General features: G+C 43.7%; 1 protein-coding gene across 2 annotated transcripts; it reads right to left on the minus strand.

The window, feature by feature from the left end:
* Positions 1–25,180: 25,180 nt before the first annotated feature.
* Positions 25,181–31,949, minus strand: IRX6 (iroquois homeobox 6). 2 transcript variants are annotated; one of them, XM_008069958.1, is made up of 6 exons: positions 30,596–31,949; positions 29,325–29,582; positions 28,500–28,609; positions 28,009–28,316; positions 26,620–27,225; positions 25,181–25,652 (listed from the first exon to the last, which is right to left on the minus strand). In XM_008069958.1, exons 1-6 carry the CDS (start codon positions 30,638–30,640, stop codon positions 25,645–25,647), a joined length of 1,335 nt encoding a protein of 444 aa, XP_008068149.1. In that variant the 5' UTR covers positions 30,641–31,949; the 3' UTR covers positions 25,181–25,644. The 2 variants fall into 2 exon arrangements, with proteins under 2 accessions (XP_008068149.1, XP_008068150.1); XM_008069959.2 differs by having other exon boundaries at positions 25,191–25,649; positions 30,596–31,169.
* Positions 31,950–72,089: the final 40,140 nt, after the last annotated feature.

Consider the following 72,089-nt stretch of genomic DNA (forward strand, 5'->3'; position numbering starts at 1 on the left):
CTTAGCTTGGGGAGAAAGAGCACAGGCTTGGGATCATTACTGTGCTTCCAGGGCATTTGAGAAACAGCCTCTGACTCAGTTGAAGTTGGCATGACTGATCCCTTTGCTGGAAGGCAGTTGGCCCTGCAAGAAAGCCCGGTAAGGGAGGTGACATTGACCCAGACCTGGAGAAGAATGGGGAAGGCAACAGGTGAGAGACAAAAAGGAAGAAATTGGGAAGTCTCTTAGGAGGGAGACTGCAAGAAAAGTCCACAGTAGTCTCACCCCAGGGAAGCTGATCAGTTACTTGTCTTTAAAATAGGTCATCGTAATTCATGAAAATAGTCAAAATGTCTATACAGCCAGCAGGATTTAGAAGAAAAGCAGCATGTCTCTTTCTGCACCCCTACCCCGCTGTTGTTCCTTATGTAGCCTTCCAGACATTTCTACGCAATCTCTATGAAAGTTTTAACTAATAATAACCTCCTTTGAAAGGCTCTTTCTGATCCTTGATGGGACCTCATCTCTACAATAAATCAAATAATTAGCTAGGGATGGTGGCGCTCACCTGAAGGCTGAGGCGGAAGGACCACCTGAGCCCAGCAGGTCAAGGCTGTGGTGGCCGTGAACGTGCCACTGCAATCCAGCCTGAGCAACAGAGACTCTGACTCAAAGAAAAAATAAACTAATAATAATAATAATAATAATAGCAGTGTTTTATTCCTTATAATAACACTAGTGATACCAGGCTCCCTCTACAAAGGAAAGACCTAAAGCTCTGCCACCTATCAACTCCTGATGTGTTTTCCATGACTTGCATTTATTTCCACTTAAGAACATAGGTAGGTTCTGTGATAGGCCATGGCTGCCTTGTCTCACCAACTTACCAGCAGTATAAGCTTGGACAAGTCTCTATAGTTTCCTAATCTGTAGAATGGGAGCAGAGTAAAAGTACCTGTGAGAATTCTGCTAATTAATACATATTGAGCATTAAACAAGAACTGGCATGTATTATTTTTCTATATCAGATCATTTATCTTGTTTTATTTGTTATCACCTGCTATTCTATCATCTGAATGCACTGAAATAGATTTAAACAACCTTCTTTTAATGGACATTTAGGTTATTTCCCATGCTTTGCTGCAGCTTCAATGATGTAATACATGGGAGGGGGAACCCCAAAAAACAGAATTTATTTATTAAAAAAATATGTATTTATTCTTTCATGTTTAAACTTAAGTCATCTTCAAAGTACTCTGCGTTTGATGAAATACACCCATCGAGATGCTTTTTCCACCACTCCAGTTTTTTGAACTCATTCATTTTAATGTTTTTTTAGTGCATCTGCCATTTTGTTTCACCTCTTCCACATTGGCAAAACATTTCCCTCTGAGAACTTTTTTCATCCAGGAAAATAAAAAAAAATATTGCTTGGGGCGAGATCAGGTGAATAGGGAGGGTGAGGCACAGGGGTCATGCCAGTTTGGGGCAAAGACTCAGCATGGTGTGGGAAGGTGTGTTGTCATGGTGGAAGAACCAGTTACCTATTTGCTACAACTCAGGATATTTCTTCCTCAAATTGTGATGTAACCTTCTTAAAACTTCCAGATTAAAAACTTTGGTTGACTGATCTAGAGGAACAAATTCAGAGTGCACTACAGGGGGTCCACCTTCCAAAAGATAATTCCAAGTTTTTTGAGTCTCCCATTGCACTCTTATGCAAATATACCTTGCGACTTTATGTATAAAAAAATTCTGGAAATAAAATTACTGGGTCAAGGGGTATGTATATTTCAAAATTTGATAGGTATTACCAAAGTTACACCAAATATTCACTTTCTAAACAGAATTTAAGAATGACTGTTACATTTCAAAGGCAATAACTCTGAGCATTATTCAATCTTTCCATCTTTGCCAAGACAGAAAATAAAGAAAAGTATCTATTGTTTATAGTCTCCAAATTACTAACAAGTTTAATATCTACATATTTATATTTTTATTATCATTATTATTTCTTTTGAAAAGACATGAAATGTTCATGTACTTTACCTACTTCTTTATATTTTTGCAGTTTGTCTTCTGATTTTTCTGCCAATAGTTTTGCTACACAAAATTGTTTTATTTTTCTGTGATTAAGTGTATTAATTTTTTAATTTAATAGTTTCTGGGTATAATGTCACACTTAGAAAGCCCTTCAACTGCACTTCTATTAAAACAAAATTATTTAAATTTCCTTTTCATACCTTTATGGTTTTATATTTTATATCTGAATGTTTGAGACATCTGTAATTATTAGAGTAATGCATTTTAATCTGTAATTAGTTAGAAACAATCAATTTCATTTTTCCCACTTAGCCAGTTTTCTCACACCATTTATTGAATAAGCCATAGTTTCTCCATCAACTTCAAATTCCACTTTCATTTCTTATAAGATTTCCACATATGTTTAACTCAACTTCTTTTAATTCTCTTTTATTGATCTGCCTACCTAGCTGTGGACCAGTACCATACTGTTTTAATTAGTGCAACTTTATAATATGTTTTAAAATAGAGTAGGGCTAGTCTCCTTTCTTATTTTTTCATTTTAAGAATTTTTCTTGCTATCTTATAAGATTGTTTTTCTATATGAATTTTGATATTCTTATGTCAAGTTGCTTAAAAAAATCTCCTTTTTTGAAAGACTCTTTCTGACCCATTTCCTCTTTTATTCCTTATAATAATGCTACTAATACCTGGCTCCCTCTACAAGGGAAGGACCTAAAACTCAGAGAAGTGCTGATACTGGTCTGTAATCACCCAACTACCATGGGAGCCAAGTTCTAAGACTTAAACCCAGATTTTCTGACTCCAAATCTGGTGCTCTTTCTACCACCCCCAGAGAAATACACATGAGGAATTAATTTAGAGACGTGAGGAGGAAAAATGTGGTCATCTTCTTGGAGAGCCTCAAAAAAGTCAGTCTAAACTCATTTGGAATCCAGGTGTGTGTTGAGTTGTGTGACACGTCTTGTCAGATGAAGCCTCCTGTCTACCTGTGCTGTGCAGTGATGACCTCCCTCAGGCTAGTACCTATGAATGACTGTGAAGCAATTTGTAACATAAAGCACCACAGAACTTCTTGTTAATATTATGTATAAAGTACAACCACACTCTGCTTTGAGCTGCTTACTTAAGAATAGTGAAAAAAAATTCTGAGACTTTGATCTTGTTTTAAATCTGGCTGTTATAAATAGATAGGATTTCAGCTTAAATATACTAATGATTTTTTCACTATGCAAATTTTACTGGTTTCATAGCAACAGAACAAATAAGTGTTTCCCTTTTAATTCTGTGTATGTTAGTTTAGAGAAGGCACACAATAAGTTAATTAGAGAGTGGTTGGGGGTGATTTGTAAATGTCATATTAACATGCTACTTGCTTTTGTAACTCCCAAATACTTTAAAATATATGAATACCATTTCTGACTTGGCTGATTTTTTTTCTGTAAAATATTTTCTCAAGTAATATTTAAAATAAAGATTTAGAAATTATATGTGATGCCTTTGGTTGTTAATTACAGATGTTCTCAGTTTTGAGAAAATCAGATATACAGAAACTGAATCAGAAAATGGAATCAGAGCATTATTAGAATCTCAGTGTATCAGAGGTCATACTTAATAATGGTCCTTATCCTTGGGGTCTACATTCCAAGATCCTAGGTAGACATTTGAAACTGTGGATGGTACTGAACCCTATATATATTACACTTTATCCTTATTAAGTTGAGAACTTTCACCTTTTCACTTAAAGGAAACACCTTATGGCTTCTACTTTGCAAACCCAAATTTCCAGCATTACTATTCCTGTGCTTTGGGGACCATTATTAAGTAAAATAAGGGTGACTTAAATACATGCACCTACACCATGACATTAGTGCTGATAAACCGGATAACTACTAAGCAACTAATAGGCAGGGAGCATCTACTGTTTAGATTTTCTTTACAAAGGGACAATTCACATCCTGGGCAGAGCTATGTGAGACAGTGCAAGTTTCCTTCATGCTACTCAAGATGGCATGCAATTTAAAACGTATGAATGGTCTATTTCTGGAATTTTCCATTTAATATTTTCAGATCACAGTTGACCACAGATAACCGAAACTGTGGAAAGCAGAACTGTGGATATGGGGGACTGTAACCCTTTCATTTTACTAGGGAGAGAAGTGGGATTATAATGAGCAAATGATTTACCCAAGAGCCCAGTGTTCATCCTTGGCTGAGCGTCTACTCAAACCCAAGACTCCTGTCTTAGTCAGCTAGGGCTTCCATACCAAAATACCATACATTTTGTGGCTTAAACAACAGAAGTTTGTTTTTCCACAGGTCTTGAGGCTGGGAAATCTTAGATCAAGGAGCCAGCATGGTTGGTTTCTAGTGAGGGCTGTCCTCCTGGCTTATGGGCAGCCACCTTCTTGCTGTGGCTTCACATGGTGGAGGGAGGAAGAGAGAAAGAAAGGAAACTCTGATGTCTCTCCTCATAAGAGCACTAATCCCATCGTGAGGGCACCGCCCTCATGGACTCATCTAATCCTAATTATCCCCCAAAAGCTCCATCTTGAAATATCATCACATTGGGTAGTTCAGGGCTTCAGCAAATGAATTTGGGGGGATAAAAACATTTAATCCACAGCAACTCCCTGTTCTGTTTGCCATCATCCCCCCCATTCCAAGGTTTGCTACTGGATTCCTTAAATAACCAACTCTTTAGTGTCTATTGTTAAGGGTTTATTTATACTTCTGTCTGTTTTCTATTCATCTTGGACTTGATTTCTGTCAAAGCTACACTAGGAACAAGGAAGAATGGTTAACTGAGCAAAGATGCAAACTTTGTCTTGAGAGACAAAATCAAATTTTCAGTGAGGAACGCATTTAGCTGCAAGTAACAGAAATTCCAACTAATAGAGGCTTCAATCATATGGACATTAATTAACTTTACAGTCAGTCTGGATGTATGCAGTTTCAGGAATAGTTCAGAATATAAATGACATCTGGGCTTACCCTGGTGGTGCCTGTTGGTGGCACTGCCCCAGGCCTTATGACCTCACATGACCTATCCAAAGGCTTGAAAACACAGGAGGCCAGAGGTGAGAGTGCTCCTATGCTTCTCTATCCTTTTATCAGAAAGGAAAAATCTTTCCCAGAAACCCTCGGGTGTGTTCTGTTACATCTCATTGGCTACAAGAAAGTCAACCCTAGCTGCAGAAGAGGCCTTTATGGTGGCAGGCCAGCAAGAACAAAGGGCCTTGGGCATGCTGCTGACTGGAGGCCAGCTGTGACTACATACAGGTTCTGCTGGTAGAACGCCTGGCCTCGCCCCTGCAGCACTCAACTCCCCAGTACACGCAAACTGTGTTCATAGTACTGTGTGGGGTTGGGGCCTTTCTCTTGGTGCAAATAGGCAGGCCTCTAGTGCTGGGGAGCTACACCCCTGGGAGCAGCCCCAAGTCAATGACAATTTGTAGATAAAGATACATAACTCAGCTTCCTTGCCCTCGATTAGGACAAAATTGACACACATTTTGCGTGGTTTCCCAGTAGTTTTCAGTGAGCCTGAGCCCCAGTTACCCACAGAGGACACTTGTTCCTCTGAATTGGCTCTCTTGCCTTCTCTCTCTTGTTTCTTCACCCACATTGGTATTTCCTGGAATCATCTTCCCAGTAAACCACTTTTATTCAAGTCTTGTCTCAGGGTTAACGTCTGGGAGCAATCCAGTCTAAAATATTGGCTATATGAACCTCTTCACCTTCAGTTCTTCAAACTGTGGAAGGGAGATGATAATCTCACTCTGGTATAGGCCAGTTGAGGATCAGTGACAAAATATATGTGAAAACATGTTACAAATTGCCAAGCACGCAATGGATCAGGGATCATGTGGGCTGGAGAACACGCTGCACTTTTCACACAAGTGATCCCTCTAGAGTCCACTTATGTAATGTCACCCACACTTGCCAAGGACTGAGTCTTTGGGCAGAGACTGCTTCCTCTGACAGGTAAAGGAAGTGTAATTGCTAAAGTGGTACTTTCCCTCAATCTCAGCTAAGAGCCTTGCTTTTATGGCTGTTACTGCACTAGGATTCCAATTAGCTATTATTCTTTAGAGATGGGGCTGGTGATTAAATGGTCTGCACGGTTGCTTTATGGCTTTCAATATTCAGCATTCTGACAAAGATAAACAGTGAATTCTCTGTCAAAGGTACTCAGCCAGAAGTCTCTTGGGACAGCCTTTACAACTTTCTCCCCAGTTTCATTTTCTCCACAGGGAAGAAAGGTCCCTCGATGTATTGGATACAATCACCTTAATGAAGTCAAGCTTTTAAAAATAAGAAGCAAAGCCATGTATTTCCATGCAGTTGAAATCTCATCTATATGGCTTGAGGTTTCTTCTCTGCTACTTTTTTTATTCCTTGACCTGCAAGATGGGAAACTGTGGATTCTCTTCTAACTCCTTGCACTTTCTTGGTGCTGTTCCTCTGACCTCTTAAAGTGGCCCTGGCTATACTGGGGCTGGCTGTATCTATTCCGACTATCTATCCTGACTTTTTCTGATGGCAGCACCCATGTTGGAATTTTTCAGTCTGCCCCTCCAGATACAGTCTCTGCCCTCCCCTGCTTGTCCTTGAGTCTCTGGAGATTGACCTCTGCAGACTGCATCACCAGGCCCCTTTGCTCTCTGGATTTCTATTGGAAAGTACTAGCAGGGGCTTGGAAGGCATGAGAGAGGTATGGGTATTTAGATACCTGAGGCCCTCTGGGCTGAGTTGCTGTTGGTGGTGGTATCCTCCTTCTCCTCCCACCCCAGCTCCTCTAGAAAACCTGACATCTTTCTCAGGTTCTACTAATAACTCCCTCCCCTGAATTCTTCAGGCTCTGGGAAGGTCATGGTTTCTCATCACCTCTGGGTGCTCTGCCACTCCTTGTTGGACTCCTTGGTCCACCTTGCTGTACACAGTACTCTATTCAACTCTCCTCAGTCACCCCTTCATGGTGCTTCCTGCTCAGACAGCACCCCAATTTCCCTTTGAGAAGTTACTTTCTCCCACTAGATAGAGTTAGTGGGACATTTAATCAAGGGTCCTTGCCTTTCTTCAGCCAAGATGAGGATGACGTGGGAGCACAAGTGACTCAGACAAGTCCAGCAGGATGCTGGTCTCTGGAATTCAAACCAGAGCAGATTTGAGCACAGCTGAAGCCCATTCCTCTGGCAACACAACCAGAGAGGCTGAGGAGCATCTCCCATGGTTCAGACTTCCAGAACTGCTCTGACCAGTGGCTTTTCCAGGCCTGATTCAGCAGCCTTCCTTCCCTTTTAGCCTCTGAGCCTCCCTGGAACCTTACAATCAATTTCTTTTTTGCTTAGGTGAGCCGGTGTAGATTTCTGTTGCTTACCACCAGAGAATCTTCATTGATCTATCTTTCAAGCAGCTCTTCCAGGAATTACCTTCCCCAAGCATCCACACGGCCTCACCCTGAGGCCCTTCTCTTGTTTCTTGTTGGGGAAATTGATCCTTTTGCCCGCCTTTAATTATTGTTCTTGGCAGTTACTGAATTTTGATAGCCTCTTCCCTTCTAGTCATATGTGCACCCATGTCCTATGATAGTGAATTTTCCTGATATTTTCCGGGTGACACCCCTGTTGGTGATTGCTAATATCGGCCTGTGGTTTCTGTTTGTGCTGGTACAGACCCCAGACCTGAACCCTGGCAAAAATGGCCAGACTCTATAAGTAGGCAGACTGTGCCCTGAGTTAGTTGGAACCCCAAATCCTTAAACACACAGCTGGCTGAGCATATGTGATGACATGATTTGAATGTAGAAACAAATATTATGTTTGAAATGTAAGGGTGTGGTTGGCTTTCAGAAAGATATTTAAAAATTTTTGAAGGCTAGGTGACCTCTTAATAGAGAGGCCCAGAAGCATCTACTTATAGTAACTTGAGGCCACTATGGTCTCAAATGTTGCTGCTGCAGCTTCTCCCGTGACCAATTAAGGAAGGATCTGTTTTCTTTAGGGGATTCCCAAGTTGTAGGAACAGCAAATATCCCATGTCACAACTATTCGGATTGACCTCTTGCCTGTAGTGGTAAGGAGTTATAACTCCTTACTAACTCTCTTTACCTAAGGCCCACCTCTTTCCTCTCTACTGGACCTTGGGAGAGGTGACTTTGGTTTAACTCAAATGTGAACATTTGTCTTCTTTATGCAAAGTGTACATGAGGACAATGAGGACAATGAAGATCCTGCTTCTAATTCTACCTCTGAAGCTAGCTGATACATATTTAATTCAACTAACCCACTATCTCTTTGGGATACCTTTCTCTTTCTATGCCATCACAGAATGTTCTCCTTAGAAGAACGAGGTCTAAGTTAAGAGAATATTTGGTCTGGAAGAAAGTTTAGGGACCATTTTGTCCATCCCCTCTGTAGTGGGTTAAATTTTGTCTCCCCAAAACATATGCCCAAATCTTAATTCCCCATATCTGTTAATGTGACATTATTTGGAAGCAAGGTCTTTGAAGATGTAATTATAATAGGTTAAGGATCTCAATATGAGAGCATCCTGGATTCAGATCCCATCCTAAATCCAATGACTGATATTTTTATGAGAGACAGAAGAGGGGACAAAGAAGGCTACGTGAAGACAGAGGCATTGGCTGGAGTGATGCTACCACAAGCCAAGTAATACCAGGAGCCACCAGAAGCTGGAAGAGGCAAGGAAGGATTCTCCCCCAGACCCTTCAGGAGCATGGCCCTGACAGCACCTTGATTTTGGACTTCTGGCCTTTATGACTGTGAGAGAATACATTTAATCCACCAAGCTTGTGATGATTTGTTACACCAGCCCCAGGAAACTAATACACCCTCCCATTTACTAAGGTTCAAAGAGGGAAGCACTTGGCCAGATTCTCTTAGAGATTAGAGGTGATAGATCAGGGGCCAGAAGCCAATTCTCCTGAATCACAGCATTTACTTTTTCTACATTTTTTCCTCTCATGAAGCCTTTCTTCATCATTCAGAAAGAAGGGTGGACTTGTGCCAACATCCAGTGTTCAGCATGTCGCCCACCCCTGCCCTCGAGCCAGAACAGAAACTGATCCCTGGGTCACTGGTCAGCCCCTCCTTTGCCAGGCACAGTGCTGGACGCAGTGGGGGACTTGGAGATAAGCCCGCTGTGCATCCCTCACTCAGGAGATGATGGTCTACTTGAGGTGGGGCAGAGTAGGGGAGCGAGTGAGTTTGTGGAACTGTAAATCAGGTAGAATCATGCAGATTTAATGTACGCAAATGCACCAAAATGAGTTTGTATTTGTGAAGAGAGAACGGTGCCCATGGCGAATGTGATCATATCTGCTGTTTCACTCAGTATGTGTATTCCCTGAATGAGTGATGAAGGTGGGTGTGAACCTGCCTTTTTTTCAATTGCTCTGAGTTCTACGTGTCTCTCATGGTTTAATCAATCTGCCTGAGTAAGACTCTGAGTGTGTGTTTGTTTGTTTATTTATTTATATATGTTTGAATTGGGGTTTCACTCATTCAGCCAGGCTAGAGTACAGTGGCACGATCATGGTTCACTGTAGCCTTGACCTCCTGGGCTCAGGCAATCCTTGGTCTTCTGATAGCTGGGACTACCATAAGCCATTATGCCAGGGTATTTTTGTGGGGGGTGGAAGTGTGGAGACAAAGTCTCGCTATGTTTCCCATGCTGGTCTCAAACTCCTGGGCTCAAGCAATCCCCTGCCTTGGCCTCCCAGAGTGCTGGCATTATTCATGTGAGCCACCACACCTGGTCTAGAGTTTAAAGATACATATTTTTCTTACAATCTGCCCCTACATGCAAGCCACCTACATCATCCAAATACTCCACCAAAGAAACAGCAATCTGTTTCTTCATTAGAAAAAATCCTGGCTTTATTGGAATGTATTGGAACCCATCACTCCCAAGGCAGTGGCTGGTGTCACAAGGAATTTTCAAGCACAAGTTGGCTTAAATGCCATCTTTATGTCCCCAAGACCAGGTTACTATTTAGGCTATCCTTGGCTGGTTATGCATTTTCACACCATTGTCCTGGGGGGTGGGGCACACATCTTTTTTCCATCCAGTAACTGTATAGATAGCTTTACATTCTGCCTCGGGTCATCCCTGTTGAAAACTGTTCACTCCTCTTCCCTACCAGATTGCCAGCTCTTTGAGGACAGGCTCCACATCCGGTTCTCATTTTGCTCACTGTGCCTGGCATGTATGGAGCACCAGGAGATGGTTAATAAATATACGTACAGAGAACAAATGCTTACACTTCAATAATGTTTTATAGCATCTGGCTCAGTCTTTCCCTTTCTCTGAAGAATGCAACATTATAAAAAACAGTTAAAAGACAACCCACAGGCTGGGAGAAAATATTTACAGCACAAATGAAAGAATTCGTATTGAGACTATAAAAAAAATTCTACAAATCAATGAGAGAGAAACAAGTACTCAGTAGAAAAATGGGCAAAGGATATATGGACAAATAACTCACAGAAGAGGAAAATATATTCAACTTCACTAGTAACAAGGAAACTGGAATCAAAACAACAATGAGATGCCAACTGCATACTCATTAGACTGGTCAACATTTTAAGCATCAGGCAATATTGAGTATTGGCAGAATGTGGTATATAGGTCGTCTCATATATTTCTGGAGGCGATGTAGCTAGACAAGGGCACTTTAGGGGACAATTTAACTTATGAAAAATTTAAAAGCACATTCCCATGACCCAGATTTCCTACTTTTCATATATACCCTAAGTAAACACATTTGTCTATGGGTCCAAGGAGGCATATACTAGGATGTTTAATTCAGCAGTGCTTTTAAAAATTAAATTTGAGGGAGGGGGATTATAATAAGTATATAAACTGAACACAAACATATGAATGGACATCTCTAGAGAAGAAGATATAGGTACTAGGAAAAACTTATACTCTTGGTCACTGGGCATTGACTAAGGAGAATGAGGTACATTTCTACTTCTCCCAGGAGGTTGATACCATTTGTGAAAGTTATCTCTACATATTTGTATGGATGTATATTTTTTATGTAATGCAAAGAAAGAGGGTTAGAAGGTCACACACCAAACTGACAAAAATACTTCGCCTTGGGGAAGAAGAAATCAGAATTCTTTTTGAAGGGGGAAAGTGGTCAAAGTGGGATTGTGGCAGAGACTGCCTGGCTGGTCCCCAAACCTGTTACCTCTTCTTTCTTAGAACCCAACTAGACAGCATTTCCTCTGCAGTCCACTGTGGTCATGTGATCATGTGACTCAAATTCAGCCAATGACAAGTGGAAAAAGGATGCAGGCCAGTTGCAGGCCTGGGTCATTAAAATCTTATACATGCAACCCTCTGTGCTTTTTTCTTTCTTGACCTTGGAAGCTGTATGTTGAAGGTGGATGGAGAGAAGCTGCCTACAGATCAGGAAGCCTGCATTGGGCTTTATGAGAGCAAGAAACAGACCTCTTCTGTTCAATTGCCAAGATTTTTGTGTTTATCTGTGCTAGGAGCTACCTTTACCCAAATTAGCATTGGAATTTTAGTGTTGACTGAAGTGTTTTTACTTTTCTTAAATAAGAAGAATGCATTCATGTATTACATGCAATTAAAAATAAATTTTCAAAGAAAGATGGAGAGAGCCCAAATCCTTCCTTAGAAGAATGATCAAGAGCTCAGAATTCTTTATGAGTGACAGAGGATGCCTTTCTGGGTCACTGAAGCTCTGTGTGGAGTCCTGCTATGCACCACCCATAAAAATCCACTTTTTTCTTGTAGGGGAGCATGAGAATAGAGCTAAGGGTTCTGAATCGCAGTCCTAAATCCTAATTCCACCACCTGTGGACCCTTGAGTAAATCACGTTACTTCCCTGGTCTTCAACTTCCTCACCTGTAAAAAAGGTCAACTGTTGAGGACAGGTTCTCCAAGAAGCAGATGCCGAGACTCTGAGGTGTGTCAGGTGAGTGCTCTTAATCTGTGGGGAGTGAAGGAAGCAGAACTTGGCAGAGGGAGAAGTTGAATTGGAGGGATGGAGTTGAAACAAAGACCTCAGCTCATTCCACAGGGGGCTGGGATGGACTTTTAGATTTGTCTCAAATTGAGGCAAGGCAACTGACCCTTTGTAACTGCACTCAAATAGACCAGCTTTTAGATGCAGGCCTCTCTGGAGAGGGGTTGACCTTGAGAAAGCCATCAGCAGCCAACACTCTCAGCCACTGAGGGAGGAGTGCCTTAGTCCTGAGAAGGGGATCTGGGTCATGCATCCTGGCGTCCACCACATACACCAATGCCTACATCCCGTGGTTGGAGAGAGAAGCAACCACAACTTTTAATTTGAAAGAACCTTATCAGTTACAAAGAGCCTTACCAGATGAGATGATTTAAATGTATACCAAACACTTATTCAAACAAATAGAAATGTTCATGGGGTACATTGTACCCCATAAATATAATAATCATTAGTTTTCAGTTAAAATAAATGTTTTTTAATTAAAAATATACAAACCAAAACTAATAATTCTTCTATTAATATTCTTCTGTATTATTTCTCTCCCCTCCTTTCTTTCTCTCTCTATCTCTCTCTCATTCATATATATCATTGAATTCAATTTCTTAATATTTATGTAGGACTTTTGCATCAGTATTATATGAAAGATTATCCTGTTATTTTCTGTTATTTTCAAGTGTGTAAGGCCTTTATATAAAAGATATGAAAAAAGAAGAGCTAAATAAAAATGCAAACAGATGAAAGTCGACTGGATTTTACTGTTCTCTTGCTCCCTGAAGGGATGTGGATCCTGGGGGAAATGAGACCCCAAACACTAAGTCCAGAGAGACCCCTAATCAGAGGTGGGTTCAAGTCAGCTTGATCTGGCAATTTCTCTGTGCATATCCATTTAGTAGTGATGGATGGATGGATGATGCCAAGTAGACAGTGCCCCCTGACAGTCTGAAACTAACACAGACCTGACACATGTCAGAAAGGTGAGAGCCAGGTCAGTTTAGGATGGGGTTGAGGGAAATGGACTCCACATGATCACCCATGCTTCAACCCTCATCTGTTTGATGATATTAAACCCTAAAAGTAAAACCACTGCTGTCTGAATTTAAATTCGAGACTGTGGTGCAGCTTTGGGGATGTGAACACTTGAGCCAACCCACGGGTGTTGGAAACACCATGCTGGAGGAAGTGTATCTACGTCTTCCTGATTCTGTGCTGTGTTACTTAGACTTAATAGTGTGCTACGGATGTCACATTTGACTCAGGAGTTCCTATTTCTTGCTCATGGAACTTGGCAAGCCAGAGTGGGGTTACTTTGGCTATGGCACAGGCAGATGAGATGCTCCTCATTGATTCTAGAGGTAACTTTCTCCAACAAGGGACAAGTGCTTCATAGGGGAGTTGGATATAAGCTTTTGGAATATGAGATAAAAATATTAGAATTTCTTATATATTTTAAAAAATGAATATTTGGTGTATATGAGACCCCCCAAACAATAATTTTTTAATAAAAAAATTTGTATTTATTCTTACATGTCTAAACTTCAGTCACTTTCAAATTACTCTCCATTTGATGCAGTACACCTATCAAGACTCTTTTTCCACAGCTCAAAACAGTTTTTGAACTTGTCAGTTTTTTTTGGTTTTGTTTTGTTTTTGTTTTTGTTTTTGTTTTTGAGTTGGAGTCTCACTCTGTCGCCCAGACTGGAGTGCAGTGGCTGCTCCCAGCCACCGCAACCTCGACCTGCTGGGCTCCAGGGATCCTTCCGCCTCAGCCTTCCACGTAGCCGGAATTACAGGCGCGTGCTACCGCACGGCTAATTTTTTGATTTATTGTAGAAATGAGGTCCCGCCTGCCCAGGCGGGTCTCGAACCCGCGGGTTCAGGCAATCCACTCACCTCAGCCTCCCAAAGGTGCAGGATTACAGGCTGAGCCACCGAGCCCAGAGAACTTGTCAGTTTTGATGTCTTTGAGTGCTTCTGTCGTTTTTTGTTTCACCTCTTCCACATCAGCAAAATGTTTCCCTTTGAGGACTCTTCATCTGGAGAAATGAAAAAAGTTGCTCAGGGTGAAACTGGGTGAACAGGGAGGGTGGGACACAGTGGTCAAGCCGTTTTTGGTCAAAAACTGCTGAACACTCAGCATGGTATGGGTAGGTGCATTGCCATAGTGGAGGAACCAGTCACCTGTTTGCCACAACTCAGGACATTTCTTTTGTAAGTTGTGATGTAACTGTCTCAAAACTCACAAATAAAAACTTTGGTTGACCATTTGATCTGGAGAAACAAATTCTGAGTGTACTACAAGTGGACTCAGACTCCAAAAGATAAATCTGGGTTTTTTTTGTGTGTCCTCCCTTGTATTTATATTTTATATATTTTATACTATAGTCGATGTCTGTAACTTATAAACAGACAAACCCCTATATTTAGGGTACCTCTTTGAAAAACTTTTACCAATAGTAATATACTCTGTTAGTCTAGAGAAGAAGATGTTTTAGGAAAGCACTGTCCCCCCTCTTTAGGAATCTGATGAATACGATAGATACTCTCTCTCCAGAACACTGCACATGTATGCACAGTTCTGAAAAATGTTCTGAGGAGGTTCAGAGAGCCCCTTAAGTTCTCCTGTGGATCCCAAGGAAAGAGTTCTTGTCTTCAAATGCCCCATTTAGGGATTATTCTATATATCTTTAGGCCACTCCAGCATCTGGTCACCCAGCAGGGTGCTCAGTTATTGGGCTTGATGGTCAGTACAGTGAGGCATCTTATGTTCCTTCTATCTAGAGCTTTCCTGAGCCACAAGTAATAAACCCCAAATAATTGGCCATCTCCTGTCACTTACCTCAACAGGGACAGCTGCAGTGCATACTACGACATTTATTGATTACATTTATGTTCACACATATACACGCCCACACCTTCATGCAGATTTATTACATTTTTTATCAAAAAGCAAAATCTTGTACAAAATTGTGAAATGTAGGAATGCATAGGCAAAAACAATTAAGATACTCATAGTCTCATCTTCTAAAGATAACCACTGTTCTCATTTTGGCACATGACCTTGAAATCCATTTTTTTAACCATCTTTGTACCTATGAAAGGATTATTTTTAATGTTGATTAAATGGAGGTCCATCTTCTGAGTTTATCCTGAAATACTTATGCTTGTGTTTTAAAAAAATTAATTCCAACCCCTTTATTGATTTTTTTTAAGAAAGGGTTTTCTTAAACAAGAATGAGACAGTTAATTGCCTTTTAGTATGTCTAGCCAAAGAATAAACAAATACATACATACTGAGGTTCCCGGGATCTTGAACTCAAGGGCAGAAATTTGGGCGCTTTCCTATTCATATGCCTTTAATTTACTCTCCCATTTTCTGTAAAATTTCTCCCCTTGAAGGTCTTCTTTTCCTTTTCTGGCCTCCTTCTCCTTCTACAGTATTCATTCACTTTTCCAACATAGAATTTTTGAGGTGTCTTCCTTGCATCAGTCAAAGAATTTGGTAGAGGGAAAAAGGTAACCAAACAACGGAGCCCTGACCCCAACTTTCTCATCCTTTCAATCTCTTTTTTCTTTTTGCCCCAAGTCTCTGTCTCTCCTTAACATCCCCTCTCAGGTATTCATTTTTTTTTCTTTGTAACTTATACCTCTAGAAACATCTTCAAATGCAGGTGACTTCTCTGACCGTCAATATTCCATAAACAGTCAGATCCATGAAAGAGGCTTCTCTCTGCTGAATTTATGGATTGGCAAAGCCATTTCATAAAAAATGATTAATGATAATTAACATTTTAACTTCGGACCATTTAATGGCACCTGACAAAGGGGTCAAGTGAAACTCATGGGTGTCATATGTCAAATGTCACAGTTCTGTGATAGGGCTGAACAGGAGCTGAGAATTAGATGAAGAGAGTATGTGAGGAACAGTAGATGGAGCTTCCACACCCGTTCCTGGGGGCTGCTTTCCTGTTGCCCATAGTCAAAGTGATACCACCTCCATTTCCAATAGAAGTATGTATGTGGACTTCCATTTTAATGTATATCTGAGAATTCAGTTTTGTAAAAAAAAAAAGTATAAGTACCTTACTTCCTTCTGCCTCATGTGTTCAGAACTCAGCATGCAACCAATCAGGAAAAGTTGAACAAATGTCCAGCATTAACAACGACAAAAATTTGTTCATGACTTGCTCCTTATCTTTTGGTAGCTCTGAGCGGACACCCTCAATGCCCATCCATTCATGTCCTCATTTCACTTCCTCACCCCAATCCAGGTTCTGTCTCCACTTTTCTCCCACTTCTTTCCTCCTGCTCCTGGATCCAACTAGCCCTCAGGAGCCCCCTTCCAAAAAGCAGCCCTGCCCACTGCTCTGCCCCAACCTCACAAAATGGGGCTAAATACCAACTAGCACCAATCCAAAGTTGGGCATAAGGTGAGACCAAGAACCAATGTATTTCAGACATGGAAGGTTGTAATCTTCCTGAAAAGTATTGAGGTGAGTGTTTGAGGACTAGACAAGATGAAAGACACCATGTGCTAGATCTGAATCTGTGGGAGACGGGAGTTTGGTGTTGAGATAATAGCTGGAAGTGAAAAGAAACACACTCCTGGGGAGGGAGGAGTTCAGCTCCCAAGGAAGAGAAAAGTGTCCCAGCAAAACAAGACTTCGGTCAGTGACACCACATGCCAAAATTCCAGCATCTGGGGAGAGGCCCTTTGCTGACAGAATTGATGCCATTCAGTGAGGTGACACATGAGATATTTGGAACTGTAACTTGTGTCATGACCTTAAAAAGAACATGGATGGCAAGCTGAAGCTACTTTCCACTTCCCCAAGAAGCCCAACCTTCGTTGAACAAGTTAATACACTAATAACCAACATTTATTGAGTGCATGCACCAGTCCCTGCGATAAGCATTTAACTCTCATCAGCTGATTTCATCCTTACTATCACCTTTTGAGCTGAGTTCTAGTTTATCCCGTTTTACTTATGAAGACACTGAAGCTCTGCGAGATTAAGAAACATGCTCACCGTCACGCAGGTACTAAGTGTATGTGTGTGGGGGGGTGTAGGATATGAACCCAGCTTTGTCTGACTATATTCACATCCTGGATCATGCTGCCAAGCTCCTGACCATTTGAGTATGTCGTGGTGGCCAAACAGTAAGGAAAGGGCAGACGTAAATAGCAGGTGTTCATAAAACATTTCCTTATGCTCCAAAAACATTTATTTAAAAATGTAAAAGTGAATCTATTTAAAGAAAAATATAAAGTAAAAATAGTACAAGTTTGGATTGACCTAAATCTTGAAGGTGAAGTGAAAAATAGCAGAGCTAGTAAGCTCTGAAATGCACCTAGCAGGCCTCAGGAAATGATTCTAGTGGGATATTTGAGGAGCAACGGGGAATAATGAGGAGTTTTCCAAAGTATTAAAACAATTCCCCACTGTTAGGCTGCACAAGAGTCCCCATGTATCACAGCTATTCTGACCTTGCATCGCATGCCAATGTCAATAGCTGTTGTCACCAGTCGATGGGCCTCCCGTTTGGTACTTAGAGATTCTCTTTATGCACTTAAAAGGCATCATTAGTATCAAGTGGCTATTAAAGCAGTCTTGCTGTTCGGATGATTTTCTGAAGCAAATGTGGAGGAAACGTGTTGAGGGTTGAAGTCATTAGCCACAACCACAGAAGGACTGACCGTGGGCAATTGTGCCATTAATCTTGATAAGGGGAAGTGTGAGCAATTCATAAAATTTGCTTGGTGAGGTCGCTCCCTAAATGGACACCCGAGTGAATGACCCCATGTCTTTGCTCTAGGTAAGAGGGACACATGTGAGCTGTGACCTCGACTTGGGATAATGAGCGGTGGGGACACAGTCATGACTCAGGCCTTGCTGGAGAGACAGGCTGCTGTACAGGAGGAGGAGGAGAGGAGTTGCAGCTGAGATTTTATACAGTGTTGACTGTGAGCCAGGCTCAATTCTAATGCTTTAGATATTAACTGTTTATATAATATAGCAGTTCTGCGAGGTAGGTACTATTATTATTCTTGTCTTAGAGATGAGGAAACATGATGCCAGAGACATGATGCCACTTGCCTTTGGCTACACAGCTAGTAAATAGCAGGGGTGGGATTCAACCCCAGGTAGTCTGGTTTCAGAGGCTGTGTGCTTACCATTTTGCTATGCAGTGTGATCTTAGAGTGGATGTACTCAGCCTCCTTCTGCCCTCTCTTGGTAGAATAGCATGGGCTTTGGGATCATACAGACTTGGATTTGAAGACTGCCACTTCCTGGTGTTAGACCTTGGACAAGGGATTTTGGACTTTGCTTACTTAAGACTCAATTTCCTCATTTATAGAGTGGAGAGTTATAGTGAAATTATATGAAGTATCAGGCACTTAGTGCTTGAATACCCATATCTGTCCTCTTTCCATACTGAAGGTATAGACACCATGCTTACCAGGCCAGGACACTGATGCGGGAATGTGGATAGACAGCTGGCCAGAGAGTTAGTCCTGTTCCCTGTCACCTGCTTTCTAACTGGCCTCTTCCACTTTGGGTTCTGGGTTAAAGACTATTAGGAACTGGATATCTGTGTCCCCCTAAAATATTTGAAGACAGGGCCTATGAGGAGATGATAAAAGTTAAATGAGGTCATAATGGTGGGGCCCTAATCTGAGAGTGCTTGTTCTGCTAGAAGAAGATCTCAAGACACCAGAGCTCTCTCTTTCTACCACATGAGCACCTAGTGTGAAGATGCCGTCTGCAAGCCAGGAAAAGAGCCCTCACCAGGAACCAAATTGACTGCCCCTTGATCTTGGACTTCCCAGGCTCCAGAACTATGAGAAAATACATTTCTGTTACCTAAGCAACCCAGTCTGTGGTATTTTGTTGTGGTAGTCTGAGCTGCCTAAGACAAAGTTTCATGTCCACATATTGAATTTGGAGGGTAAAGTCTGGAAGTGCATTTGAAATTGTAACTTCACTAGTGATCCAATTCTGGTAAAGAAGGCTACAAATTTTTTGCTAGTTCTCCCATGGAGCAGTAGAGTCAAATTTCCCTCCTCCTGAACCTGAATAAGCTCTAGTGCCTTGCTTGACCATTAGAATACAGTGGAGCCGGGCTCAGTGGCTCAGCCTGTAATCCTGTGCCTTTGGGAGGTTGAGGTGAATAGATTGCTTGAGCCCGCGGGTTCGAGACCCGCCTGGGCAGCGAAACCTCATCTCTACAATAAATCAAAAAATCAGCCGGGCGTGGTAGCACATGCCTGTTATTCCGGCTACTTGGAAGGCTGAGGCAGAAGGATCGCCGGAGCCCAGCAGGTTGAGGCTGCAGTGGCCGGGAGCAGCCACTGCACTCCAGTCTGGGCGAGAGTGAGACTCCAACTCAAAAAAAAAAAAAAAAGAAAAAAAAAAAGAATACAGTGGAAATAATGTTCTGGGACTTCTGAGTGTAGATCACAAGAATCCAGGTAATGTCCACCCACTTGGTCTCTTGGAATACTTGCTCTTGAAACCTATTTGCCATGACATGAGGAACCCGAAGCAGCCCATGGAGGGCCCTGAAGGGGGTGGAATCAGGATCCTCTTTGGAAATGGATTCTTTAGCTCCATTTAAGCTGCCCTTCTAATCATGCATGAAGCAGCAGAAACAAACTGTTTCCACTGAGCACTACTCCAATTGCCGGTGCGTTAGAAAAGCCAATGATTATTGTGGGTTTTTAATTCATTGTTTGGGGGTGACTTTTCCACTGCAATACATAACTAGAACTTTAAGAAACACTTTGGAAAGACCCTTAACCCTGCTCAAAGCCACCTCTGTGTTACCCCAGAGCCTGGGATCTCTTGTGTGGAGGAATCTCCTCCTTGTGATTCTACCATGTGTACGGAAACAGCTGGGATATTTGAAGGGCAGGGCTGAAGGAGATTTATTCTGTCCAGACACTGGCCTTTGATGTCCAGGATTACCTCTATCTTTGAGCTCCTTCATACACCATGTGGTAAGATGTAAATATTAAACCCCATTTTACCCTGGGGGAAAACATGAGATGCATAGAATTGAGAGAAAAGCCACAGGTTTTTTGACTTTCAGTCTCTCAATCCCTACCACCCTTCACCCATACATATCATCCAGAAAATGCAGAGGTGGGAAAGAGAAACAGCTTGGTTGTAGTGCACTGGGTTCTCAATCTTGGTTGCACATCAGAATTGCTTGGGAACTTTAAAAAATCCCTAGAGATTGGATTTAATTGGCCTATGGTACTGCCTGGGTACTGGCACTAAGAATCAAAACAGAACAAATGACAACCCCTGACTAACTGTATGCACCACTAGCGTTGGGAACTATGGCTCTAGATTCATCCTCATCATCATTGTTAGCATCATTGCGCTTGATCAGGTTTCACAAGACTTTAAATAAAACCTGGTTGAAATTGGGAGACAGCCCGAATGAGAGAAGTTCAATGAGGAAAGACATCAGTGTCTGATGAGCCCATAAACAGTGGTCACATACATCAATACAGATTAATTCATCAAAAAGTAGACTGCATCACTGGTGATGTGGGCTTGTCATGGCATTAAATAATTCTGAATCTCAGAATAACCCAGATTATTCCCTTTTCAAATCTCTTTCAATCTTCAGATTACACGAAAGAGAAGTTTTTGTTTGGTGCTAGCTTACCTTTAACAACTCTCCAACTCTTGCCACCCACCAAAGTGTGGGTAACACTGAATTAAACCTTTGTCCCTATAGCAGCCAGGTGAGGGAACTGTAGATCTTATGAAAGAGTCACATCCCAGGTTACCAAGAGAATGCTGAGTCTTAGAGACATTTGGGGACTTGCCCAAGGATTCAGGTCACTGTTCCTCTGTCCCCCACAGCTTAACTTTTAATGAAGAAAATGATGCTTCTGTCACATAATGTCTCTGCCCTATAATTGGGAGATGCCCATCAGACTCCATTTCTTACTCTGATCCCAGAATAAGGGCAAAATAAGTCCCACCAGGGGTGGAAGGAAGGGACAGAGAAGATAAGAAAAATAATGAGTCATGGGGAAGTCTAAGACTTGGTGCAGGAGACAACTTTCAAAAGTTACATGGAGAAAAAACTTAATTCAGAACATAAAGAACTTTCTGCCACTGGCTGTGACAGAGATAGCCAGGTGGAGAGTCTCATTAGTTTTTTATTTGTTTAAGATATTGCTTTTCCTTCCTAGTGGCTTTCCCTGGATGTGTACAGATTCTTGACTGCATGTTCATGTTTGGGGACAGAGCTCTCTTGCACACAAAGGTATGGGGTGGGAGGGTGCTCAGGGACTTCTAACCCTGGAATCCTAAAAGGTCTTCAGGCAGTGCGGAGAGGTGAGTTAACTTCCTAGGTCTCTTCCCCCTCCAATAACAACAAACTTTTGAGCTTTTGGATGGAAAAAACAAAAAGAGCTGAACCAGATGAAGAGATTGAATGTGGATCTCGATTAAATCCTGGAGGACACGTTTGCACCTGTTCCTGGGATGTGATTTACTCCTGGCCCACAGCAGGTGTCTTAAGCCCTCAGCCTCCTGCTGAGCTTAGAGGCTGGCTGCTTGGAGTTCAGCCACCACTACGTGGGTCAGGGGGCCCATCAGTCCACCTGGAGTGCTCATCAAAAAAGCAGGCCTCCCAGTCCACCTCCACCTCCTAGTGTGATTCTTGAGTCGTGGGCTGATTTTGATGGTAGGATTGGCTATGTTTTGCCAATTGCTGACCACAAGTGTCCCAGACAGCATGTCCCAGGGAAATGTGGGCAATAGAATAGGTAGAGGATGCACCTGGTTAGAATGTAGAGGTGTTCCCAGGGGGCACCAGAAGTCCTGGAGAGGAAAAGAGGGCAACCAAGGAGTTCAGAGCATGAAATCACAGACTCTAGACATTTAGAGTCTTGGAAACATGTGCTCTTATTAATAATTGAATAAAATAATCTTAAAATAATAGAATGCATTAGTAGTAGAGCTTAGTGGTTAGAGAATCAGTCTTACAGAGACTGCCTTCTTTACTTGGTAGTTGGATAACTGGCATCGAGTTACATACCCCTCTGAACTGTTTCTTCATTCATTAGCTGGGCATACTGGCAGGTCTAATGTAATGCTTCCTTAGACTGTTGTGATATACGTGAGTCAGCATTTAAAAGACTTGGTATAACAGACAAATTCTGTGTGTCCCCTCAACATGAATATTTTGAAATCAAATCTCCAATGTAATGGTATCTGGAGGTGAAGCCTTTGGGAGAAGGTTAGGTCATGAGTATGAAGCTCTTGGGAATGAGATTAGCAACTGCAAAAAGAGACCTCCAAGAGTTCCCTCTCCCCTTTTACCCCATGAGGATGCAGAGGTGCTGTCTATGAACCAGGAAGCAGACCCTCACCAGACGTTGGACCTGTTGGCAACTTGATCTTGAACTTTCCAGTTTCCAGAAATCTGAGCAATACTTTTCCATTGTTAATAACTCTCACAGTTTTGGGTCTTCTGTAATATAGCAGTCCAAACAGATGAAAACATGTGGCATTCATGTGTCTGGCACATGGTAAGGACATCAGAAGTTGCTACCATTAATAGGGTCAGAGGCTCTTAGAGCTATAAGCAGGCATAGGGATGGATCCTCTAGTGAGCCCAATGCCCATTTAGTGACACCTGGCAGGAGAGGAATAAATGAAGGAAAGAAGACATCGGGTAGGGTGGGGCTCCCCTGCATAGCTTCCCCTCCCCTCTGTGAGACCTAGCCCCTGCTGGCTGCCCAGCTGAGGGAAGGGGCATGTTAGCCATGGAGGGAGTTGGAAATTCTCCATACTGAGAACCTCACCTTCCTGCTGTTACGAACACTCGCGGTGTTCATGGTCCAGCTGTCTGTGGGCACCAGCAGGCTCAGCTGAGGAGAATAGGGCTGTGTCCTCCCTCCCCTTGCTCTGGTGTTTAATCAAAACTGTATTCAAAATATGATTCTGGGAGATTATATTGGGAGATTTGCAGGAGGCTCTCAGTGGGGGCAGAGATGGCGGGAACAGATTGTCACTGGGGCTGGGATAATCACAGGCTCAGACGTGCCATTCTCAGGCCCTTTCCCTGTACCCCTGGAGCTCACCATCAGCTTTGGAGGAGACACTGAGCGCCCGGATGGGGAACTATTCACCCCTGTATTTTACAGCTGGGGAACTGAGAGGGAAGGGGCTTGCCACTTAACTAGGCAACTGAAAAGATAGAGCAAGCTTCTGGGGTTCCAGTCCCTTCTTAGCACCCACTGTCTGCAGCCAACTAGGCTTAGATCTGAGACCACCTGAGTCTGCAGGCTCATGCTCTGGGCTGGGAGAGGTGAAGAGGGGCTAAGCCACCCAGGCAGGAGATGTTTCTTGCAGCTGGAGAGAAAACCTAGGATCCTGAGTGGTGTGGTAGGGTAACCCAGGAGGCCTCCTCTCCCAGGTTACCTGTTCCCGCATAAGGCTGTGGCTGTGTGCAGATGACATTCTCCCCGCCCCCTACTCTCTGTTTCCTAGACTCTGCTCAGCCATATGACCTGGGTCTAGGTAAGGTCCCTTCTTCAATCTGGCTTCAAGTTTCTCATCTCCAAGTGTTGACTCAGTGGAATTCTAAGGACCCCTCTTCCCTCCACACAAGGGCTAGCTGGGTCCCCACTCTCAACTGGGGGCCCTAGAAATGAAGCCTCTGCTGAGTCCGGAGGGGTCCACCTGGTCCCCCTGGAGGGGGTGGGGTCGAGAGCGCCTTGAAAGAAACCTCCAGCTAATGCTCTTTATTACAAGCGTTAATCCCGAAAAGCCGACTGGAAATAATGTTTATCTTTTCGCAGTTTAATTTTCCGGATCCTAAGCCGCGGGTCATCGAGGGCGACTGGAGTGTCCCTGGGGAGGTTGGGGGTGGGAGCAGCTGTTGTCCAGGAACAAAACGAAAGCGGGGGTGGGGTGGGGGGGGGTCAGGTGTAGGAGGTCTCCCAGGGAAAGCCAGAGAGGAGAGGGAAGGTGGGCTAGCTGGAGTCCAAGGAGGACTTGGGACCCTGAAAGGAAAGCTAGGGCCGGTCTCCACCACGGACCTGTGTGACCCTGAGTCAGTCCCAGCCCTCTCCTTTGGCCACAGCTTCTTCATCTGAAGAGGAGGTTTGTGTTTTTGTCATTCTGATCACTAAAGTCCCTTCCGATTCCAAAGGGGTCTTTGCAGTGGAAAAGAAGAGGTGGGGAGCTTGGAGGTGGCGCCCTGCTTCCGTTCCCCTCCGTGTTCCTAAGCCCTGCCTCTCCCCTTCTCAGCCTCCAGGGGCCTTTCAGTTTTCCAGCGGAGGAGGAGGACCCTTCTCACCCCAGACTCCAGTGACCGATGGTCTGGCATCCGCGCTGGTGCGAAGGCCCGGGCAGCCGGCCAGGGGCCCAACATCGGAGACCCAGCCCTTCGGCGCGCACCCAAGTCGCCTTCCCGCCCCATCTGCTCCGGGAGCTCCCGCCTAGGGCCCTGCCCCGAGTCCTTTTTTCCCTGCGAACATCAATCTCTGGCTAAAACCGAAGCCGCTAGACCCGGGGTGCGCACTCACGCAGCCTCCACCCGCCGGTATCACGCCGGCCTCTTTAAAGCTCTCATCCCCGACCCCGCTCGCTAGGGGCACTAGGCCCCCTTCCCTGCCCGTCAGCTCCCATTGGTTGGCCTGTACCGGAAGTGTTTGCTGACACTTTTGATCAAACGGAAAGAATGCTCCCTCTCGCCTCGGGCCCACCCCGCACACTTCCCGACTTCGCCACTGGGTTCGGTTCCCCGGGAGGAGCGCGGTCCCCGTCACCCCTCCCCCCAGTACAATGAAAACCCAAGTAGGAACCCGGAAACAAATGCAGCTTCTAAACAACCTGACGTGTCCCACCACCTCCACGCACACGAACCAGCGGTGTGGCCAGCCCGGCTCCGCGGGGTCGGTAGCGCCGCGTCTGGTGGGCTACGCGACTGGCGTCACGGCCTCCTCAGTTACCTCGTCAGTTTCCCTCCGCGCCGTGGAAGGGGCTGAGGTCTGCGGCGCATGCCGCGCTCCCCCCAGAGCCCCGGGCCACATTCCATCCTTGCCTCCACCCCGACCGCTCCAGCCCTCCTGGCACAGATAGGCCACACAGCATGGGTTCCGACTGGTTCTTTTTAAGGACACAAGGGGTGGGGAGGGGGAAGAGACGCATGTGGTCCTTGGGGGTCAGATCAGCGATGAGGTTATAAAGTGTGTGTGGGGGGGGGAGTGAGGGGCAGGGGTGAGAGCAGGAGAGGAAGCGGCATCGGGCCCTGAATCCAGAGGAGACAGGGAGACTTGGTGGGGTCGGTGCTCTGAGCAGATTCGCCCGGTCTCCCACTCAGCCTAACCCCAGGTGCCCTTCCACCTCCCCGGGGGGATCTGACAAGATTCAAGTCTGTCCACCACCTCCAGCTCGGCGTGCAAGGACAGCAGCTAAGGGGGTTTCTGTGTCTGTCTCTTAGGTGAGGTGAGAGCTCCTGGTCCCTGGCGAGGTCTCGCAGCTTCTTAACGTGGAGGTGAGTTGCAAAAGTGGGGCTCATTTCCAAGATCCTTCAGCAAATCGCAGCCATTGCGCTAACCTGCTGAGAGAGGAAAGGTTGATTAAAACCCGAAGGCCGCCTGGTGGCAATTCTTAGGAAACCGGAGGTCAGCCATATCTCATCTGAAGGCAAAGGTCTAGAGGCATTTTGTCTGCCAGAGGCAACGCTTGGGCCCATTACGTGTAAAATTCAAACAACACTGCAACCCACTTTTCTAAGCCAGCAGCTAATCCGGAGAGAAATTACTACAAAGAGCAGAATCTGACAGTAATTGCTGCAGGCTGCCTAATGTTTGGGGAATGTCCCTTTGTTGGGCAAAATTCCCCTCCACCAGATCCTTAACACAGCCGGAGCCGGGGAACACTGACTGGAAGTCATGGCCTGCTTGGGGATGAGCCCTTGCAGATGAGTGCTCTCTCTCTGGGGACTGCACCGATCTTGGGCCTGAAGCTGCCAAATGCAGGGGCATGTCTTCAGCTCCAGGATTTGAGCGGGCCACAGAGTCGGCTACAAGCACTGCTTAAGCACTGCCCTTAAACCCATGGTGTGCATCTGGCCACTTCCTTGGACTTCTGTAACAGTCCTGGTGCCATTCCAGCCCTAGAAAACGCTGGAATCAGCACCGCAGAGGACCAGCTGGCCTCCTCAGAAGGGATGTGGTGGTGGGAAGGAGAGCAAGGGTGCTTGTGTTCGAGGGGCGTGGCAATGCACACTGGGTCAGTTAGGCAGCACACTGGACCCTAAGGCAGATACCTGGGTTGTCCATCTCGTCAATGACTTTCTAAGTGATTCTGGGAAAATTACTGTCTCCCTGAGTTTATCATTAAAATGAGAGAACACTAGAACTTCTGTCTCTAAGCCTCATTTGGAGGAGTGCTGTGGCAGGGTCTCCTCTGCCAGGCCTGCGCCTGGGCATGAAGGAGAGGTAGAGAGGGCATGCCATGGCTGGCTAGGCGGAGGGTGGGTGTCTTGTGGACAGACGCTCCCAGTGCTGTCGGGGGCTCACTACCTTCTGCTCCAGACGGGTACTGGCACTGCACGGCAGGCTCCCTCCTCCGCGGGCACGGCGCACAGTTCAGCGGCAGCCCCTGCAGGGCAAACCTGGAGCTTCCAAAGGCTTTGGCTATGCGGGAAGACTCGTCGCGCGCGGAGTCTCTGAGGACCGCAGGTCGTCCGTTGGAGGATAGGGGCTGTTCGGGACCCATGTGGCACTCAGGGCTTCGTGGCCCGGGCCGGGCTGGGGGTGCGCCTTCCACAGCACTGGCTGCCGCAGTGTGCGCCAGAGACCAGATGCGCGGTTTCTCGCCGCACTGATAGTGCATGGTCAACCTGGGGCCGCCCTGCTCGGCCGCGAGAAAGTCAGCTTCTCCCGACTCCGAGGGCTCGTGGAAGGAGAAGCGGGGCGCGGCCAGGTCGCACTCCCTGCGCTCCAGCCGGCCCTCTCGAGCTGCGGTGCACGGCCCAGGCAGCGACCGCGCGCCCTTATGGAACTCTGCCAGCCTATCCGCCGTGGCTGCCGCCTCCTCTTCTTCAGCTTCCTCCTCCTCCTCCTCTTCCTCTAGGTCTTCCAGGTCACTCAGCTGGAGCCCCCGGCGCTCCTGGCTAGCAGTAACGTCTGCAGGAAACCAAGAGCGAGTGAGAAAAGCCCTAGGGCCCAAGGGAAATCCGCAGGAGTGCCCATCCCGGAGAAGCTTTTAGCAAGGCGCGCCCTGCCCTCCGGGCATCTGCAGTGTAACTCACCAGGCCTGCCATGCCGTCCCTTACACTTGTCCCCGGGGTTGGAAGCCTGCCCCTGGGAAGGGGTTTCTGCCCCAGCCCTGTTCCTACATCTTTGTGACCCCTTCTTCCCTGCAACTACAAGCCACGGAAACACCCCTGGGCGCTGAGTCCTGGATCTCAGATTCTCAAATATGAAAACCCGGAGCTCAGTTTTTACCCAACCTCAACATCTACAGGCATCTACTTTTATAGCATTTAATGCAGCAACTATTTACTGAGCCCTACTATGTGCTTGACATTATTGAGATCTTAGGTATATGTAGAGCCTACCGCAGCAAGATTTCCAGTGGTGATGGCATTCTAGAAAGGGGAGACAGACATTGGGTATGTGAACGTTCCCAAGGTAGTAAAAATGGTCAAGGAAATAAGACAGGCTGGAGTGATAGAGAATGACTGAGATGCTGCTTTGGCTTGGGTGAGGAGGGTAGACCTCTGGGAGGTGGCCCACTGAAGTTGAGAAGGTGCACAGGCAAAGGCCCTGGGGCAAGCGGGAGATTGCGACTGCAAAAGTTGGCGCCAGCACCATCCAGAAAATCCACCCCACAAGGTGGCCTGGAAAGACCAAGCTGCCTGATGGCTTGTAAAACCCACAGGGTGGGACGGTGAACATGCTCAGTACCTTTGGTATCACCGTTTAGGCAGCCTAGCGGCTCCTCAGCGCCACTCTCTGCCTTCCTCTCGTCACCGCCTTTGTTCTTGGGCGCCCACGTCATCTTGTTCTCCTTCTTGAGGCGCCGCCGCGCGTTGGCAAACCAAGTGGACACCTGGGTGAGGGTCATCTTGGTGATGATGGCCAGCATGATCTTCTCGCCCTTGGTGGGGTAGGGGTTCTTGCGGTGCTCGTTCAGCCAGGCCTTCAGTGTGCTGGTGGTCTCCCGGGTGGCGTTCTTCCGGCGCCCAGCGCCACTCAGCTCCACCCCACCATACCTGTTAGGAGAGCTGGGCTCAAGCTCTGGGCTGGGAACAAGGGGCTGCGGGTGGAGGACAGCCTGCGGCCTGCAAGTATGGCTCTGCTCCCCTCCTCGTTTCCTCTTTCCCCCATCCATCCCACCTTGGCAGGTAAGGAGGAAGGATGTGCTGTGCCAGCCACCCTGGTGCCCCACTTCTTACCGGTCATACTGGTACTGCCCCAGAGTCGGCTCATAGGGATAATAGGCTCCTGGTTGTGCCAGGCCAGGTGTAAAACTCCCTGCAGTCTCCTTAAATTCATACTGTGGATTCTGGTGGGAGAGGAACAGAGAGCTGGGGGTTACCTGTGGGGAAAAGGCAGATGGGTGGTGGCTCAGGGCTTGGACTCTGGGGTCAAGTCTGGCTCAGATCCTGGTACCACTACTCAAGCCCGCTGTGTGACCTTGGCACAGTTGTTTAGCCTCTCTGTGTCTCAGTTTCTCCCGTGGTAAAGTGAGGATAACAGTAGTACTTAGAGTTATTGAAGAAGACTACTCAGACAGAGAACACTTGGCAGAATCCCTGGTGCAGAATTAGCAATATTCGCTGCTATTTATGACTGTTCTAGGCGTGTGCCCCCACCCCCATCGCATACACCAGCTGGGGCTCTTCTGCCCACTCTCCTCCAGACCTCTCTCTGACTCTGTATCTTTGTGACGTTGGGTAAAGTATTTGAACCCTTTTGCACTTCAAATTCTGTGTCTGTAAATTGGAATTAGTGATGATTTGCCTGCCTCACAGAATTCACCAGTGAGGCAGGCAAATCATCAGAAGTGCTAATGTTTTCTAAAGTGTGGAGTTCTGCAAACTGTAAAGTACTGTAGGCTACATTTTTTTCCTTATGCACAGCCCTAACCATTTTGCTTCCTCGGAGTCGTGCGTGCCTCTTGGGTTTCCACAGGGTTTCACCCGCTGCTGTAGCTCCTGCCCCCAGGGTCCCGCGTGACCCGGCGGCGCACAACCCCAGGCCCCACCCCACGGACTCACCAGCGCCGCATACAGCGCGGGCGGCTCCGGGCCGTAGGGCAGGTAGCCGGGGTAGCTCTGGGCAGCCGCAGCGGCTGCGTATGGGGCTCCGTAGATGCCCAAGGCGGCGCCCAGCTCCGGCCGCGCGCTGCCCAGCAGCCGACTGTCGTAGGGTGCGCAGCAGAGAGCGGGCGCCGGGGCGGAGCTGGAGGCCACGTCTGAGACCGAGCGCGGGCTGGATTCGCAGCAAGTGGCGCTAGAACTTGCAGACACCAGAAACTACAGGGGCGAGAGAGGGGGCACGGGAGGTCAGAGGCCCGCGCCTCCGGCAGGCGGGGCCTAGGCACAAGGAGGGCAAACCCAGATCGCTCCTTCATTCATTCCTTAATTCTACCTTAATAAATGCCACCATTGGCTGAGCGTTCTGTTAGGTTCTGGGACGGGTTTCTCCGAACTGTCCTTATAGATGCGCCTGCGCTATTGCTACCGCCTGAGAGTCCCAGGGGGCAGGGAAATGTGAACGTTCTGAAACCCGAATTAAAGACGCCGACTCCCCCGCCCCCTTCCCTACACTTCTCACAGGATCCCTCAAAGGCGGAGCTAGAAGTTAGCCTTAGAGACCCACCATCGCCTCACTCCTACTCCCATCTTATGGATAGAGAATCGAGGGCCAGAGGGAGCCTGCAACTTGTCCAAGGTCACACAGCAGGTCAGAGGTTGAACTAGTACTAGATCCTGGGAAAAGACACCCGGAGCTCAGGAAACTGGAGAACAGTGGTGGGTGTCCGCAGAACTCTTCTGGGAAACCCTTGTCTTTGCACAACACCCACTTTGGTTAGGGAAACTGAGGGAACCAGAGAGCTTGGACCCGCCCGAGGAGGGGTTAAGCTAAGGACACACGCAGGTCGACAAACCAACAATACGGTGAGATGGACCGCTGCTCTAGCCTGCGAACCTGGGAATCATTTTTCCCCCCTCTAAGCCTCTTCTGGCCACCTCAGACATCGGGATAGGAGGAGGCCTGGTTGAAAGATCGCTGAGATCCCACCCACCTCGCTGAGCGCGTGGTCAGAGCACCCACGTTTCGGGTCACACGATATTCCGCATGCACTCCGGAGTAAGACGTTCGTATTTTGGGGTTGGGGATGTCAGAGGAGGCTGTGACATGACCTGGTCCTTGCTCTTTCTGGCTTCCCCCCGGGACACGAGACGAGGAGGCTCAGGGGTAGGCGTGTGCACTGGGCACCCTCTCCGCCCGGTCTGTCCCTTATCTCCGTAGAGGCGCCTCTTACCTGGGAAGCACCGCCGTATGGGTGTCCGAAGTGCGGGAAGGACATGGTGGCGGTCCCCGGCCAGCCTTCCTCTTCCCTTGCGAGTTCCCGTCTCAGCCCCGCGACTCGGCGCCCCCAGCTGTGCGGCGCCTCGGTTCCTTACACGGCCTCGGGTACCCAGCGCCAGTTGGTCTGCCTGCTTGGCCCGAGTGGAGGCAGAGCCGAGGGCAGCCGGGCTGCCAAGCCGTGCGTTCCGGAAGGCGCCCCTCTGGCCCGTGGGGTCCGGAAGACAGAAGGGCCCATGGATGGGCAGGAGAAGGAAGAAGGTGCCGGTTCCCAAAGGCGCGCGGTGGCGAGGAGAGGCGCGGCGCGGGGCTGTGATGCTCCCGAGGTGTCCCAGTCCAAGGTGGCCAGAGGCTCAATCTGACGTCACGATAATCCCGGGCCGCCAGACGGGACCCCGGGCCCCGGGGCCCCGGGCCACCAAGCGTGCCAAGCGCAGCCAGCCCGTGCGCGCGCGCGCGCACTCTCACCCACACTCACACTTGCTCCGGGAGGTTTGTGCAGCTGGCGAGGAACGTCAAGACCCTGACCCTCTCTGCTTGGCGCTGGATCCTACCCCTTTTCGCCTCGACCTCACGCGCGCGCGCACACATACAATCTCCAAATTACCCGGGAGAAGTAGGAGAAACGCCTCCCTCTGCGCCGCGCAGGCCCCGGGCGCAGCGCGCTCACCTCCTCTTCTGCGGCCCCGAGGAGGCGAGAGGCAACCGGGGCGGCGAGGGAGGAGAGAATACAAAAGAAGAGACAGGAGAAAAGTGAGGGAGAAAGGCAAGAGGGAGAAGGAGGAGGGGAGAGGAGAGAGATGAGGAGTCTGAGTGAACAGAGGCGCGCGGGGAGGGGGAGGAAACGGGGGTGGGCGAAGGCTGGGCGGAGGCTGAGCGCTGGCAGGTGGAGGAGAGCAGGGGCTCGGGGGAGAAGCCTCCAGCCCGGCTCCTCCGCCCCTCCGCCGCCGGAAAGTTTGTTCGAGCCACAGGCCCTGCGCTCCTCGGAGCAGCTCTGGGCAGCTTCGGCGGATTCCACTGGCCCGCCCATCTTTGTCCTCGGGGATCTGGCTCCCCGCCTCAGTCTCCCCAGGACTCTGTCTGGATCCCGGCCTTCCAAGTCCTGGTGGTGGCCCGGGCCTTGACCTCGGGGCTTGTTGGCAGCCGCTTGATCCTCGACTAGGCCGAATAGCGCCCCCTCGAGGCCGAGGCTCAGGATGTCTCAGATGCGGTCTGGAAACGCGCCAAGTCTGACCCCTGGCATCCACCGACTGAGTGCTGAGATCCCTGGGCATCTCCTCGGAAGGCGAGGCTTGGCTGCCTCGTGTGCGCTGCCCGCTGCGTTCGCGGGGGAGCCAGGGAGCCCGAGGAAGGCGTCCGGGCCGGGCTGCAACCGGTGCGCTCTGCTGGGGGTGGCGCTGGAGAGCCGCAGTGGAGCGCTCCGGTGGGCGGCCCATTCCCGGCGCTCCGCCCGGACGCCCGGCTGGGCCCAGCGGTCTGACCACCCCTCACCCCATCCCAGGGCTCTTCAAAGGAGCCCTGATGGGCGAGGAGGCGCATTGGTGCCCAGGAGGGGGCTGCGTCCTCTAGGCCTGGCCCTGGGACAGAGGACCACCAGTCTGTGAGCAATGTAGACTGCACGTCTGCAGGCTTAATCCCCGGGCCTCTGCCGCCCTTCTTAGGGCCGCCAACCACGATGTCTAGGGGCGAAATGGGACTGTCCGTCTGGTGGGGGAAGGGTCTTCGGAGATCGCTGCCGGGATCCGGCGGGGTTTGCAGGCCAGAAACCTCAGAAAGCCTTGCCTCTCATGAGGTCACCGCGCTTTACACTTTATAAAACGCTCTCCCAGGCTCTTGCTGCTACTCCCCCAGGATCCTTGGGGGGTTGGTTCAAGGGTCCTGTTTTATTGTCTAGTTGAAACGCAAGCATGTGTGGCCCAGAGCATAGAAACAGTTCTGGGTTCTTGCGACAAGGGCAAGGTCTGGGGTCCTGGCTAAGGACTCCTTCACCCCCCGAGTTCTCCTCTGGCACCTTGCACGGGAGACTGGTAGGCCCAGTAGCCAGTGACCTTTTTAGAATGGCATCTCTGGCTCCCTGACCCTCCCTTTTTTTCTTTACACTTTCTGCAGACCGCGCAATGAGTTTAAAGAAGCCACAAACCACAGACTCCTCTGCCTAAGAGATTATTAACACGAGGACAAGCTCCATTCTAAATACTAACAAACACAGCTGCTACTGACGAGTGCTGTTACCTTGGAGAAACCTTGCGTTCAACCCGGGAAAATCCTAGTTAGAAAAAGAATGATAGTCATTGCCAAATTGACTTAGTGATAAAAATTCATCGTAATAGATAGATCCCTTGATTTTTCAAAATGCACTTCGGAGTCATCCACATTTGCAGCTTGGATACATCTAGGCTATTTTTTTAAAAGTAAGAATTGGAGAGTATTCATTAAATTCATCCCTTGGGGAAGATTACTGCTAATTAATTAATTGCAAACATTTCCAGAGGGAAGGTATGTCAATTGTAAAGTAATAAAATTAGATAGTCGAAATACTTACTCAGCAACTTTGATTGCCCATTTGTTCCTAAGCAGATTTTTTTTTTATGACAGAAAAATGGGGCTGGTGGTGGAGAAAAAGCATTAGCCCTGTCCCCTGGCGATATTGTTGCAAAGGAGAAACTACCATATAGGAATTATTGATTTTCAGCTGATTTATAAGACCTCTGTGGTATCAATGCTGTGTGCAGGGCCTCCAGGCCTACTTCTTGTCTGTTCTCTCCAGGATTAGAGAAAAGCAACACAATTTTGAAAAAGAAAAAGAAAAGGATAAGGGGCAGTGGTGAAGGAAATGGGGAGGATTATGAAGATACCTCGGCATTTTTCTTCTTCAGTGGAAAAGGAAAACAAACAAAAAAAGTGGATTTTGTGTTAAAGCACCTTTTCTATTGTCTTCAAAGTTGCTTTGTGATTTTTGTGGCTTCAATCAGAATGTTTCCCAGGAAGGAAGGCCTGCCCGGGCTCCCTGGTTTTCCAGCCTTGGGGGAGCTCGATTAGTATTTCCTTCTCAGGAAGAGGCTGCACCCACAGCAAATCTCCCTTGTGTTGCTGACATTTAATTGTTACCACCTCGAGCATTGAGTGGGGTTCCCTGAAAATGGTTTTTTTAATGAAATGCACCCACTCTTCTTGTTATTTTGGGTCTCTCATAACAAAGCAAAGGCAGTAGGTTAAGCCAATATCATCCTCTGTCTGGTGGAAACCTCAGGTGAGAAGATGTCTGTTTCTTGGAAAGTCTGATTCAGGAAATCTGTAGTGGAATTTTCTTTCGTCCTCCTGATGGTTCCCAGGCTCCCACTTCGGCAGCCCTGGGCTTCTCCACCACAGCTTTTCATTGCTTTGTTCAGCACTGATTAATTTTGTTTCAGAGAAAAATCCCCAATTGTATGTGTACACATAGAATTTTATTGAAGCAAGTAAATAAATTCATCAAATACGGACCTTCCCTGTGATATTTAGGGGAGTCATTCCAACCTAAAGTATTTTAAACAATGATATAGATTCTTTTGTTGTATTGTGCAACATGCCTTATAGTTCCTCTAGCTGCTCATTAAAACAAATATGAAACAAAGTAAACCGTCAAAGGCCTATGTGGATCAGAGGAAGTGCTAATCCACAATGTTTATTTGAAGCGCTTATTACTTTGCTTTAAATGTACTGCGGTTCTTGAGCAGGCAGAGTAAAGCCTGCATTTTTTGGACAATACATGTGAATGCAAGTACCACAAAAAACAAACAAACAAACAAGCAAAGATTGAAAACAAACCATATTTCATTATTTTGGGTTAAAAAAAGTCTATGATTTCCTAATGGTTTATAAAGGCATCAGATTTTACAGGGAGAAAACGAACAACCTAGAAATGCCCCCAAATCAACTTCAACTTCAAATGCCTCAAATCACAGATGGAATGAGTGAGTACATGGGTATAATAACAGGGTTGAAAATGTGCTAAATTGTATTTTTTAAGTATGGAATTTTTTGAGTGACTGTTTTTGAACTGAGAAGAATAAAATTTCCTCAAATCTATGCATGAATGAACAAGTGCATCTGGACAGATGCATCTATAATTTATACTGATCAGTCACCGCAGGTCTCGCCGCGTAAAGCCGAAATGAACACTAATTGTTTTGACGGAAGTAGTGTGCATGGCATCTGATTGTGAAACGCTGTGTCTCTGCCTTGCCTGAATACATACTGTCAACAGCAACTGTGGCATCAGGAGGAGAAAATAAAAAGGCAATAATTCCCAGATGAGAGTGCTGATGTCTCTTGTCAGAAAGGTGGCAAACAGAAAGAAAGAATTAACTTCTCTGGGATAAAGTAAAAAAATGAGACTGAATACCGAGATCCTGGTTTGTCAGCATTGTACTTGAGTTAACAGTTAAAATTGATAGAACATGTTAATAATAATAAAATTCCACTGTATTTGTTGTGAGCTTGGGAGCTTTCCTACATTCCTCTGCTTTATCTTATTTCAAGCTCACGATATAGGTATTGGAGTGGCGAGAAGGAAATTCAAGACCACATAGCCACGGAGATGGCAGAGGAGAGAACAGAATTGAGACCTGCTGATTTGGGGTATTTCAAACATATATGTAAACATATATATTTCAAATATATATATAAATCCAGACACAGCCAGAAGATGTTGTTAATTTCAATTGGACTGTGTGAATTCACATTTTGTGTGCTGTGATTATACAGTATAATTTAGCAGGGAAAATATCCAAAGAAATGCTACTGTAAGAAAACAAATTCAAAGTATGTATCACTTGCTTCTGTATCAATCTGTATTATGAAACAGCTTATGTAATAATTTGGGAGTTTTTGAAATTTTATGTGAATCATTAATTAAATAGCAAATAGCAAACAGACCCAGCTGTGACTGATAGGTATATAAAAAACTCAAACAGCTGCTGAAAAAAAAAAATCCAGCCAAGATAGTGTCTCTGTATTTACACTGGTTTAAAAACAATTCATAGAATTTAGTTACTACTTTCAGGAAGAGGATTTTAAATATCTTTGTTTTTTGCATCATTAGGTTGAGGGTTTTGCTGCATTAACTTCTTACCTTCAAAGCAGTTTTATGTATAAAAATTCTCGATTCTCGATTATTTTTATCCTGTGAATGAGGACATCTTTCTAGTGATAAGCTCAAGGCATCTGATGTGTTTTTAAGGAATTAAACCTTAACGTCAGCAACAGATGTATGAAAATCAGGGAACAGTGTTGGGAGCCTAAGTCTTTGGGAAAGAAATGCATGCCAGAAAGACTTTAAAGGGAAAACATGCAGGGACTCACTGGGATAAGATGCCGTGCCCCCTTTCACCTTATGTGGCAGGGCCTAGGAGTGATCCTAGGGAATAGAATCATGACCCAGACAAATAGGAAGGAAGTCGCAATGTTTCTCTTCTTGCGTTCTGGCTATAGTTGGGCTGTGTGTTTTTGCATACAACTCTCTCACTGACACATTGCTAATATGCAGTTTATAAGAATGATATTTTGTCATGCTTCCCCCAAAAGGATTTTACTGCTATAGACTTTAAAGCTTCAATTAAAAATGAGCAGCTTCAAGTCATATACATTTTCGTCTTCTTAGCGGCATCGCTAGTCTTCTCTGTCTCTGTGCTTTCTCATACTTTGAAAGCTGAGCATTAGAACCGGCCAGGAGGCTTCTTTTTTGTGCCACCTGAGGCCCACTACTTTAGGGAAGCTGGGACCATTTGTAATGTCACGTGCTGGCCATGGTAATTTACAACAAATCTTCACAAATCAATAAAAATATGGAAAGTATATCATTTTTTTAAAAGAAAAAAAGAGTGAGTGAGAGTGAGAAAAAGAAAATCACATGAGACGTGCCCATTAAGGGCACAGCCGTTCTAATACCTGCATGTCTGCTTGAGTTCTGCAATTAAAAACATTCTGATAATAAATCTCCTTGCAGTCTCTTTTAATGCTTTTAACTTTCCTGAAGGTTCAAATTGGTATCCCAAAAATGTGCCAGGACTTTCACAAGGTATTTTATAGACTCATAAATAAATATGGCAATTAATCTACACTATATTTCTTTCATATTTGATGACAATTTATTATGGCATTCACCCATTCGGTGCACAAAAACTCTAATGCACTTAAAATCGGATTTCAAACCAAACATTTTATGGGAAAATATAGTATTGATCATCCATTTAAAGACATCATGAAGATGATTCATAACCTGCTGTTAAAAAAGATCTCTCTTGAGGATCTTAACAGATGAGTGGGGTGGGAGAGCCGTCTTTTCATAAAACCAGAGCTGTTGGATTTGCCCCTCTTGTTTTCTTCATCTATCTTTGAGTTTTCCAGCACTGATTACTTTTGCATGCTGCTGTTTCATAAGAAAAATCCCCTTCCATGACATTTTTCATAGTGACAGAGGTGGTGGAATTTCACAGTGAGTATTTCCAATCACAATTTTCTTTTGAAATTCTGACTGCAGAAAGAGTTTCAAGGTTGATAGAAGATAGAAGATATTTCTGTTACTTGGGAGTCAAAGTTATTGCATGGTCATCACCATCCTTGTTTGCCATTGACCGATTGTGGTGTTCTAAGTCATCTCACACCCCTGGCAGTCTGTGGGCCTGGAGTACTATGAATGCTTGAAAATATTTTGTGCACACATAGTATGAGGCAGGAGTGCAAATATAAGAGAATGCAGGGGTGCTGGTCCTTCTCTTCAAGTAGCACATGGCCTCTCTGGAAAGAAAGACACCTCATTCATTCAACGACATTTATTGAGAGCCTACTATATGCCAAGTTTTATTGTAGGAGCTGAGGACTTAGAATTGACCAAAAGCAAGTTCCTGCCCCCAACCAGGTTACATTCTAATGTGTTAAATATTTTTGAATCATTCTGATTCACGTATCTAGTACCATGATAATTTGGGGAAGGAGCCTAGTATGTATTGAATGCTCAAAATGTTCTGATATGTTAGCCTTCATTCATTCCTTCTCCAAGCATTTCCTGAGTGCTTATTAAAGAACACTGAGTTAGGAGCTGGTGATCTAGTGTCAGCAAGATCATTACAATCTCTGCTCCTGTGGACTTCACAGTTCAGCTGTTATCTACCTGAAAAGTAGATATTATGTGTTTCATTTTACAGATCTTAAAGTCTATTACTTGACCAGGGAAATAGAGCTGGCATTGACATTCTGGTGTTCAAAGTCTTGGGAAAATAATATATTTCAGATTAAATACTTAATTGCCAAGCTGATGTGGTTTCAAGAAATAATGACCTCACAGATTACATAGTTGATCCAGGATGCCTTGTTCCTTTTCTATCATGTGGTTGTCTTGCTCTACCCTTTTATGTCTATGTTATACAAAATACCTGTATAGAGAATGTTGAAGCCAATCATACAAAATAGATGTTTTGGTCTCCTTGACACCAGTAGTTTAGGATGCTCAGCTGACATTCTGTATGGTTGGCTTCCACTGGTAGCCAGTGCCATATGCAATGTCCAAATGACTGTGGACATACACCTTTCATAAATATTGGTTGATGGTGGGTGGAGGAGGGAGTGTAGGCAGGTTGGGATTTTGGCACATCAGCATCTCCGTTGAACTCACTGCCTGTTCCCGGTATAGCACTTTCATAACTTGCTCTCTCCCACTCTCCCTGTCACTCTGGGGTGTGGGACAGGCTTTCTCACCCTCTTCTCAGTGATGAGAAACTGAGGTTCAGAAGAGTTAAGCCACAGGCTCAGGTCACATAACTGATTGGCATCAGGGACAACCCAAGAACCTTTGGGTGTTTGAATTCCTGTCTGGTCTTCTTATGGGCTTCAGTGCCTTTTGCAAGAAAGCATAATGACAGGAAATGTGTAACCTTGGAGTTATAGCCAGGCTTGAGTGGTGGCCCAGTAGTTCTTGCCATTTCTGGGAAGGGGACCCCTTGCCTTTTCATTTGGGTTTTGAGACTGTATTTCTTCTCGGAGTTTTAACGCCAGTGTGCTTCTTTCTGCTTTCTGGTGGTTTGGGTTTGCTCCAGCCACGAATACAAAAGACAAAGAGAGTGTGCAGTGTTCACAGCAATCACATAGGCACCATGCTCAGCACGAAGCACTTAATCCACACTAAGCATCAATCCACGGGGTCCTGGAGTGGGACTCCTTGCCTGCTTTTCTGAGTCCCTCTGCCCCAAAGCTGGCATCTTTAAGAGGGGATACCTAGGTTTCCTCTAGGGAAACTCCGGCCTCAGTCTGCAGAGATGGAGCCATTGGGAATAATGTCTATCTCATGGCTGGGAGAAAACGAACTCGGCAGAGACAGCATGAAATACACGAGTGGGATTAGACTGTCAGTGTAGGCCAGAGAACATAAACCATTTCTTGTGTCCTTCTTAGGCTCAAGGGCAGGGGTAGAGCAGAGGGGAAACCTGCAACTATAATTATAAAATATAAATTTATACATATATAAAGGAAAGCCCGAGAGTGGATATTAACCACTAAAACTCCTTGTACATTATAAACACCACAGGGATATGGAAAAGTAGTGTGGGGATTAAGGTCATCTTTTTGCTTTGGGACTAATTTATTACTCTAGATTATGCAGTTAAGGAGAAAGGGAAAATTGATACTTGGTTGTTTCTCTGTAAAAGTTAAATGTGAGTAATGGGAGGGTCCTGCCCTTGGCTGTAAACATGCAATGGTGGAGAATAAGGCAGCCAAGGGTTGAAGGGAGCAGAGCACTGTTTGGGAGACACAGCTCTGGGTCTAGCCCTGGCTGTGCCACTGATTGCCTGAGAGACTTTGGACAAGGCTCTTTCTCTCTGGGAGTCTCAGTTTATTCATCTGCAAAGTGGAGATGTTGAGCACAATGGTCTACAAAAACCTCTTGGGCTTAGATCTTTATGAAAGTCAAATTACACTTACTTTTTGGGACCCTAAAACCTTTCTCCTACTGTAAGGGCAGACTTTCTGGAAAATTCTTTTTATCATTGATGGTATATCAGAATCTTTAAAAAGCACAGGTACTTAACCTCACTCTTTGAAATCCCGAGCAAGCCTGCAGTGGAGCCCAAACATCTGTATTCAAGACAAACATAAAAGTAGAACATGCACATGGTCAAAAGCCTGACAACCAGTGAGAGATGTGGTTGGTTGTCTGATACCCACTCCCTACTCCTTCCTTGCTAAGATCTCCTTAGCAAGGTGTTGCCCGGAGTGGTCATGTGCAGCCACAGCCACCTACTCCTCAGTTTCTAGTATCTTTTGTCAAATGATGGGGAGGGAAGAGGAGAGGGTCATGTGACCCAACTCTGGCCAATAAGACTTAGAGGAAATCTGTGTAGGAGATTCTTGGAAAGTATTTGTTTTCATGATCAAAGAGGACAGACAAAGGCAGTGGCGTCATCTCCCCCTTCTTTTGAACATGGCCATGATCACTGAAGCTGTAGCATACATTCACTCATTCATTAGCTCAACAATGTTTATTGAGCACTCACTGTGTACTGGGTAGGGTTTTAAGGTGCCGAGATACAGCCATGAAAAAACAAAGTCTCCATCCTCACAGAGCTGACATTCTAGGGCAGAGGCAGGACAATATACAAAGTACACAGGTAAAATATATAGATGTTCAATGAAGATAAATTCCATGGAGAAAAAAATAAAGTAAGAAAAGGGAACTCAGTTACCATGAGAGTGAAGCCAAGAAAGTAGCCCTGGTCCAGTGAGCCAATAAACCACTACTTCTGGACTTCTAGTTATGACAAATAAACTGGTTTTGTTTAAGTCTCTGTTAATTTGGTTTTCTATTACTTACAGCTGAATGAATTCCTCAGTCTGTGTATTGAGGGTGCAAAAAGACAAATAAGTCATCTGATTATTTCATCCTCACTCCCCAAGGCATGGACTCCTAACAGTTTCTTGGCTGCCTTCCAGAATTTTCTATGTTAATACAAGACATATAAATATAAGTTATACATACAAGATCTTTCTCTCTCCCCCTCTCTCTCTCAATCTGTCTCTTTCTCTCTGTCTCACACACACACACACACACACACACACGCACTCACACACACCCACACACACCCACACACATGTCATGACAGCATAGCATGGTGGTTGGGAGCCTGGTGTAGCAGCTGTATTGTTTGGTATATAGACAGCTTAAGTAATGGTCCCACCACTTATTAGCTATGTTATCTTGAACAAGTTGCTTAACATCTGTTTTCAATGTCCTCATCAGTAAAATGGGTTAATAAACTTACCTCACAGGTTTCTTCTGACGATTTAATAAGCTACTGTGTAAAAACACACAGAAGCGTCCTTGGTACACTGCAACTACCCAGACTTGTTAACAATTTTATATGCAATGAGTATCATCCCATTACTCTCTTTTTCCACTCAATAATCTATTTGTACATTTTTCCAATATGCACAGAGATATCTTTTTTGACACTTGTGTAGTATTCCTCGGTATGGAAGAGATAGTATTTTTTTCTCTGAATGACCATGGGACATTCTGATGGGCACGCTGCTGGAGGACCACGTTCTAGAAGGATTTGTGCACACACAGAAGTGGGAGAACAGCAAAATAGAGAACATGCTGAGACTGGCCTTCCTTTCTTTTTTGCTATTTCTCCCTTTACAGAACTCCTATCTTCCACTCTCTTCTACCCAACCTGTGCAATTTTCCCTTTAGTTATGTGCAGGGACAAGCATGCACATAGGGCAGTAGTTGTGAAACACTTTCCTTCAACATTTAATAACTTATCATTTCCAGACTTTTCTTCCATGAGACCACATCTCCAGTTTTAGGATGATCTCAGAAAAAGCAAACAAACCCAGAAGTCCTTTTTGCACAGATGCATACGATATCTAATTTGGAGCATTAGTCTTATGAAGGAAGAGATATTTAAAACAACTAGTCCAATGGGACACAAAGACATTAAATAAATCATATAATAATAATAATAATACAGGCCAGTGGGAGTAACTGATCTTAACTAATCTTGCCTTGTAGACATATGCAAAGGATCAAGAAACAATCTGGCTGTGACAGGCTAGTTGGGTTTTTGATCAGAGAATAAGAAGACATTCCAGGCAGTAAAGAGAACGGCATACACAAACCATGAAGGGAGACATTCAGGGAGCCTAGTGGTAGGATTGATGGGAAGGAATGCATGGAATGGAGTCAGAGAAAGTGGTTGGGGTGAACTGAGAAGGGTATTAGGTCCCACTGAGTCACCGAACAGCAGCAGCTCTGGTCTCCAGCCAGGCATCATGCACAGCAATGCTCATGAGATGCAACGTCTTCTAGAATTCTAACTCTTGCCTAGGCACACACTCTGGGCTTCTTCCCTGTCCCACCACCCAGCTCTGCCATTCTGTGGGGCACCAAAGGAAAGTAGGTGCAGTGAATAAGTTTTGGGGAGGAATACAGAAAAGTAGGTCATGGGCAGTGAGGAGACGAAAATGATGTGTCTCTGTCTTGAAGGTGGATGGATTCCAGATATTAGTCAAGATTCTTTCGGTTGCTGTCCCGGGTGAACCCTGGCTCACTTACATGACATGAGAAGGCTATATTTAAAGGGCAGTGGGATAAAGGAATGGGCTACATACCCCACCTTGGGAAACCAGATCCAGAAATTTCAGCAAGAGGTTCAGGGTTTTCTCTCCAGGGAGCTGCTATTAGGGAAACTTTTCCTCCAGCAGGTATGCCCTCTTTCATAAATGTTGTATTTCTGAAGGGGATAATCCATTGGTCCATTCTTTGGTCTAGTGTCTTTGTGGGTGAAATCAATTAACTGTGGCCAGAGAACGGTGGGGGTGATGACCCAAGCTTGGGCCCCAAAGGTTGGAGAGACCTGTTATGAGATGAGCAGCATGCACCCACCTCCATCCAAAATGGCGGATCCCAATTTGTGAATGCTTGGAAAGAGTAAATGAGGGAAATCTCCAGGAATGGAGCAAAGATGCCCTCCATTCAAAGCTTGCTGTAGGGCAGTTAGAGCTACTGTTGCTGGATCCAGGCTCTAAGAAATTTGGACTTCATAATTTATGAACGCAACAGGGAGCCAACCAATCCATTCAGCACACATGAAATATTTCAAGTGAGGCACCAGGGAACTGGAGCAGGTTTTAGAGAAGATGGATTTACATCTGGCAATAAAATCCCAACTCCAGTAACCTTTGCACTTAGGTCTGGATTTTGTCTGGATATTAAAGCTTTTATAAGTGTTTAAGAGCATGAACTCTGCAGGGGTTGGAATTTCTCTTGCCTTCTCCCGCCAGGGATTAGGCTGCCAGGACGAGGTTGGAGGGCCTACTACCTTTCATTTTCCTGGTAGTGGGACTCTTTGCCTTGAGTATGTTTCATCTCTGCCCACAGAAGGGCTTGGTTGGTTTCATGGCTCCTTGAATGATGTACTTAACCTTGTTTCACTTGAAAAATAGGGGTGTTCCTACTAACCTCATAGGGCTGTCATGAACACTACTAACTCCATAACATATTTGAAATCATTTTGTAAAATAACAAATGGATAAATGCAAATGTGATCTTTCTGGAGTTTGGTTTTTGCAGTAGAAAACTCTTGCTTGGGTCTCAGCTTTGTCTTAGAGAAGTCACCTCCTTTCTCTGATCCTCAGTTTCCTCATTTATAAACTATAAGAACAACAGTGCCTGTCTCGTGATGTTATTGTGGGGTTAAATGGTAGTACATGTAAGTGGCTATGTAAGGGCTGAGCACAGGGTCAGTGTACAGTATGTGCCAATTCTCCCCACACCCTGGGGAACTGTTCAAGAAGTCAAACCTGACAATCATGGTACATGCAGGTGTCTCTAGGGATTAGGAGACCTTTGGAATCCCTATCTGTGGTAGGTAATCCTAGTGCTCACCTATAAACACTTCTCCCTGTCTTCCCGGGAATGCTGGAGACAATACTTTCAAGCCTTCTTGCAGCTGAATAGACCATGTTGCTAGTTTGGGACACAGAAATATAAGCAGTGTGAGTCACTTTCAGGCTGAGGCAGTCTCTGTGTGAGATGCCTATCTCTCTTGCTCCCCCTTCTTCTGCAAACGTGCAGGTTTTGTGATGACATGTGGAGTTACTGGATCTCTGAGTCACTGCATGGAGGATAGTTGACCTTCAGAGTCTCAGACATGTAGCAAACTTTGCATAAATGAAGACACTGATATTAGGGAGATAATTGTTATTGCAGCATGTCCTAGCCTATTTAGAGTAATACACGAGTCTATTGCTTGCTACCTATGGGATCTTGAGCAAATAATTGAACTTCTCTGAGTCTTACTTTGCTCATCTGTAAAATGGGATAAATAATACCATGAACTCATCAGGTTGTTAATGAGATGATGTATGTAAAGTGCTTAGCACAGGGTTTGGCATACAGAATGAACTGATGGTTGGTGGTAGCAGTTACAGAAAAAATGGTAGGGATGTGATGGTGATGATGATGATGATAGTGATGCTATTAACCAGGAAACTTGGCACTTCTGTTCTTAGTGCTATGAATTCCTTTTTTCTTTCAAGGAGAATGTGAAACCAGGCTTCATGGTAAAATAATTGCAATCATGCTATGAGCATTAATTACAATACATGTCGCATCCTTGGGGAAGAGTTTAGCATTTAGCAGATGCTCAATAAATCTTAGCAGTTCTTACATTTCTGGAGGATAGATAATTTGAATACATTACTCTGTATTCACAAAGCTTGAATCAAAGAAAGAGGTCTATCAATATAAAATAGCAAGCAGAGGAAATGAGAGCAATTTTTATGGTATTTGAGGTATTTGTATATTTTTGAATCCACTTTTGATCTATGCAGAAATTTTAATTTAATTTAATCAATTTACTTTTAATTAAAAATTATGAACCTCTGTCATAGAATCATACTGGTCATATTTTTCGGTTCTTAGTCAATTATTATTATTCTTTGGGTGAGGCTCCTTCTTGCTAACTTATTTCCAATTTTTAAAATAATTCCCATCCCCCTTCCCATGATATGCACATGGATGATGTATATTAAATGTGTACTGTGTTTTTGTGTGTGTGTTTTCAATTTAATAATGTGAAATGTATTGCTCTGAAAATTTTGCTCTGTCTTCTACTTTTCTCATAAAGTATTCTGCAATCTGTACACATTTCTTTATGTACATCAAATTTATTGTTCCTCCTTATTATATAATATTCCATGTAGTCATTTTTTACCAACCAGAAAATTGGAGTTACCAGAATACCTCTATGCCTCAGTCAAGGCTGCTATACTAAAAATGTTGTGTTCATTTTGTACTGAGTAAACCTGTCATTAAAATATGGCTTTAGGATGCTATTATAGTGATGGTGATAGCATATGCTCAGGTGCCCACGTGAAGAATTATAGTAGGAAAGAACTAGAAGCCAGTTCCCTGATATTATGTTTCTCTGTTGTGTATATGTGCGTAGGTGCTTTTGGCTATATTGTACTTTTCAGTGTTTTAAATAAATATTCCAATTTACATAATTGATGTGAATTTTCATGGTGCATGAAACTATAAACTCAGGGCTATGATGTCAATTAGAACAGTCAGTACTCCACAGTAAAAACAGCCTTGAGTTTCGAGGCAGGTGATCTATATTCAAGCTTGGGTTCTGTCTCTTTGCTAGCTGAGTAATTTGAGTCAAGCCATTTAATTTCTTCCATAGAGAATAATAAATATGGGAGTGTCATGAGGCTGAGATGACATAACAATCAGACTGGCTAGAGAAATGTAGTATTGAATCATACTTTGTTTCAAATATGGATTTTAAAACTAGATGGAGTTAGCAAACACTGAAGTGATCCTGCCACTTCCCATTTTGTGCCCAGGAAAGATGTGGATAACTAAGCTGGGTACAGCCTCAGGGTCCTTTTCAACTTAGCACTCCAGGAAGTCACCAACACCTGATGAGAGCTGCCTTGCACCTACAATTTCATATTTGCCATTCCTGACTTAGGCACTGTGTTAGGTCCACTGGGGAAATAGCAGAGATGAACAAGTCCCAGGTCTGTCCTCAGAAAACTTGGAGTCAAGAATGGAACACAGACATGATGAACTCTCACACAAGGTAAGGATAATCTTATAATATGTCACCAAAGAACCATGGTTACACAGAAGATTGGGAGATTGATTCCACAGATAGACATCACTGAACACTTCCTGGAAGCCTTCAAAGCTAAGTCTTTCAGCTAAGTCTTCCAAGTCAGAGAGAGTTTGACAGGTGCACATGCAGGAAATAAGATTCTAGGGGGCAGAAAGAGGGTAGCCAAATTTAACATGTGAGAAGTATAAAGTTTGTGTGGATAGTGGCCTTATCTGGTTTAAATCCAGGTGACGTTCTATAAGATAAACAAGATATACTGAACATCATAAGACGTTCAGAATATTTTCCTGTGCTGCTGCTATTACTAGTAGTACCCTTTTCAGTACTAACTGATACTTGTTGAACATTTATACTGTTCCAAGCACACTTCAAATACATAATCTAATTTAATAATCATAAAAACACTATGAAATAATGTATTGGTTAGTTATCACTGTGTAACAAGCTACTCCAAAATGCAGTAGCTTCAAGGAACAATCATCCATTATTTACTATGAGTCTAAAGAAGTTCTTCAAATCTGGGCCAAACTTGGATGATCTCAGACTAACTCACATGTCTGAGTTTAACTGATGGCTGAGTCCTGGCTGATCTTAGGTGGCCTAGTCTTGGCTATTGACTGTTTTACCATCCTTTCAGCAGGCTAACTTGGGCTTAGTGACATGCCAGTAACAGGATTCTGTGGAAGAGAGGGGAAATATGCAAAGCCTCTTGAGGTCTAGGCTTGGAACTGGCACATAGTCACTTCTCTTGTGCTCTGCTTGCTTCACCTGATGAGCCCATATGCAAGAAGGGGCCATCCTTCTGATGGGAACTTCTAGAAAATCACACAGTAATCAATCTATTACAAGTAGTAACTACTATTATTCTTTTCATGTTATAGATGGAGAACTCTTTCTCCAGGAGGTGGGGTGTCTTGTCCAAGTTTATGTAACTAGCAAGTAAAGAACTTGCACTTGGCTTAGTAGGCAGTGGAGAGTAAATAAAGTTCTTGAGTATGATAGTGACCCTATCAGCTGAAAAAGAAGTGAGAGCTATTTCTATGGTTAAATGATGGCACCATGGAGAATGCAAATCTTGATCATTTCAGCTGACTCTTATTTTTTGTCACAAATGTATTATGGTCTTGGGACTTTGCACTCTCTTTGCAGCATTTTGGTTACGTTGTTGATTTTTGAAAGACACCCTTATTGGACTGTCTTTGCTCCAGGCCTTTAATCATCTGTGCTTTTCAGGAAACCAAACACCATCCTTTCAGGAAACCCTTCCCAGCATGTGTTGGGAGTTTTAGATATCTCCAAGCTGAAGAGGCATGTCAGTCTAAGAATTCATCCAGGTAGTCACGCCAGCATCCCGTGTGCAGCTGCCATTGACTGAGTGCTCTGGAGATGGCAGATAATTAGCTTGGACTTCGTATCCCCAGGTGCCTCACTTGCCATCAGCTAGGGGTCTGGACATGGAAACATGGGGCACTTCCTGGAGCCAGATGCAGATCTGAGCTCCACCCTTCAATAGATGGGTTACAAAGCTGTACACCTGCTAGATCAGGGGACTGGAGGTAACAAGGCACACAGTGGTTTCATTTTCTCCCAGGTCAAGGGCAAGAGGTGACCACTTACACAGGAGAGTCTAGTGTAGCTTAGTGGAAGGTTAGGAACTCTTTAAAAAAAAATAATAATTATACTAGGTTAGGAACTCTTGCTTTGAAGAAAGACAAACTCAGGGTTGGGTCCTGCACCCCATTTCCTCTCTGTGTGATCCATTGGACAGGGATTTAAGCTTTCTGGGCTGTAGTGTCTTCTTCCAAAATGAAGGTGGTAATATCTACTTAACAGGGCTGTCATCAGAATTTACCAAGCTAGTGCATGGAAGCCCTCTCAGTAGCCACGCTGACCAAGAACATGGCCATATCATTGAAAGAGGGAAATCTGAAGTCTTGCAGGGCTGTCCAGGACAGAGCCAAGTGCTGCTCTGGGCCCCGATATTTGAACAGTTCCACCTCCTGCTGCCCTGCTTGGGGAGACCCACTGTGTCCATGATTCTTGAAACTAGTTACATATTAGAATGCCTTGGGGAGCATTCTAGACGAATTATATCAAAACCTCTGGGGATGTGGCTCAGGAATCAGTATTGTTTAAAGCTCCCCAGCAGGGCTGGAATTAGAGTCAGGTGAATGAATTGCTAGTTTGCAAAATTTGAGGCCCTTGCACTTGCATGCTCCTACAAATGAGTGCCTCCTTAAGTGTGGCACTTCACTGGCTCACTCTGGTCCTGGTCTCCAAAGTTCCAGCAATCACTAAAAGTATAAACTCACACGATGTATTCATGGGTCACAGAAGTGGCCTGGCTCCAGCCTACCCTCCTGTTCTGTCTTCCTTTATTTCCCTTCATCCATCTATACTTTCCCGGCAGATAGAATTAATCGTTTAGTTCCAAACTTCCAAATATTCCCAGTGTTTAGCAAAAAGGGATCACTTGGTTAAAAGGACTCACTCTTTTACATGTATAGTTTAGTACATTTAAAAAATCTTTACCTTTCTCGGAGGTGTGCTCCCATGTCCCAGGGACTTCTCAAGATATCCTTCTGGGCCAGGCTTGGTGGCTCAGCCCGTAATCCCAGCATTTTGGGAGGTCGAGGCAAGTGGATTGCCTGAGCCGGCGGGTTTGAGACCAGCCCGGACAACTTGGCGAGACCTTGTCTCTACAATAAAATAAAAAATAGCCAGGCATGGTAGTGTGGGCCTGTAGTTATGGCTACTTGAAAGGCTGAGGCGGAAGGATAGCTGGAGCCCAGCAGGTTGATGCTGGGGTGGCTGTGAGCGTGCGTGTCACTGTACTCCAGTCTGGGTGAAGGAGTAAGACTCCAACTCAAAAAAAAAAAAAAAAGCTTTCCTTCTGGATAATAATGTATTTTCCTCGGGAAGGTTCTGATTAATTTTTTCAAAATGTTTTCTATATTGTAGCCCCTGATTGCTATGTTTATCATGTCATGTTGTGGTAGGCTTTCCATGGGAAAAGAGGGGTCATGTTTGTCCATTTTTATGGCACCTTATTGTGTAGCAATAAAGAACTGGAGCATATTAGGCACTTTCAAAATGACTAGTCTTATGTGTAGGCTTCATTGCATCTTCTCCCTTTGGACTTAGCAGTTCAGTTTCACCATCACTCTCTTTCAGAGCAGCAGAGGGCAGGGACCGACTGTGAACTCCACACCTTGCACATGGTAGGAGCGCAGGAAACGCTACAATGAGGCGAAGCACCCGGGGCCCCGGAAGTCATGCCCTCGTTCTCAGTCCACCATGAGCTTTAAGAAGCCCCTGAGAAAAGGCGCAAGGTGCTGACAACAGCTCAGGAGTTCTAAGCGAGAAAGACTAGCACCTGAACAGGAGCCTGCTTCCTGTAGACACGTGTGGGGGAGGCTGGATGAGGCTGTGGCTTGAGAGTGGGGCAGCCCAGGGTGAAGGTCTGGGGCTCCCCTGCTCCAGCAAGGATGGCAGGGAGGAAAGATGGAAGGCCTCTTCTTTCCTCCCCAGTCGCTTCCTAGGGCTTGGGGTAGGATTTGGGAGGACGAGGGGAGGGCTGGAGGAGACAGCCTGGAGCTCAATTGGACATCAGATATGCTACCAGCTGCCCCTCTTTGAGGACATGTATCTGTGAAAGAGGACTGCGATTCAGACCCGCATGTGCAGCAGCCAAAATCTTTTTTTATTAAAATGCTTTGTGCTCCAGGATACCAGGGAGTTAAGCTGATCTGTCTCTGAGAGTATGTTTGCCCAGAGCACACTATTAGATACTTTGTCTCCTTTAAAATAATATTAAGAGATGGCTTTATGTCTCTCTGTTTCTGTCCTCTCTCGGAACCTGCAGAAACTGGGCCAGGAGAAGAGACCACTTGCCCACCCTTCTGGGAAGGGCCTGGCTGGACTGTAAACTGAGGCCTGTCAGTCTCCTGGATCTCCGGCCGAGGGCAAGCTGGAGAAGGCAAGTACTGGTTTGATTTTTCACGCATCATTTGTGAAAACATGGCATTATCCACCAGGAGGAAGAGAGTATCTCCATCCCCTGGTATAAATGCTATCACATGTTCACAGTGGCGTTCTTCATGGATAAAAGATTTTATCGAGATCGTTTATTTATAAAGAAAATAGTGTCTATAATGGCATCATTACATTCACCGTTAATCAGCTCTCTGTCTTTCACACTGTGTTCAAGCCCATTAGTATTTGGAAGATAAAATATACACATTTGATTATCCCTTGGCACCTCATGATTTAAAAAGGGAGAAGAAGGGAGAAAAAAAAAAACTGACAGCAAATCTTTTAAAGTGATTGCTTTTTACGGGCTCCGTGCGCGGAGTTTTGTGTTTCTCTGAGCATGTAAAGGCATCTCGTAACACATATTACGGTGGTATCTCGGCGGGCTTTGGTCATAAATAATCACCTTCTTAAGTGGTGCAATATGTATTATTTTTCTCCTGTGAACTTGGGGCCTCACACACACGATTCTCCAATTGCAAATAATAAAATGTGGGCGAGATCAGTATTTCTAATTCAAGAATCAACTAGAAGCGATGTCGTGTTTAAAACTGCATGAACACTGGGACTTAGAGTGATACACGACTGAGCAGCAAGCGACTTCATTTTTTGCCCAAATTTGAAGAACTGCCTAAGCCCCAGACTTCTCCATTTAAATATCTCTTGCTTGGGTTGCCACAAAGAGCCTTTGTACATTATTCTGAAAAGCCCTAGGCATAGGATTATGTGTTCTTACACCTCTTATTTTAGGCATCAGCAGCAAAGTATACCAAAGGCAAATTTATGTTTAGAACTATCAATAAAACATAACTGAGAGTCTGCTAAATTAGTAATCATGAAAAACCTCCCCAGTTCTCTCTCTCTCTCTCAATTTCTCTCTTTTTTAATATTACAAAGCAACTTTTAAAGTATTTGCCTTTGGTGCGAGGGTGGTCTCCTAAGACAACGTATACTTAAATATCTCAGAGGTACCTCAAGGTCTTATTTTTAGATTGGAGTATCAAGGGAGAACTAAACTAAAATCTAATAATGGTTTTAAGTTAAATGCCTTCAAGTACTGCCAAGAGCCCTTATCATCAGATGTCCATCATGAAAGGCATAATTTATCAGCAAGATGGAATAGATAGTGTTTGTCAGCAGTTGTTATTAACTCAAATGAATAGATGGCTTTACCCGGACCTCTAAAAGTTCTATTTCAATCTCATGGGCACTAAGAAACTACACATGAAACCATTTAACCAAGAGGGAAAATTACTTCCCATCTTACCGCAACAAGTCTGGATTTTCTGAAAGGAACATAAACAAGAAGACAGAAAGAAAGACGCCCGTCCTCGACAGTGTCAGGGTGAAGTTCAGTGGAAGAGGGGAAAGCTCTTTCTTGAGGATGGGTTTCACACTTGGAGGTCACAGAGCCATCCTGGTTCTCCCAGAAGGCAGCACACAGACAGGCATCTGGGTGTGGTTTCTCTTTGGTGCCTAAATCATTTGCAAGAGTTCGAGGGATTAGAAAGCAGACAATTATCTCCCTCGACTGCTAGAATATGAAGGCTGGAAGGCCCCTGAGATCAGTCGACAGAGTGGTTTTCATTTTCTTTTTAGCCTCAAAACTCTTTCTTCCCTCAAAATATTATGCAGAACTCTGATTATGAAGGAGATAAAAGCAGAATGGTCTGTTTAACGTGGGGCTGGGGGTTAGGAATCCCACCCACTGAGCTCCAACCCTCCTCCTACAGTGACTTCTGTGGAAGGCCTAAGGGCTCAGCAGAACATAATTTTAAACCCACTGCCTAGTAGAGTAGTCTCACTCACTGCCCATTCGGTGAAGAAGCCAAAACTCAGAGAGGACAAGTGACTTGTCCAAAGTCACACAGCTTGCTAAGAGCAGAGAGGGACCAATGATGCCAGACAGGGGCTTTGAAGGCTACATTTATTAAGATCCAAAGGGAGATAACCTGCTTTGTTGGCCATGCCTTGCCTGAAACACGATTTCCCAGTCTCAGGAGTCATGAATATCTTTGCTGTTCTGTCTTTCCTGTCTCTTGCTTTATTGTTCCCAGCAGTGAGTGAGAATACTTGTCGTTAAGCAGATTTAAAGATGACAGATAACCTTGGTGACTATTTCCATCTCTTCATTTTTTTAAAACATTGGCAGCCTGCCATGTATATTTCATCTTTTCAGTTTACCATATGACTCTATAGAGAAGCTGGGACTTTAGCTACTGATTGGGCATCTGTGGTATTACAGGCCCAGCACCTCCCATCAGTTCTTCCACCCACTCCAGCCATGTGACTCTAATAGCAGTGACCCAGTTCATATAAAACCACACCCCTAACCTCAGTTTATCAGCATTGGACACTGAATGGAACCATGTGATATTAAATGCAGAAGCTGTAACTAAGCCATGATCTAACAAGAGGGATTCTCATTTGCAGGGAGAGAAAATGAATTCTGCCTGCCGATCAGAAGTCTAAGATGGAGAGAACACACCCCCAAATCCCTCACAGGCTCTCGCTCTTTATTCTTTCCTTTCAATCCTGCTCAAATCAACAGGGTACACTGCTTGTTAAAGGTTGAGAATATGGAGTGTGGAACCACATGGATACGGTCACGAACTCTTGATCAAGAACAACTCACTGAGTTGCTCTTTGTGTCTCTGTCTTTGTTTCTTCTTCTGCAGAATAGGGAGGGTAATCGTGCCTGTCCCACAGAGTTATTTCAGCTGAACACTTGGTAAGTGTTTCAGAAAAGGACCTCAGGCTTGGCAGAAGCTTGAGCCTTCTAGAATTTGGTCTTGGAAAATCAATCTTCAACTCATTCAGTCTCTCAATTCAAGAATGTGTTGGTATGAGTGAGCAGGGAAGTGACCAGTGGCTGCAGAAGAGTCAGGGAGGATGGGAACCAGTGGAATATTAACCATGGGCGCCACTCCCCATAAAAGTGACACACAGAGCTTTCCATACCTGGGGACTTCTCCCTCTTCATGCCGATGGTTTCCTTCACAGCTGGGGAACTCTGAGTTCTAGTGGATGTGTGCTGTGTTATTTTCTGCTGAATGTACCACTTCTGTAAATTTCTGAGGCCTTTTATATTACACGTATTTCAATAACTTGTAATTTTCTGAGTCTATAGGCATGTTTCCATCAATAACATTACCATCCCATTGTAACTACCACACTATTTTCTTTCCATACATTCTGCTAACTAATGCAAGTCAGGCTTTTAGCTCTTGCAACCAAGGGAGCCCTAAGAATTTTGACAGATCTAGACAACAACCCCAACCCCCAAAGATTGACGGTCCCCTTCCTGTTGCTTTGAGCCTTTTCTTAAAATACGAAAACAGGGCTGATCTATAGGCAGAATCTAACATACTGTCACAAACGTTTTCTAGGCATCTCTGGGAAAATAAGAGGGAAATTGTAATACAGTCTGACAAAGACTCCAAAAGAGAGGGAAGAAAAGGTCTGCGGGAGCAGAGGGCTAAAACAGATTGTTCCCAGCTCTGTGCATGAGGATGGGGTTCACATGGAAGGCAGCTTTTGCTCTGGGTCTTGAGGTACTAGATCAAAACAGTGTAGGGTAAATTGTAGCCAGCAATTTTTCCTTCTGCAAGTACATTTAACTGGAAACATCATTGAAGATTGAGGTTGGGTAGTCTCAAGTGATAATAATAATAAATAGCATTCTTTGAGTGCTTCCTATTTACCTGATTTTTAAAAATGTGCTTTACACAGATTCCTTCATTGGATGCTCACATACCATTTGGCTAGATCTTCACATAAGAGCTCACATGTTTAAGAGGTAAGGCTATGATTCCAGACTCCTTCCAAGTAGTCTGACTCTTATAACCACTACATCATGATCCCAAATGCACAGTGCCAGGCCTGGGGAGATGCTGGTGAATAGGATACATGTGGTCTCTACCTTCTTGGATCCCACAGTGGTGTGTGTTAATAAGAGTATGGACTTAGCTCTTCCTTGTGTCTTTGTTTTTACTAATACTAGTTAGATATGGTACAATCTTCACCCTTAGTGTTCTGTGGCTTTTAAGGTTGTGTGAAGATGTTTGTAATTACATCTTGAGCATGCATTTTTCTACCTAGTCCCACTTGCCCAATAGCCCTAACTGGTGTGATTCTGGGCAGGCTGATGGTACCCCTGGCCCAAGGTGGACTGTGAATGAGACCAGGCTGGCCAATCAGCACATTCCGTCTACCAGCCCCACTTATGGGTTCAGGAGTGGGTGTGTGACTTCAGCTGCCCTGAGCATATTGGGTTTCAAGTCTTTATCTGGAAATGCCGTCGAAGACATGAACAGAGTAGCACGAAGCTCTCCAACTACTGAAAGCTGTCTTGGGACTGGGAGGGGAAATACTTGCTGAGGGAAACACAAGCAAATGGAGCAGATAAATCAAGAGATAGAAGCAGGATCCTGGTGACATCACTGGGCTCCTGGATCATTTCTTACCTGAAGCCTTAGCGTAACTATGGATTATATAACCACAGAAGCCAGTATGAGTCAGGAGTCCATTGAAATCCAAAGCTTATGATGTGGGAGGCTGTGGTAGACACTGTTGGCTTGAGAAAAGGTCCCCTGATTCCCAGTCTGCTACTCAATCCTTGCGTGACCTCAGTTCTCTGAATCTCAGTTTACTTATCGGTAAAATGAGAAGGTCAAATTGAAATCACATAGTGAGGATGATGATGATTGCCACTTGGCAGGCACTTCCCGTGTGCCATCTGCTCTGCTGACATTTTTATATACACATCTCGTTGAGTTGGTCCAACAGCCTCATGAAGTAGTAATATGAGGAAACTGACACCCAGAGAGATGGAATCACTTGCTTGAGGCCACACAGCACAGTCAGTCAACGGCAAAGCTGAGATTTGATGCAGGCACATAACAGAGGGGATTTTTTGTTTGTGCTTTGTTTTGTCTTAAGAGACCAACGTCTATGCTGCACAACTGCTCCTGAAGTATGTGAGCGCTACGAGGACTGGGGCAAAGCTATGCTACTCACACGGAATTCCTGGTCCAGCCACAGTACTCAGCAAAGAGTAGGAATCTGATACATCCCAGTTGAATGAATGAATGAATCAATGAATGAGTGACTAGATGATCTCTCAGAGCCCATCCACCTCTAGAGCTCTCCGAAATGTACCTCATGTTCCTTGCCTAATGAGGGTTCCCAGAAGCATTTCTTGGGTGAAGGGCAAGCCCCTTCTCCTCCTCTGAACTCACGCTTGCTCTGCTGACTGCCCCCCACTAATGAGGGGACACAGCCCAAGGGGACTGTGTCTCCAGGCTAATTATTTTGTGGCTGCTCTGGCCACACAATTCAAAATATTCAGGCTATTGTTGGTGTTTTACATCTTGCCACTGTTGCCCTTGTCAACTTCCAAGGGCATGAAGCCACGGCCCAATGGGCTAGCCCTTTCAAGGTCAGCCTGACGGCAAACACAAACTTAATTGAGCTGGAATAATAATTTTTTTCCCTTTGCTTGATGTGCAGGTGACAATACTTAAAATATCGACATGCCTTAATACTTTTAAATTCAGTTGTTTGCTGATCAGCAGCAGCTACTTAAATTGACCAATCTATCTTGCCCAGCTGGAGATCAAGGGATCAGCACTTAATTTCATTCCCTGAATAAAGAATTTTTTTTATATCCACATGGAAATATCAGAACATGAAAGGTTAAATCAATATGGAGTTTTACATTGCTTAAAGGGCATTTGCATCAAAGCAGCCCTGAATGCAATTCACTTGTTTAATGAATTTTTTATGCTTATTTAATGAATTTCACAAAGGTTTGGTGTTTTTCATAAAATGGATAAGGACTTCCAGTTTTATGAAATAATAAAAGTGGAACTGAAGTTATGAAATGAGCAATCTCATTAGTTAGGCATGATATATTCATATGAAAATGTACATGTCTCTGTATTATTGCCTGGGCACCATTATGCGAACAGTGACTTGTTATAATAGCATGGCAAATATTCCTCTAGTTAAGATATCAAGAAGTGACAGAAGGAAATTGCATTTTTCCCCATTTCTAATAATGACATAATTAATGCTCATTTAAAATAATTACCTGGGCATTGTTTCCCAAGAGTGCCGGGGCCTGATTCACTGGTAAATGTGTCCTGAGATACTTTTGAACTTCAATAACTCAAATGACGTCCCTTGCTTTTTAATTAGTTATTTGTTGAGGTAACAGTGATTCCCTGTCTTTCCATTTCAATGTCCTGATGTACAAACAGAATATACGGGACTCATTCTATCAAATACAGAAGAAATATCCTTGTGCTGAGAGAGAGAGAGAGAGAGAGAGAGAGAGAGAGAGAGAGAGAGAGAGAGAGAGATTGCAGTATTAATTTTCTTCCTCCTGGATTTTGTTTTTGAGTTATTATTTCTTTGGATTTTGGGCTTCTTGTTGGGTGAACTGGTCAGGGACTGACTCATCTTTGCTATCCAGAAGTCAGAGTGTGCACTGGGTAACAATTCAGGTTTTGAAACACAGCTCTGTGATTTGCAACTGTTTGACCATGGGCAAGTTACTTAACCTCTCTGAAGCTCAGTCATATGGTAAGGATTATTTTTGGTAGTTCCTGCCTCTTGGGTGTGGGCTCATGCACATGCAACCTAGCACAGTGTCTGGCCTCTGGTAAGTACCCCCACCATGTCAGCTGTTGGTATAGGTGATGCTGGTGAGGAGCTGTGCCTGGAGTTTGGTGGATGCTCTGGTGGAGTCTGAACATAAGTCAGTGAATCAGTGCGAGGCAGGGACTCGCTGGGGAGACTCAGAATTGTTTCATCTCCCTTTCTTCCCCTTCTCCAGAAGACAGGCATCTGGAACACTCCCTTGGCATTCATCACTGATATCAATCTCAGCTATATTCATAATACAGTGCCACTGAATTAATTCTGGTTCCTCTGATTTCACAGAGAGACAAATTCAGATGAGCACTTCAGTGAGCCTGCCTGGGGCACCCACTGGACGCCGGGCACCTGCAGGAGGGCCCTATGAAAAGAAAAAGGCATGGCTCCTCCTTCTTGAGGAGTTCATAATGTTGGTTGGGCAATATGAAACAGCCAGAAGGCAATTTTATTACCACTAATACTCCTTATATCCATATAGCGCTTTGTAGTTTTCAAAAACCTTTCAAGAATCACTTATGTGGTTGGACCGGCTAATCCATTAGGGCTCTTTCAATGGTAGATTGAAATAATTTCATTAGATAAAGAGATGCTTAGCAAATTTGTCCCTGCAGCTAAAATGGCGTCCCAGCACCAGCTCTGCCCAGTTCCAGCTATGTGGCCTCTTGCAAGTTGTTTAACCTCTTTGAGTATCCATTTCTTTGTCTTTCAAGCAGATGATGACCCACTAAATTTGCTGGCATATAAGACACATCCCCTCTTATTTCCTTTAATGTCAAATTTTATTTTGTGTCCAATGTGCCCATATTCCAGGTGGGAACAAGAGTCAAAGAAAGAAATAATGTAAGATGCTACCCCCTAGTGGTAGAGTTAGGTAATTCAAAGGTTCACAGCAAAGGCAAGAGTGCCTGCTGCCTTTTGGTAGTGTTGGTGGCTGGTAAACTTTTACTTTATAATTTTTCTAAATAAAAATGTAAAAACCACAGACCATTTGATTCACGTTTGAGTATTCACTGATATCTATATTTTGTACAAATACAGACACACCCACAATTTTTAAAGCTGTCATTTTATACGCTTTGAAGAGTTACCCAACTATTACCCAATATCCAGAAATTAAACCTTTCTACTTGATTCCAATATTTAGTCTACTGTATTTGCACTATTGAAATAATGTTCTTTCATATATGAAATCACTTTGACATCACTTTCAATAACAATAAAAATACTCAGTTTCTTTCTCTTTCTCCAATTTTTTTCCTATTAGGGTGAATCTTATTATATCATTGAGTTACATAATAACAAACCTAATAACCTTTCTTTAAATTTGGGTCTTTTGGCTTCCACAATCAGAGATCTTTCTAAGATAGGACCCTGGCTTTCCTACCTGTCTCACTTTCACATGTTTGTATGTTTTCATCTAAAGCCCCAGGGCTTGGCTAGAGTGATGAGCAGATACACATGGGGGAACTTTGGGGCACCCAGGCCCATAGTCCCTGCCAGGGCCTCTCTTGCATAAGGCCTAGGGCCTTGGCATACAGCATCTGAAATGTCATGAAAACCTTCCCTGCGTTATCCTGATTTGTTCCCAGAGAGAAACCAAGGCTCTGAAGCAATAGGTAAGACGCCTGAAGAGATCGTGGCATGGGTGCCACACACAAGTGATAAGGGAGGAAAGATGGACTTTCACCGAATGCTGCTGGGCTTAGATTCGCCTTCATGCACACCTTTCGTCCATCACAGCAGTCCCTAAGGTAGATAATGACCTCATTTTTTTTAAACACGGGAAGATGTTTAGATTCACAGGCTAACTCCCCTGTCCCTCCTTTCACTTCTACCAGAAGCACTGACTCTCCAGGGGCTCAGGCCCGAACCTTGGAGCCATCCTTGGTGGCCCTCTGTCTCTCCCCTCCCTCTGTTCCCCATCAGCAAATCCTGCTGGCTACCATCCAAATCTACCTAGAAACTGACCCTTTCTCACCATGCCTATCACACCAGGTCACTGACACATGGTACTCATGTCGAATTGTGCAGCCTGACTCACTCTTGTCCCCTCAGTCTGTGGCCCAGACAGAAGCCAGAATGAGGCTTTTAAGATGCAAATGAGATCACGTTGTGCCTCTGCCCAAACCCATCTCACTCAGAGTAAAATCCTAAATCCTTACAGTGGGCAGTAAGCCTGGATGCCTCTCTGGCCTGTCTCTCCTCCTCTCCCTCTGTCTCACTTGGCTCCAGACACACAGATGCCTTCCCTAAACTCCCAGCCACTCTCCCACCTGTTTGCTTGCCTTTCCCTCTGCCTGGAACTTCCCTCCCTCAGTTACCTTGGAGTTTCACTTCCTCCCTGGGGCTTTCCCAGCTCCTTCACCTCAGAAACACCCTCTCCCCACATTACTACCTTAACCTGCTTTATTTTTCTTTGTAGTTCTTGAGATCATCAGATGCAGAACCTGTTTATACATTTCCTTGTTAATTGTCTTTCTTCCCTGCCTGAACTGGGGGCTCAGTAATATAACCCCACTGCCCATAGTGTAAATGATGGGTGAGCACTTGTTGAATAAATGAATGAATGTCTAGGCCCCAGGAAAATCTTTATTCAATGCCTGAAATTTCCCCCTGTTTCTACCCATCATGGTGCAGGCACAAAGAGAGACTTGTTTCAGTCAGGGTTAGAGAGGGTGGATCTATTGTATGGTGATCCCAGGCCCACCTTTGACAATGCTGCATAGCCTGTTTGTAGCTACTCAGGGGGCTGAGGCAAGAGGATTGCTTGAGTCCAGGAGTTCTGGTCTGTAGTGCACTATGCCAATCGGGTGTCTGTGCTAACTTTGGCATCAGTATGGTGAGCTCCCAGGAGTAGGGGACTACTAGGTTGCCTAAGGAAGGGTGAACTGGCCCAGACCTGACTCCTTTGGTATCAAAGGATTATTTTTCTACTGCCACAATTAATGATAAAACAAAACAACTTATCAAAATTAAAAGCAGTTGTGTCTGCTGATGGCTGAGAGGGGCATGGACTCTTCCTGGGAGAATGTGTCCCAGTCCCCCCCGCCACACCTCCTCTAGCGTAGTATCATGACAAAAATCAAAGTCACATTGGGCTTGTTTCTCTCAGCCTTGCCATTTAATGTTTAACATCTGGGAGGGAAAATGTCCTGAAGCTTTTAAAAATAAATGAAGGCATACATTCCAGGTTTGTGGTGAGACAAAGACAGGGCCGGTCAGTTCTCATATTCCTGAGGCCCTTACTGGCCGAGGTGTCCCACGCCACCCACAGAAGACTCTCAGAGAGGATTTCTTGGGGGCTGGTTTGTTGCCACGTGGTTCCTAGACTTCAAGAGCTGCTTGACATGGTGGCGTGCGAGCATTTTCCAACCTCGTTATAGTCCATGAGCCCTGGATCCATATCATCACCTTCGCCAAATCTCAGATCATTGGACAAAATGGATCCACCATGAGATTTTAGGACAAACAGTGAAAATAACTGTGGATATAAATAATGAATCACAATAAAGGCAGCTTTTGTCCTTTATTGTGATTCATTAAGAATGCTGGCATGTTGTACTTCAGCCATCACGAATAAAAGTGCCCAGGGGGCAGTCAAGGCACAAGAGTGGGTAAAGTGGGCTCAGGCTGTACTACATATGCACATTTTACGAGTGGTGGGGCCTTGGAAAGCAGGAAGACCTGCCTTCATCTCAGAGAACAACTGCTGCTCAGTTCATCACTTGCTGCCAGGCAGGAATGTGGTGGGCCCAGGCAAGAATCTGGATTTTCATGTGATGCAACTGTCCAAAGAAACATGTCTCCTGGCCATGACAGCCGCAGTTTGTAGGCACTATTGTATATTAGTAAAAGCAACCTCTAAAAGCTTGATTATGAAAGTGGGCGCCCAGAAACATATGCGGCATTTATATCTATGCACTTCTGCTTTGCTAGGTTTTGTGCCAAGCTTTGTTACACAAAGAAATCTTCATGGTTGTGCAATATTTGGCAGTGCCTTGAGCACTTTCATAACAATTACAGATGAAGATGTGCTTATTAGGGGATATCTGTCTGTTGAAGAGGTGGGGTAAGGATCCTATACCTTTGTTTTTTCTCCGAAGTAGAATACACTTTGGTTTCTTCCTTGATGTTTGAACGTGCAATTGTGGGGCATTAAACATGGCTCCAAGTTCCTGGATGCTTCTCCCATCAGAGGCTGGTCTATTTTACTTCACTTCGCTGGCCTGGACCAGCTTGGACCAATAAACTGGAGTGGAAGGGACACAAGGTCAGCTCTGGATGTAGGGGTATAACTTTAAGAGGATTGTCAGTTTCTGTTCCTTCTTCTAGCCTTGAACCTCTATGGAAGAAGTCCAACTAACCAGCTGGAGAGACCATGTGGAGGGACCCTAAGAACACATGGAGAAAGTGACAGGTCCGGCTGACCTGGCCTTCCAATCACCCCACCGGGGGGCCAGGGATGTGAGTGAACCATCTTGGCCCTTGCAGACCAACCTGCTGCCTGCTGAATACCTTTGAGGGATCCCAGCCAATGGTGAAACACAGGCATCTCTCACCTGAACTCTGCCTGCATTCCTGACACATGAAACCACGACATCAAATAATAACTTGGTTATTGTTTGAAGTCATTCAGTTACAGGAAAGTATGTCAGCAGACAGCTATGCAGATAACTACAATTCTTACCTGCATGGCATTTCTCTGAATGAGGTATTATCTTATTTCTCTTATTCAGATTTACATAAGTATGTCAGTGTCAATATAGGAAATTTGCAGAATGTCCAAAAAATTTCTCTCATATCTAAAGATTGTTGCCAGCAATATTTATCTCTCTAGAACTTATTCTTTTCTTTTGTTTGTTTTACAAAATTGAAATATGACTGGGTTTACTGCTGTGTAATCTGTTTTTGTCACTTAGTACATCATGAACATTTTCCCATGTGGTGAAACATGCTTCAATGTGATTTCTTTTTTTATTTTATTTTTTGTTTTTCTATTTTTAATTTTTAAAATGTGGGATACAATTCAGGGTTAGGTACACAAGTGGTCATCGTATAGGCAAAGTGTGGGTACCCTTATTGATGTTATGTGTTCCCCTGGCAGTATCCCACTACTGCCAATCCCTTTCTTACAGTATTATGATAAATGCTCAAGGTTCACTTATGAGTGGGTACATGTGTTTTCTAATGGCTGCACAGAAAATTTGTGTTGTGGATGTCCTATGATTTATGTAACCAATTTCATATTGTTTGAATGTGTAGTTTGTTTTCAAATTTTCCACATTATAAATATTGTTGCAATCAATATCATTGCCCGTAACCATTAGCTCATATTTCTGATTATTTTTTTAGGATCCATATTTGCAAATGAAATGTTAGATATAAAGTTTTTGTAAATCTTTTAGGAGTTTGAAAATTGGAAAACTGCTCTGTGAACTAGTAATATTTGAAATTGACAATTTTCCAATAACTTCTCCCATATTGAGTGTTAATGTTATTTTTTAAAAACTTATTTTTGACTTATCATTTTTATGGTATTGTCAGGCTCTGTACTTACTGCTAACAACTCTATGAAGTAAGTATAATTATTGGGCCTACTTGACAAAGAAGGAAAGCAAGACTTAGGTTACATTATTTGCCTAAAGTTGCACATGGATTTGAATCGAGATCTGACTATACACCCTTAACTTCTAACATACTGCTTTTTCACTGTTAAAAAGGTGATATTTTAAAAAATTGTGTTTTTTCTGATGTACAGTGAAGTCAAACATTTTTCCATGTCTGTAAACCATTTACATGACTCCTTTGTAAATTACTTGTTCATGTCTTTTTAATAATTTTTTATATTATGTTCATATTTTAATTATTTATTTGTTGATGCTCTTTATATAACATGACATTAGCCTTTTATGTCTGCTACTCAATTTTCTCTCCGTTTTCATTTTTTACTTTTTATTTAATACACGTTGCTTTTCTACTTACAAATTTAAAAAAATTAAAGGTATAGTCTAGTAAAGTGACAAAGTAGCACTATTCCTAAAGTTTACAAAACTTCAGAGCTGGGAAGAACTTTTGTGGTTATGTAAGGTTTACTTAATGTTCCTGTGAGAAAGAAGAGACCTGGAGAGTGAGATGCCTGTTCTGTGGGGAAAACAATCGGTACAACCTCCTTCAGGACAAATTGCATGTTATCTTGTGATCTTTGTGTATGGGTGGAGAAAAGACACTTGAGCAAGTTAACAAACACAATTTCAAAAACAGAATCTCATGCCTTTGTCTTGACAGCTCCTTCATTAAGGGTTAGTTTCGCTTAATGATTCAATGAGCTTATCTCATAGAACATCAAAGCTGGACATTTTAGATCATCTGGTACCAATGATTCAATTAAATTAACAATGAAAAGTTAAAAATTAGCAATTGAATTTGGTAGGAAATCCCAGTATGAACATATTTTCCACTTCTGTCCAGGCACATGGGCAAATTTCCAACCAGTCCTGATCAGGGCTGCTTTGGTCTGGGATGTGGCTTTCCCTTCATGTCCCTGTGTCCATAGTGTGATCTCCACCCTCCGTTCAGGAACTGTTACAAGCATCCAAGACTCTGCTCCAGATATCTCTGATGGTAGACATCGTGGGAGCAGGGGTGGGGCGGGGTGGTGTACCCCGGAAAATAGCTGCACGCCAAGTCTCTTTCTCTTAGTCCACGCAGAGAGACCTCCATCTCCTCCACACTTTTCATTTCGTCCTGGGCAACCTCTTCTACCTGACTCACCCTCGGACTTGCCTTTTCCTCCCTAGCCCCTCTCCTTTAATCTTTTCAGTAGAACAATGTACGCTGCAACCAGGAAAGTTTCTCTGCTTTAGTATCTACCGAGACAGTAAAAAAATGACCCATGCGAAAGGTCTGAGGAAATTAAACAAAACAAACAAAAAAAATCACACTTTGAGAGCGCATCCCTGCCGCAGACAAAGCATTTAAAAACAGGGTTGTTGTGGGATGCAGTTCATGCCCCCTGTCCCACTCCAGCCCCACCCCTGCCCAGCAGTAGCAGTGCCTATGAAACAACCTCCTGGGGCCAAAAGGCTCCCCATGAAAGTTAGACCAGTGATACAATCCACTTCCTCATTTTATCTCTGGATGTTGAGCCCAGAGAGAGAAACAGACTTGCCTAAGGTCGCACAGTAAGTTGTTTGACCAGATCTTAAGTGCAGCTGACCCATCTAGTCTCTCTCCAGGCCAGTGTTTTCACCAGCTAAACAGAAATAAAGAGACATCAACTCAAAAATCACCTTTTTACTAAGAAAAAATCCACAAAACACAGAAACAAATGATGTGATGAGCCCATGTATCCCTCTACAGTTTTAGCAATGATAAACACAGGTGTACACAGTGAATTTAAAGCTGCCAGCCACTCTCTCTACCAATGTCTGTGAGCTAGCTGGAAAGGAGATTGGGGTAGAGAGAATAAAGCAACTTCTTAAGTCTCAGCACTCTGTGGCAGAGGTTGGGGGCTGGCTGGGTGGGCGGGTGTGAGAGACGTTCTCTTGCCTTATGGCTCCAACAACTGACCACAAATAATTCAGACCTACCCTTGCATCCTGCTGGACTGATTTTAGCTCCTTCAAGTGACATTTCATACCTTAATTCCAGTACTTTTGGTGGGGGGAGTAAATCCCTTTAGATTTTCCACTTGCATGATCATGTTTGCTGTGAATAAATACAGTTTTACTTCCTCCTTCCCACTGTACACACTTTCTATTTCATCTCCTTGTACTAGTACCCTGGTCAGAACCACAAGTACAATGTTGAATACAAGTGAGAACTTGTTTTGTTTCCAGTCTTGGAAAGTGTTTAGTATTTCACCATTAATTATAATCATAGCTGTAGATTTTTTCCTAGATGCCCTTAAAAGTTATCTTCTAGTCTTAGTTTTCTGAGATCTTTTATTTGAGTGGGTGTTGAATTTTCTTACATGTTTTCTCTGAACCTATTAAAATGAGCACTTTCCCCCCCTGTTTATTCTGTTAATATACTGAATTGCACTGGTCATCAAGTGTTAAACTAACCTTGCATTTCTGAAATAAACCCTACTTGATCATATTGTATTATCTCTTATGTATTGTTGGATTCAATTGCTAACATTCATGAAGAATGTCTGTGTTCATATGCACTAAGGAGTAGAGTTACATAATTTTCTCTTCTTGAATGTTTTTGAATGGCTTTAGTATCAAGATAATGCTGACCCCACAAAATGAGTTGAGGATTATCCTCTCTTTTTCTACTTTCTGAAAGTATTTGTATGGAATTGATATTACTTCTGCTTAAGATGCTTGGTAGAATTTATCAGTGGAGTCACTTGGGCCTGAAGTTCTTTTGTGAGAAGGTTTAAATTATAAATTCAATTTTTAAAATAAATATAAGGCCATTTAGATATTGTTTCATCTTGTGTCAATATTAATGTTATTTTTAAAAGAAATTTGTTTTCATCAAAATTGTCAAAGTTAAGTTGTTAAAATATTCCATTATTTTTAAAAATGTCTGAAGGAACTAGCGATGCATCCTTTTAATTTTCAATATTAGTAATTTCTATTTATTCTTTTCTTTTTTATTCTCTCTCTTATTCCACCCCCACACCTTCTCTTTGAATAGTCTAACTTGAAATTTATCATTTTTACTTATCTTTTCAAAGAACCACATTTTGGTTCCATTAATTTTCTTCTTTGTTTGCATATTTTCTATTTCACTTGTGTTCACTCTTATCTTTTTTTCCCTCCTTATACTTACTTTGAAATTAATATCTTACTCCTCTAATTTCTTAAGGTATACACTGTAGACCTTTCTTCTTTTCTAATACAAGCATCTGAAGCTAGACATTTTCCTTTAAACTCTGCTTTATCTGCAGGCCACAAATTTTTATATGTTGTATGTTCATTATAATTTAATTCAATCTATTTTCTAAGATTTCTTTTAATGTCTTCCTTGACCCATAGGTTATTTAGAGTGTGTTTGATTTCCATATTATTTGGAGGTTTTCCAGGTATTTTTTGTTATTGATTTGTTCCCCTTTCCTGCTCTGTGATCAGAATACCTGTAGGATAAGTTCTCAGAATTACTAATTGCTACGTCAAAGAGTATCTGCAATTGTAATTCTGAGAAATATTGCCAATTTACCTTCTATAAGCGTTGTGTCTCCAGGTAGAAAGCTGGGAGGGAGTCACATTTCCCATGTTTCTCTTCTAAATAAAATACAGAACAGACACTGACATTTGAATTTTAAATCCTCAATGAATATGTTTTAGTAGGATTATGTCTTAAATATTGCACAGGATACGCTCATACTAAAAATTACTCATTATTTATCTAAAATCCATATTCAACTGGGCATTCTGTAATTTTATTTGCTAAATCTAGCAACACTATTCAGGGACCATGCAGTTCTATGCTGCCTGTTGTGGAATGTCTGTAAACAGTTCAGTCATGTCTTTTTTTTTTCCTTCCAGTTTTCTAGTTGACAACAGTGGGAAGCAAAGTTTGATAAAGTCTTGTACCGGTTATTCCATCCTGGTTAGAGGTAGAAGTCTCATATCTCCCTCTGAAGCAGGTGACATTGAGTTCCTGAAAGGGCATCTCTGTTCAAAACCGCCTAGATTTGAATCTTAATTCATCTAAAGCAGCACTTTCACAAGATACTCCATGAAAAAAGGCTTTTAGTCAAATGTATTTGAGCAATGGTGCATTCTCTATTTTCCCTGAGACTTACAATGCCCATCAGCCTATATAGGATTGAGAAAGTTCTGCCTAATTAAACTTCATTTTATTTAAATCAATAGCTTCCAATTATATTTGAACACCAGGACTTTTTGGTTTTATTTTATATAATATTGTAAGAGATATAAACTTCAGTGACCATAAATTCATTCAAGTTGTGACTTTAAAAAATGTCTTCTGTAACTTAATCTAACTTATGAGGGGGGACCCAAAAAACCCAGGAATCTATTTATAAAAGATGGTACATTTATTCTTACATGTTTAAACTTCAGTCAACTTCAAAGTACTGTCTGTCTGATGCAATACATTGATCAAGATGCCTTCTACACTGCTTAAAACAATTTTTAAACTCATCAATTTTGATACCTTTGAGTGCTTCTGTCATATTTGGTTTCACTTCTTCCACATCGGCCAAACATTTCACTTTGAGGACATTTTTCATCCAGGGAAACAATGAAACAGTCCCTTGGGGCCAGATCAAGTGAATAGGGAGGGTAAGTTATGGGAGTCATGCTGTTTTTGGTCAAAAACTACTGAACACTCAGTGTTGTGTGGGCAAGTGCACTCAAAAATACCCATCACGAAATGGGCAAACTCATCGAAAGAATGCTCCTCCCCCCCAAAAAAATTCACTGACGTCAAACACAACTTCTCATAACAACGCTAGCTGGTACACTGAGGCCAATGGATTCCTAGAACACTTATATAGCGGGGAAACCAGTACTACAGGGGGCCGATTTTCCAAAAGATAATTCCGGGTATTTTGGGTCCCCCTGGTATATCTTGATCTCATATCCACTTAATGATATAGAGTTTTACATTTCCCTAAAAGATTTTTCACTAATTTTCATTGCATTCATATGGTGGCACACTCCTAGAGTGTGGTTTTTAAATATATACGTATTGAAAAATGTTTCTCATTCTATCCTTGGTCCACCCAGTTCTTGTCATCTTTTCAGACTTCTACTTTTATTTGTTTTTCTTATGTATCTTTCAAAATGTCTTTTGCACGTTCAAATGTATTTTCTTATTTCCCCCTCCTCATAAAATACAGCACTCTGATTTTTTTTCACTTAACATATTGTGACAATCTTTTTATATTAGTACCTAGGACAATTTCTCAATTTTTAAAAAATAACTGCATTGCCTTTTCATGTGACTATGTGGGCTGTTTCTATTCCTGTGCTATTATGAACTATGCTGCAATAAATAACCTTGTGTTTATGTAATTTCTTTCCATAAATGAATACCTGTAGGATAAGTTCTCAGAATTACTAATTGCTAGGTCAAAGAGTATCTGCAATTGTAATTCTGAGAAATATTGCCAATTTACCTTCTATAAGCATTGTGCAATTTATTTTCATGCTAATAATGTATAAGGCATGCCTATTACCCAGTGCCCTTGACAACAGAATGTACTTACACAACTTTTGGATGATTGCCCATCTGATAGGTGAAAAACAGTAGCTCAGTGCACTTTTACAAAAAGTCAGTTATATTTCCCACGTCTATTTTTCTATTGGATGGCTTGTCTTTTTTTTACTTATTCTTGTACACGGTTTCTTACTTGTCTTTTTATTATTATTTTTCTTTTCTGGGGACGACTTGCAGAAATTTATTAACATTTTTATTTCATGAAGTGTATCAATCTTTTCTTTTATGCCATCTTGGTTTTGAGTCATAATTAGAATGATCTTTGCCCTTCCAAGATAATAAAGACATTTTCTAATGATTTTTCCTAAAATTCTTATGACTTAACTTTAAAAATCTAAACATTTGAGCAACTTTTAATTTTTCAGGTGTGGGATATTTATTATTTTGTTTAATTTTCCACGTGTGAGATGTTCATTATTTTGTTCTTCCAATTGGTTGTATAGTTGTTTCAATTTAACACTTTGGACAGTCCATTGTTCTCTGTTGATTTGAGATGTGGTGGCAAAAATTAATAAATTTAGGGAAAATTTAGGCAATTCATATTTTTTCCAGGGAACAGTAAATGACTTGTTGCCTTTCTCATCTCAACGCAGAAACAGAGTACAGAAATTATTCTCAGGAGTCCTTGTCTTTCTCAAAGTTCTATAGCTCCCCTCAAGGTCTTGACTTGCCTTGGACAGGAGGATGACACTGGCTGATCTTGTTGGCTGTTTTTTAGACAGGATCTTGTTCTGTCACCCAGGTTGGAATGCAGTGGCCATCATAGCTCACTGCAGTCTAGAACCCTGGGCTCCAGCAATCCTTCCACCTCAGCCTCCTGAGTAGGTGGGACTACAATAGGATGTCTTGAACCCCTAGCCTCAAGTGATCCTTTCTCTTTAACCTCCCAAAGGGCCGGAATTACAGATTTGGGCCACTGCCTCTGGTCTTTGTTTGCTCTTAAGCCTCTTATTCATGACATTTAGGGCTGCCCCTTTTAATCAAAAGCCCAGGTTTTGGAGAACCTTTTTACCTCAAACTGTTGCTTTTGTTGAAATTGTTCCCTTTCTTTTTCCCTTCTGAACCCTGAGGGCAGTCGTCTAGAATGCTGGTCACTGCTGTCAGAGTGTGAGGAGGAACAGGGCTGATGGGAAATACTGACCAAAGAAAGAGTCCTCAGTCGGGATTTGAAAATAGCCTCACCCCATCACCATATGGTGAGAATGGTACTCCAGAAGTGCTGGTTAGAAGCTTGAGATGTTTCTGTCATTTCTTGTATCATTGAAAGTGTGAAGGCTTCATTCTAGTCCTGGCTTTTCCAGGTCACCTTAGGGAGACAGTGTGACTTCCCATCTTCCAGCCTCAGTTTCCACATCTGCATTGCCATTCTCCCAGGCTGTCTGTGTGAATCCAAATAGGACACAAAGGCAAAAGCGCTTTGTAGGCCTGAAAGGGCTGTACACATGTAAGGCATTACTATTATCTTCATACTCATCAGGAACATTTATTGAGGGCCCCCTGTGCTTCGAACACCATTCCAAGGCATCTGTTCTCACACATAACAAATACCTCTTTGAGATGTTTTTAATTGCACGTTCGCTTCCCTTCAGACCTGATTCATTTCTGATCTGAGCAGCAACAAAGGGAGCTTTTATTGCCGAGGTTCATTTCTGGAAATTAAATTTCCATTTTCAACACTAATGCTACTGTAATTCGCAGTGGTTTCTGTCTCTTTTTATTGTGTCTGACAGCGACTAGCCAATCGGCGTAAGTGGCTGAATATGAGTATGTAAATGTACGACATAAAAAGACATTTTTGAAAAGCAGGGGAAAGAACAACATTTAAAGTAGGAAATTAGAGCAGTCACTGGATCCCACACCATGGTTAATGAGTGCGCAGAAAGCAAACAGTTTCTGGCTCTGGGACTTCAAGCGTTACGGCCAGGGCAACACTTCTCCTGTTTTTAGAAGGAAATCAGTAATAGCCTCCACACACGGGAAGCCTTCAGTTTGCATTTTTTAGTGCCTCCAGGGAGGACAGGGTTTCTGGTTTCAAATCTGTTAAATTTTTCTTTAAAAGACGGGTTTTGTTCAGAAACCCAAACAAAAATTAGCATATGAAGAATATATGCAGGTCACGCGTTTGCCCTGGTGCTCAAAGATTTCTTCAAGCGTAGCTTGCAAAACATCAGTGGGTTCCCCAGAAGCAGGGTGGGACTGGGTCACTTTTACTTAATTATGTAAAAATCTCTTAAAAGCCCCACACCCTGTTTCTATTAAGTATTGTGTATATAAAATCTGGCAGAATGCCCATCAATAAGTTAAAATGGCCATTCCTAGGTGGGGAGTTATGAGAGAGTTTAATTTTCTTTCTCTTGTGTATATGTTTTCTGCATTTTCTACAACAGAAGAGTATAGCTTTGGAAAGGAGAAAAAATAGGAACTATTTTACACAAGGGAAAATGAAAAGTGATCAATAGTTTTGCTTCTTTATTTTGCTGCTGGTCACACAAATACAGCTTTACACAAATGTAACCTCAACTCAGTTCAGATTAATAAATACACTTTTACTGAGGACCTACTAAGTGCTTGGCACTGTGCTTTTCTTTTGTCTCCAGTATTCATCTTTTTTTCCTCTTATTACAAGTGAGTCTTTCTGAGTAGCCCCTCATACCCCCCAAAGACTGAATGGCTATGGGAAGCTGATATATATGTAATGTAGGGAATTAGAAAAAATAAAAAAAAACCTTTCCTCCTTCATGTAAATACAGGCTGTTGTGCCATATTTAGAATATTCTTAGTGTTAGAAATACTACTCCTAAAAACGTGTTTATGCAATTAAACTTAGGAACATGATGGTCCTGGAGTCATGGTTTTGTCCCACCTTGCTGTGTGAGCTTGGACAAATCACTTCAAGTTGTAAGTCAACATTGACTTAGTAGTTGGGATTAGATTTTGAGAAGTGGGACCAGGAGTGGGGTGTCCAACCATGAAAAATGAAGAGTGAGGCAGACGAACTCATTATGGATTGCTAAGCATCTGTGGGGGAGATGGCTTGCTGTTCACCAAAAATCCACTTTTCTTCTTCCCCTTCAAGATCCTACCCCTTCCTCTGCTCCTCCTTGTCCTCCTCCTTCACCTTCTTGTTCCTTTCCCCTACTCCTTCTATTTCTTCCTGGTTACAGAGCTGGGCCCATTCCTTCATCTCCCCTGCTGCTAGCTCTAGTTTTCTGATGGAATGAGAATAGAAGTGACATGTGCTTTTTGGGGCCAATGATACATGGAGGTAGTGTGTCCTTCCCTGCTTTCTTCCCACTTCCTCTGGCTGGATGCAGATAATGGGCAAGACCTGGAGACGGTGGAGCCACTTAGCAGAAAGAGACAAGGTACCTGAATCACTGCATGGAGGAAACCTCCCATGAATCAGGATCATTCAGCTACGGCTATGACATATGGAGATGTCAAGGTCGACTGTGTTTGAAGCATCATGTTTTCGGGTCAGTTTGTTACCACAGCCTGCCTAACCAATGTAGAATCAAACATCAACCTCAAGAGCTTGGGGCAGGATCAGTAGTGTAGAGCTAAGAATTGGGTGACAGGGTCTGTGTGGTGCCCTAGAGTGATATATAGGGTGATAATAAATGAGATGAGGACCAAATTGTGGGAGCCCCATGCCTAGCCTTTATTAATTTGTGGGGACTTTTCAGAGTCAGGTGTTTTATACAGTTAGTTCCTCTGGCTTTGTTTTCTCATTTGTAAAATGGGGGTATTGGACAAGATCAAGAATAACAAGTGGACTTATCTTGAGGGCCAACACTGATAGATTGGGAAGGGTAACATAGATCACTGTGTTGAGAAGGATTCTGAGGTTAGGTCAGAGATCTGCAGGAAAGAGTACCATAACCACTTAGTGGTACAGGCATGGGAAGGAAAGAAGGAACATGCACAACAATGGCTCCCATAGTATGCTAACTGTTCTCTGACATCCACGAGTTTCACCATGAGCAGGTGCTTCAGGGTTGGAGTGGCAAATGTGTCCACCTGAGGGTGACCTCGGAGACAGGTGGAGGTTGATCCATCTCTAGTAAGACCCTTAGTTTAGCAGTTTTAACTTCAAAGATACCCATTTGTCTTTTGTATATGTGGAAATACTGTTCAGGTTTTCATCTTTTATTTTGTTCTGGATTATTCTGACAGAGCTCAGTAAAAGGAAATACTAGTGAATTTGACATTGGGAAAAGGTTTCAATTGGGTCTTAATTAGGTCAGACTGACTCAGTTGAAGATCTTTTAAAAAATGGAAAGGATGGGGTCAGAGCCCCTAGAGTGAACAAATAATCTTTACACACCTTGAAGAGATAAGCCATCCCACCTAGGTGATCCAAAGGAGGAAAATGAACTCATGTTTTCA

The sequence above is a fragment of the Carlito syrichta genome, unplaced genomic scaffold, assembly GCF_000164805.1.
Source record: "Carlito syrichta isolate Samal-C Ts95f unplaced genomic scaffold, Tarsius_syrichta-2.0.1 Scaffold312595, whole genome shotgun sequence".
In the NCBI taxonomy this organism is placed as follows: domain Eukaryota; kingdom Metazoa; phylum Chordata; class Mammalia; order Primates; family Tarsiidae; genus Carlito; species Carlito syrichta.

Bases quoted from the DNA above. Each gene is read 5' to 3' on its own strand.
- IRX6 (XM_008069958.1), bottom strand. From the start codon at position 30,640: ATGTCCTTCCCGCACTTCGGACACCCATACGGCGGTGCTTCCCAG. The intron at 29,583-30,595 runs GTAAGAGGCGCC...TCGCCCCTGTAG, and splicing joins CATACGGCGGTGCTTCCCAG to TTTCTGGTGTCTGCAAGTTC. The intron at 28,610-29,324 runs GTGAGTCCGTGG...CTCTCCCACCAG, and splicing joins CCGCGCTGTATGCGGCGCTG to AATCCACAGTATGAATTTAA.